Source organism: Gadus morhua, chromosome 12, assembly GCF_902167405.1.
Source record: "Gadus morhua chromosome 12, gadMor3.0, whole genome shotgun sequence".
Lineage (NCBI taxonomy): Eukaryota > Metazoa > Chordata > Actinopteri > Gadiformes > Gadidae > Gadus > Gadus morhua.
In genome coordinates, this window is record NC_044059.1 from 629,307 (window position 1) to 701,395 (window position 72,089).

Sequence of the window (72,089 nt, forward strand, 5' to 3'; positions counted from 1 at the left end):
AGTACCCATTGGCAAGCGCGTTAATCCAAAAACACTTAGCGATTTCAGACCCGTAGCCCTTACTTCCCTGGTTATGAAGCAATTTGAGAAACTTGTCAAATCAGAGCTTGTGGAAAAAACAAAGAGCCTTCTTGACCCTTTTCAATTTGCTTATAGGGAGGGAAGAGGCGTCCAGGATGCTACTGCTACTCTTTTAAATCTGCTGTTTAAACACCTTGAGGGCAGTAAGAAGCACGCCAGGCTACTTTTTGTCGATTTCTCCTCGGCTTTTAACACGATCCAGCCCCATGTCCTTATTGACAAGCTAGTTAACACCTTTAGCCTAGACCCATGTTTAGTAGGTTGGATACTGGATTTTTTAACTAACAGATCCCAATGTGTTAAGGTGAATACAACTGTGTCTAGCCTTCTGTCCACCTCCACTGGTTCGCCACAGGGCTGTGTTCTCTCTGCTCTTTTGTTTATTTTATACACCGACGACTGTCGCAGTAACCACGACAACCGTTTCATCCTAAAATACGCCGATGATTCGGTCATAGTCAGCCTTCTCAATGATGATGAGACTGTGCATGGCCAGGTTGTAGAGGACTTCCTGACCTGCTGCAACGATGCATTCCTTGAGCTGAACATCTCAAAAACTAAGGAGCTCTGCATTGATTTCAGACGTGGCCCCCATCCCATTGAGAACACTTTCATCTGTGACCAGCCAGTGGAATTTGTGTCTAGTTATAAATACCTGGGCACGATCATCGACAAGAACCTAAAATTTGATGTTAACACGGACATGCTGTGCAAGAGGGGCCAGCAACGTCTTTACTGCCTTAGGAAACTAGTCAGATTCAACGTTTCAAAAAGTCTGTTGAAACTGTTTTACTGTGCATATATACACTCTGTCATCTCCTTCTCTCTCATCTGCTGGTGTGGTAACCTCACTGTCAAGGACAAAAACTCTCTTGGCATTATTGTTAAAACTGCCTCCAAAATCACTGGCATCCAGCTAGAGGGCCTCAATTGCTTTTATAACAGACAGCTGTTCAAGAAAACCTCTCATATCCGTCTTGACAGTGCCCACCCGCTGAGCTCTGAGTTCAGGCTGTTGCCTTCTGGCAAACGTTTGTGTTTACCAAGGACCAGCAGGAATAGATTTGGGCATTCTTTTGTCCCTGCAGCCATCCGGGCATTCAATGCGGCCAGCAGCAGATAATTTATTTTACTTTTTTTTTTTAAATCTATTTTAATGTTTTAATGTTTTAATTAGTATTTTACATTTTTTATATCCTGGCACTTTATCTTTCGAGCACTTTGTCTCCACAGTGTTTTGTGTTCATTGTTGTTTTGTCTTGTCTTGTGGGTTAAACCACTTCTCCTGGCTGCGAACAAATTTGCCCTCGTGGGACATTTAATAAAATCTTCGCCAAGCGCCAGTTCGTGGTGGAGGTGGATGCATCCACTGAGGGGATCGGGGCAGTGCTGTTGCAACACTCGGCTGTCCAAGGCAGAGCGCAACTACGAAGTCGGCAACCGGGAATTGCTGGCTGTTAAACTCGCCCTGGAGGAATGGAGGCACTGGCTAGAGGGGGCCGACCTTCCGTTCGTTGTCTGGACAGACCACAAGAACCTCGAGTATATTAGAAAAGCTAATCGCCTCAACTCTCGTCAGGCCAGGTGGGCGCTGTTTTTTAATCGCTTTTCCTTTTCTCTTTCATACAGGCCGGGGTCCCGGAACGTCAAACCGGATGTCTTGTCTCGACTATTCGACGCCGAGCCTGAGGCCAAAGAACCAGAAACCATCCTCCCACTAACCCTTGTGGTTGGAGCGGTTACTTGGCCCATAGAAACTGAGGTAAAGCGAGCGAATGGTGGTGCTCCGGCACCTAGTGGGTGCCCCGCTAACCGTCAGTTTGTCCCCATCGAGCTGCGCCCACAGGTGATCCACTGGGCTCACACCTCGTGGCTTTCATGTCACCCAGGAGTCAAGAGAACGGTGTTCGCCATCTCCCGGCGGTTCTGGTGGCATCCATGGAAGTGGGGCTCAGGGAGTACATAGAGGCATGTGCGGTCTGCGCCAGACACAAGACTTCTTCCGGGGCTCGCATGGGGCTCTTACAACCGCTTCCCATCCCCTCCAGACAGTGGTCCAACATCTCACTCGACTTCGTCACGGGTCTCCCGGCTTCTCAAGGCAACACCACCGTTCTCACGGTGGTGGATAGGTTCTCCAAGATGGTCAGATTTATTGCCCTGCCCAAACTGCCGTCTGCCAAAGAGACGGCAGAAGTCATGATGGACCAGGTCCTCAAGATCCATGGCTCCCCCAAAGACATAGTCTCTGACCGGGGGCCCCAATTCGTGTCATTGTTCCGGAGGGAGTTTTGCCGGCTCATTGGTGCCACGGCCAGCCTGACCTCAGGCTACCACCCGGAAGCCAACGGCCAGACCGAGCGCCTTAACCAACAATTGGAAACCGGTCTTCGCTGTGTGGTTTTCCAGAACCCCTCAACATGGAGCAAGCACCTGGTCTGGGTAGAGTATGCGCACAACTCGTTACCCACTTCTGCCACAGGTTTTTTGCCATTTCACGGTGTTTACGGTTATCAACCGCCAGTATTTCCAGACAACGAGCTGGAAGTGTCGTTTCCCTCTGCCCATGCCATGATCCATCGCTGTCGACGCATCTGGATAGCCGCCCGCCAGGTCCTGATTCGACAGGGGGACCGGGTTAAGAGAGCGTCTGACCGCAGGAGAAGGCCGGCTCCAGACTATCAGCCAGGACAGAGAGTGTGGTTGTCAGCCAAGGACTTACATCTCAAGGTTCCATCCAAGAAGCTTGCGCCACGCTTCGTGGGCCCATTCCCCGTCACCAGGAAGGTCGGGCCCGCTGCTGTACGCCTTCACCTGCCTCGGTCCCTTCGTGTCCACCCGACGTTTTCTTGCAAGTCAGGTGAAACCGGTCAGGGAGAGTCCGATGGTTCCGGGAATGCAAACAATAGGTCCCACTCCCGCTCCTAACAAGAAGCCGAAGAAGAAGTTGAAGCGCCCGCGGCTGACTGCTGAAATGCCCAAATCTTCAAGGAAGCTTTGTAATTCGGTTCTAAACCCCAAATTCAGAGCCGAACAATATCCAAAGCACTTCTATCAATCAGGTGATCAGCTGTTTTGTAGAGTATGTCAACATGCTATATATTGGAAACGCAAAGATACGTGCGATGACCACTTGATGTCCAAAATCCATATAAAAAACAATGAACGCCGTAGCCAGGGCACGCCCCTTCAAACCACAATTTGAGTTTATAAAAAAAGAGTATATAAGCACTCAATTAATTAGGTCATGTTTTTATTTGAAGCACTAAAAACAGTGCAATGTTGTGATGTTTTAATAAATGTAGTCTTCTATCTGATTAAATTGTAAGAATTTTATTCATTCGCACTTATTTGACACTCGTTCTGATGATTTAAATAGCTTAAAGTGTAAAAACTGAATTCATGAAAATTAAAACGGAAAAAACGGAATTTGGAAAAAAATAAAACGAATTTGGAAAAAAATAAAACGGATTTCATAGGGCCCTATTATTGTCCCGCCCACTTAAAATCTAACCGTTTTTGGTCAATTTTACCATCACTCTCCAAACCAAAACACCGTCCTAACCAAGTAATGAGCCAGCTAACCGGGCTACGATAGAGACGGACTATTCTGATTGGATAACATGTTTCAGGACAGTAATCCATTCATTGCTGATGTGAACTTGACAGTAAACTTTAGAACATAGATGAGAGAAAATGTATCTAATGTATTGTATTAAATTAAATGAGTACGATTTTTTTTTAAATATATACATATATTATTTAATATTTTTTGGTTCTGAATTTTTTAAGGCCTTCCCTGAAGGCGTAGAAGGCCCTGAGGGTTCCCCTCTGGTAGTAACGCGTTGCAACTAACGCAAATGAGCAAAAAAAAAAAAATCCGGGTAACGAGTACTTTTCACGTTGTTTTTTAAGTCTGTCATTTTACTGTTACTCAAGTAAATATTTGATTTAGAATTCTACTCTTTACTCAATTACATTTTCCATTGTGCCTTCGTTAAAATTAGTATTTTGATAAACACATTATCTTCATTGGCTGTAATACAAGCTTACACGACGCACCCTCCTAGGTTGCAACATTGTTGCGATTCCATAGCTGAGACGAGTCGATGCTGCTTTCATATCAAAAGACACATTTGTGGGCCGTTCGCGTTGTCGCCCAATTTTTGTCATGGGACAAATCATAATCTGTTGCTGTGCAAGTTTTATCAGGCGAATTTGTCGCGCCACATCTTTTGCCCGCCAACTGTGCTTCATGCCAATTCATTCTCAACCATGGCCGAGATGACCGCCATTGCATGTCTTTACCTGTTTTGGAAGAGGGAGAGACGTCGGAGAACCAGACGCAGTCTATTCATAATATTGTAATGACCACGGAAGAGGCAGTGAATGAAGTATTGATTAGACAGCGATTTATTAGATACCTAATAAACCGTTGGAACACACAAGACCAGTAACCATAGCAACGCCGGTAAACAAACCCTGCAAAGCCCAATCCCTACGAGAGCTCCCCGCGCTACGGCCATCCGGAGGCACACAGAGCTTTTGGCCGTGATATTATATATACAATTATATTATATTATTTACTATTATGTATAGAACAGAGCGTCGGAAAATGCAACATTCGGCCTGTGCTCAAGTCAGTTCCGAAAAGATCCAGTTTGACTTGGAATGCGCGCATCTGTTCCACCAGTTCAATGACAGTTTTGTCTCTGCCTTGTAGTCCCACATTTAAGTCATTCAGGTGTTTGAATATGTCACTGAGAAAGCAGACATCGCCAATGAAGTTGTCATCCAGCATTCGGTTCAAGTGTGTTTCGGATTTTTTATGCTTGCTGCTGCCGAGGAAGGCTGTGATTTCCCCTCTTAGATCACAGAAACGCTCGAGCGCTTTGCCTTTGGACAGCCACCTGACGTCGTTGTGCAAAAGCTGTTCATTGTGCTCAGCAGACATTTCTGACAGCAGCATATTGAATAAGCGGTGTTGGAGGCTTGATGTGGAGGCGTTGTCGCCCAATTTTTGTCATGGGACAAATCATAATCTGTTGCTGTGTAAGTTTTATCAGGCGAATTTGTCGCACCACATCTTTTGCCCGCCAACTGTGCTTCATGCCAATTCATTCTCAACCATGGCCGAGATGACCGCCATTGCATGTCTTTACCTGTTTTGGAAGAGGGAGAGACGTCGGAGAACCAGACGCAGTCTATTCATAATATTGTAATGACCACGGAAGAGGCAGTGAATGAAGTATTGATTAGACAGCGATTTATTAGATACCTAATAAACCGTTGGAACACACAAAACCAGTAACCATAGCAACGCCGGTAAACAAACCCTGCAAAGCCCAATCCCTACGAGAGCTCCCCGCGCTACGGCCATCCGGAGGCACACAGAGCTTTTGGCCGTGATATTATATATACAATTATATTATATTGTTTACTATTATGTATAGAACAGAGGGTCGGAAAATGCAACATTCGGCCTGTGCTCAAGTCAGTTCCGAAAAGATCCAGTTTGACTTGGAATGCGCGCATCTGTTCCACCAGTTCAATGACAGTTTTGTCTCTGCCTTGTAGTCCCACATTTAAGTCATTCAGGTGTTTGAATATGTCACTGAGAAAGCAGACATCGCCAATGAAGTTGTCATCCAGCATTCGGTTCAAGTGTGTTTCGGATTTTTTATGCTTGCTGCTGCCGAGGAAGGCTGTGATTTCCCCTCTTAGATCACAGAAACGCTCGAGCGCTTTGCCTTTGGACAGCCACCTGACCTCGTTGTGCAAAAGCAGGTCATTGTGCTCAGCAGACATTTCTGACAGCAGCATACGGAATAAGCGGTGTTGGAGGCTTGATGTGGAGGCGTTGTCGCCCAATTTTTGTCATGGGACAAATCATAATCTGTTGCTGTGCAAGTTTTATCAGGCGAATTTGTCGCACCACATCTTTTGCCCGCCAACTGTGCTTCATGCCAATTCATTCTCAACCATGGCCGAGATGACCGCCATTGCATGTCTTTACCTGTTTTGGAAGAGGGAGAGACGTCGGAGAACCAGACGCAGTCTATTCATAATATTGTAATGACCACGGAAGAGGCAGTGAATGAAGTATTGATTAGACAGCGATTTATTAGATACCTAATAAACCGTTGGAACACACAAGACCAGTAACCATAGCAACGCCGGTAAACAAACCCTGCAAAGCCCAATCCCTACGAGAGCTCCCCGCGCTACGGCCATCCGGAGGCACACAGAGCTTTTGGCCGTGATATTATATATACAATTATATTATATTATTTACTATTATGTATAGAACTCAGGGAGTCGTAAACGGCAACAATCACTTTCTCCTCCATGCTGCAGTTCACCCCGGACTGCACTGAAGGGAACGGTTGGCCGGTTGAAGGCTGATTGGCTGTTACGTTACGCACGTCACTCAGTAGCCACGCTGTTGAGCGCTGATTGGCTGTCATCGCGCGAATGTCGCGGTAAAGTTGAAATATTTCAACTTGAGCGAAAGTGTCGCGCTGCAAATCCACGTGCTCGCCCGTGCCGGGCAAAAGTGTCGCGCTGCAAATCAAATCTTGTCGCGGGTTCTCTCTAGCGAAAAATTTGCCCGATTCACGTCTCTACGTTGACTTTGTATGGAATCGTGTCACCCCTTCGCGTTTGGTGTGAACGCACGACTAGAAACGCCGGGGGCGGAGTACAGTCCACATAAAATTTATAGAATTCTAAAGATACAATGTTACATAGGCTCTGTATTCTGCAAACCACTCTAGAACTTGTTGTTGTAGTTGTTGTGTCTGGCTGTGAGTGTGCGTGCATGCTATGCGTAGGCTGAATCGCAATCGCGCCAAGACAAATCTGATTGGCCAATCAGCTAACCAAGCCATCCTGGATAGTGTTCCTACAAAGCTCTTGCCTTTTGTCATATGTACAGAGCTGAAATCAATTTAAATTTTTAGTGTGTCAATTTGTTTGAAATGGCATGAAATTAATTTGGTTTTATGTATTGTTGTATGTATGTTTAATGAACAATACACACAATGAAGAAATGTTTTAAGAGTACATCTTTCTCTCTCTCATTCACTCACTCACACGTTATGTCTTTTTCACTGATCCAAGCACTGCAATACACAAATGTGAAGTAACTTCTAATTTGAGTAACTTTTAAACAGCATACTTTTTTACTCAAGTAGGTTTTCGAATTGGAATATTTACTTTTACTCAAGTAGATTTTGAAGGAAGTAATTGTACTTTAACTTGAGTATAGATTTTCAGTACTCTACCAGCCACTGACTGTCGGGCACTTTGTTTACGGTTTAGTCACTTTATTTACTGTCAATGCTCATTCTCTTGCATTCTGGAATATTCGTCTACTGCATCAACAATCTTCATATGTACAGGACATTGTATCAAGCCGGGATGTACGAAACAGCTTTAAAGAAACACTTTTTCAGGGGCGGCGACCCTAAACCGGCACTAGTTTCGACAACATTGTAGTTCATGTCGGCACCAACGATGCTAGGTCGAGACAAACCGAGGTCACAAAAAGCAACATAGCTAGGCTTTGTGACTTCGCCAGAAAGATGTGTCGGCATCGATTAATTCTCTCTGGCCCTCTTCCCGATAAGGGTAATGATGAGCGTTTTAGCATATTATTGTCTCTAAATTGCTGGCTGGCACGATATAGTTCAGAGCAGGGCTTTGGTTTCATAGATAACTGTTCCTCCTTGTGGGGTTGCCCTGGTGTGCTCATGAGAGACGGCCTACACCCTACTGCAGGCCTATTCATATGGCTGTCCGCGGGCCACATCCGGCCCAGAAGCCCCTTCCGAGTGGCCCAGCCCGTGGTCCCGCAAAAAGCGCATAGAAAAGTTTTTTTTTTTTTACTTTTCTACAGTAGTACAGACCGTGAACGCAACACTCAGCGCAAACTAGCAACAGGAACCTAGCATCATCCAATCCTCAATTCCGCGCGTTGTGTTTATTATGTCCATGGTCTGTCAAGAAAGTGTTTGAAGGGGAGTCGTCTAATGTGATATAACATGGCTTTGTCAACTCAAAAACCAAGTGGACACTGAAAACCGTCGCTTCAACCCTGCCTGGACTGACAAGTATTTATTCATTTTGCCGCCGAATTCAAACGCCAAACCGATGTGTTTAATTTGTAATGAGTGTGTTGCGGTACTTAAAGATTACAATGTGCGGAGACACCACATTGATAAACACTCAACTTTCCGCTCAAGCTTTCCTGAGGGATCTCAGGATAGGGCTTGATAGAGTTTGCTGGCATCTTACAACCGGAACTGTGCTACTATGGTGCGGACATGCACGGCCCAAGAGAGAGCTACAGCTGCTTCCCTTCGTGAGTCATGGATCTTGGCAAAAAAGAAAAGGCCATTTACAGACTCTGAAACCGTGAAAGAGTGCATGCTGGCCGTCGTGAATGAGGTTATAAATGACGACAAAGTAAAAACAAGCGTGACCTCTGCCATTAAAAAGGTACCCCTGTCAGACACCACAAATATTCGCAGGGTTCAACTTCTTGCTACTGATGTGTTCGAAATGCTTTTAGAAGACCTGAAGAAAGCTGATGTCATGTCTATAGCAGTAGATGAGTCCACAGATAAGACGGATACCGCCAAATGTGCATATATGTCAGTTTTTTTGACGGCAAATGCTTCAGAGAAGAACTGCTCAGCTTACTGCCGTTAAAAGGACATGCAACAAGCGAGATTATCTTTGAGAAGATTACTACTTTTTTTGAAGACAATGGCCTTGATATGAGACGTGTGTGCATGCTTGTAACGGATGGGGCTCCATCCATGACGGGAAAAGTTAATGGTTTGGCTGCACGTTGGTCTGCTGTTGCACTTCAAATGATATCTCTACACTGCATTGTACATCAGACGGTATTGTGCGCAAAACAAAGCGGAGAGCTCAAGTCAACAATGGACAGCGTGATGGCAACAATTAATTGTATCCGCTCCACATCAAGCCTCCAACACCGCTTATTCCGTATGCTGCTGTCAGAAATGTCTGCTGAGCACAATGACCTGCTTTTGCACAACGACGTCAGGTGGCTGTCCAAAGGCAAAGCGCTCGAGCGTTTCTGTGATCTAAGAGGGGAAATCACAGCCTTCCTCGGCAGCAGCAAGCATAAAAAATCCGAAACACACTTGAACCGAATGCTGGATGACAACTTCATTGGCGATGTCTGCTTTCTCAGTGACATATTCAAACACCTGAATGACTTAAATGTGGGACTACAAGGCAGAGACAAAACTGTCATTGAACTGGTGGAACAGATGCGCGCATTCCAAGTCAAACTGGATCTTTTCGGGACTGACTTGAGCACAGGCCGAATGTTGCATTTTCCGACGCTCTGCAAATGCATCTCATCCCCGGCACGCATTACCGCTGTAATGACGGATTTCGTTGCGAGGTTAAAAGAAAACTTTGCTGATCGATTGGATGGACTTGCTTTGCCAACAGAGGTGATGTGTTTTGCCAGAGACCCGTTCACTGTCGCAATAGAAGGAGGTGGCCGTTCCCATTGACGAGGGGAAATTCATTCTCGAACTTGTGGACATGCGGTCATCCTTAACCATGGCACAGGAGCTGCGCACCAACGGGCCTGCCAGGTTTTGGGCTGATGTCAACCCACATCAGTTCCCTAACGTCAAGAGAGCAGCAGTCCACGTGCTAAGTATGTTTGGCTCAACATACACATGTGAATCAAGCTTCTCACACATGAACTCAATTAAAAGCAGCTCTCGTTGCTCACTGTCTGACGGTACACTTCACGAATGCCTTCGAATTGCATTGACATCTTATGAGCCCAGAATCACTGCTCTCATTCAGAACAAAATATGTCACTTCTCCCACTGAGAACTCAGCAGTGAAACTGTTGCATACATAGCAACAAAAGGATGTGTAACTAAGTGAGTAACAAAGTATTCATGTGTGTTAAGCTACTTAGTTATTTATTTTTTCTTTTCTTTTTTACCAAGCTTTAATATGGTTCTGGTTCTGTTTTTTTCATGCACTTTGTCATATTGATCCAACGGGGGGATATGCTTGTTTTAATATGTGACCCAAATGTTTATTAAATGTTTATTATTAATTATTTAAATAAGGAAAAATCTGATAAATGTGCAATATTTTGTTTTCAATGCACCTTGTTTTTTGCTTATTGGTCAGATATGACAAATATTTATTTTATTTTGTTTCAAAAAGGAAACTGGCTATTGATAGGCCTAATATTGTGCACTATTTTGTTTGCAGAGTTTTGCCTAGGTCAGATTCACCAAAGATGTATTAATGTAATTTTTCAGATATGACATGAAACCGTTTGTGTATTTCAATACATTCATTTGTGTTGGTCCGAAATTGGTCATTACTTGCTGCTGAAAATGTCTGGCCCAACTGAATTTCTTGTTTTGAAAATCTGGCCCAACTGAATTTGTAATTGAATAGCCCTGCCTTACTGGGTTAGGCGCCTCAATTATGTCAAAAAACATAGATGTCTTAACCAGGCGTGACTCATCCACTCACAGCACGCTGGAAAACCTGCTAGCAACATGAAAGTTTACGTTGCAAAGTCTTGAACAGGAGGCGGGTTAGCTGAACCAGTTTACCAGGATGATGTGTCTATTGCACCAACCCTTTCAGAGCTCGGTGTTAACTGGACTATCTCTGAAATTAACGATGTACCTATATGTACGGTGGTGCAAAATTGCATGTCAAATCGCATGACAAATCGCATGTCAAATCGCATGTCAAATCGCATGTCAAATCGCATGACAAACCGAATGTTAAACTGCATGTCAAATTGCATGTTAAAAACTCTTTCAGACTCCCTCTGAAAAAAAACCTGTACCTATGTGTACGGTGGTGCGGCCTCGCGCTGTGTCGATGTGTAAAACGCGCAGGCGAAGGCCGCGACCAGTTTATCGAAATCTCGCTATCCCACCTCAGAGCTTGGTGTTAACCGGACTCCCCCTGAAAATAATAAAATGGAAGTAGGGATGGGCGATATGGCCTAAAATCCATATTGCGATATACATTGCAGCCCCTTGCGATAACGATATATATCACGATATAAAATCATAAAATAACCATTTCAGAAAAGGTTACATAGACCCTAAGGAAAGCCAAACTGCTAAATGTATTTTAAAAAAAGAGAAAGATAGTATGTCGTTTTGAGAACATTTATTGTGCAACACTGTAATCATTCAACATAATGTTGCAGATAAATAAAATTCAAGCACAATAGCTGCAGAGACTTTATCAAAGAAAAAGCGTCAAGTATTGGGTTTCTTTCCTTTAGTGCAAACCATTCTAAAAGGCACGACACTTAGTTTAAGTCCTTGGTTCTTAAATGCCACCCAAGATGCAGAGATCAGGAAAAACTGGTCTCCTTTTAGATAAGGAACAGACACTGTACTGACAATTAGGGATGGCTATGATTAATTGATGATCAATCATTGATTGTTAAGAATTTTGTCGATCGCGTGATATTTTTTATCGATCAAACGGAGGTTGTATTCCATAGTGTGAAAGCGGAACAGCCAAGCCGTTGCTTGTCTATTTGATACAGATTTTGTCTTTTTGAATTGATTCCTGTGTTTAGTGCGCACTAAACGAGTTCGGTCCCTTGGTGCGGACATTCTGGGCTGTTGCGAATACAAACCATCAAACCTCGGGAACGGACCAAACAGCCGGTCCGAGACCCAGCCGGAGAGGTGGTCTCGGTTCGCTTCAAAACGAACCCTGGTGCGGTTCGCTTGAGATGTGAAAGCGAACGCACCTTGGTCCGATCAAGTTCTAAAAATCATACGCCTTTTTGAACGTAACAGGCACCCGCTCAGCCGCGCGCATTATAAGAATTATTGATTGACTGGCGGTAACTCCAAGATTAGCAGAACGTTGTTGGACCGTCGGGTGAAAATTTGTCGTGGCTCAACATGGAGCAAAGAGGAGACGGAACGTCTATTGGATATTTGAGTCCGATATCCTAAAGAAATTCCGTCTCCTCATTGCTCCATGTTGAGCCACGACTCAATTTCACCCGACGGTCCGACAAAAGCAAGTAAAAAGTATGCTGGAAAATATACATACAAATGGAGATGCATTTAACACATTCCGAGTCAGGATGAGGGAAAAGTCGTTGGACCGGTCCGCAGATCAATGTATATCACGCTGGATATCCATGATTGTTAACTTTCACCGGCACTTTCTCCTCCTTTTTTTTTTCCTTTAGCGCTTTACCCCGCCCCAGACCTTTTTGTCCAATGATTGAACGTTCTTTCCACACATGCAGGTTTGTTGACAAATTCTGGCACTGTTGCGAAAATTGCAATGTGAAATGGAACCGTACCAAACCAAAAATTTAAATATTTATTTTGTGTCATCAACATGCATTATCGTGATAGAGCGATAGAATTAAAATCACTATCGTAGGCCATTTTTTTATCGTTCATATCGTATATCGTTTATATTGTGCATTACTAAATGGAAGCACTCAGAATAGCGCACTCGGTCCAGGATCTAATTGTTGATAATAAGATCGACATACTGGGCCTTTGTGAAACCGGGTTAAAACCAGATGAGTTTCTAGCCCTAAACGAAGCTACTCCCCCCAATTACATTGGCGCCCAAGTATATAGAGAAGTAAAGAAAGGTGGTGGAGTAGCCCTTATATCTAATTCTAAGCTTAATTTAAAGCCAAAGAATATATATACTGTATATTCAGATCCTTTGAGGTGCTCGCGTTCTGCTCCTCAGCTCCCGACAAGCGAAATGAGTTCCAGACTCTTTCGTTTTTCGTCTTTCGCTGTAGTATACCGTCCCCCAGGACCGTATTGACTATTTGTTGATGAGTATTCTGATTTTGCAGCTGATGTGATGTTTTGCTTATTGGGGATTTCAACATTCATGTGAATAACCCATCTGATGCCCTCGTAAGGGCTTTTCTGTGCAGTACAGATACGCTTGGCTTCAAACAGCTCGTCCAGCACCCAATCCACATCGATGGAAACACGCTGGACCTCGTTTTGACCCGCGGTGTAGACATTTCACAGCTATTGGTCTCTCCCTACACCTCAGCTTTATCAGACCATTTTTTTGCTCACTTTCCAGGTGGTGGTATCCTGCAGCAGGCTACTTTCAGCTGTCGCCGCATCAGCTATGGCTGATGCAACCAGCTATGGCAGATAAGTTACCCCGTTCACTTGCTCATCTTTGTAACTATAGGGGTCTGTGGAGTGCCTTACTGATGACCTCATCATTGCCTTGTCTGCTGCCATTGACTCAGTTGCTCCGCTCATAATTAATAAACGATCATTGAAAAAAACGGATTTCATGGATTTCTTTGAGATTCAATCGATTTGAGAATAAATTGAAGCTTGCCGTGCAACTTGTCCTACAAATCCTTCGGGGCAGGATGGGGAACTCTGATGCAACTCTCCGGGAGTTCAACGCAATTCCTCTGGTTGAACGTGAAAGGGTGATAAAGGCATCGAAACCAACAACTTGTATGTTGGATCCTCTACCTTCCAAGGTTCTCAAAGAACTTCTTCCCACAGTGGGGCCTGCAATCCTCTTGCTTATGAATCTCTCGCTTTCCACAGGAATTGTTCCCTCCAATTTCAAGGCTGCGGTGATAAAACCGCTACTCAAAAAGCCTGGACTAGATCCTGAATTAGTCAGGAACTATCGGCCTATATCGAACTTGCCCTTCCTGTCAATGGTACAGGAAAGGATTGTAGCAAAGCAAATCGTCGATTTTCTGATGAGGAACAAACTCTTCGAACCTTTCAAGTCGGGGTTCAGGAATTTCCAGTCAACTGAAACTGCTGTTACAAGAGTTGTAAATGATATCCTTCTTGCTTTGGATAAAAATACAACTCAATGCTTGTGCTGCTGGACTGCAGCTGCTGCATTTGACACGATCGACCACAGCACTCTTCTTCACCGTCTTGAGCACTATGTTGGTTTCGGGACTACGGCTCTTGGCTGGCTTGAATCGTACCCCACAGATAGAACACAATTTGTGCTCCATGAGGGTTCAGAATCAAAGCACTGCAAACACCACAAGGGTCGGTCCTTGGTCCATTACTTTTTGCAATCTACATGCTTCCATTGGGTGACGTTATCCGCAGCTTCGGAATTAGTTTCCACTGCTACGCGGATGACACCCAGCCCTTCATTCCTGTATATTCAGGGGACTCGGCCCAGATCCAGAGGGTGGAGTCCTGTCTGGCTGCGGTGAAGAGCTGGATGGCACAAAACTTCCTACAGCTTAAAGGTGCCATGACATGCTATTTTATGGATGCTTTAATATAGGTATTAGTGGGCCACTAACACAGTATTCAAAGACGTAAAATTCAGCCCTGGTTCAGTTACAGCCACTCCGAGGATCTATATCATATAATATATATTATCACGGTCAAAAGCTGTGTGAGCCGATATTATGAATCTCAAACAACCGCGTTGGGTTCTCCGACGTTCCTGGTTCTTCCACATCAATCTGAAGTAGACTGAACCGCGACATGGAGGAGAAAGGGATTGTTGCCGGGCAGCGCTTAGGCACCTCCGCCTCCTGCAGCGCCGAGGCGGTGGTCCCTCGGCAGCGGGAAGTGGGGCTCAAGCGTGAGACATTCGCGGCCAACAATCCCTTTCTCCTCCATGTCGTGGTTCATGTTCTTGAGTAGGGATGGGAATTGATAACAATTTCACGATTCCGATTCCGATTCTGCTTATCGATCCGATTCCTTATCGATTCTCTTATCGATTCTAATTGGGTGAGAAAATAAGTACAAATGTGTTTGTATTAAATCTCTTTAATATATGATCAGAAGTGCGTCTCGTATTAGGAAATTGTACATTTTCAAATCAATTGGTCTAGACAAAAAATATGTTTGGCTTTTTAAGCCCAAATGCCATCATTATGTGCCATAAAACTAAAAACACAGACTGAAAACAGTCAAGTAAGAGCTTCTGCCTTTTGGAATACTAACAGGGCTCATTTGCATTCAACTTGTAACAAAATTCAACTGACATAAACAAAATGAAGTATTTATTAGACAAAGATTTATTAGATGGGCCTACCTAATAAACCGTTTGAACACACAAGACCGGAAACCATAGCAACGCCGGTAAACAAACCCCGAGAAGCCCAATCCCTATGAGCTCCCCACGCTACGGCCATCCGGAGGCGCACAGAGCTGTTGGCCGTGATATTATATATACAATTATATTATATTATATACTATTATATATAGAGCTCCGGGAGTCGCAAACGGCAACAATCACTTTCTCCTCCATGTTGCAGTTCACCCCAGACTGCACTGCACTGAGTTTGACGGTTGAACGCTGACTGGCGGTTACCTTACACATCACGCGAAATTCGCGTCAAAGTTGAAATATTTCAACTCGAGCGAATTTGTCGCGGCACAAATCCTCGTGAACACGCTCGCTTGTGCACGGCGAAAGGTTGGCGCGACTAATCAAAACTTGTCGCCGGTTTTCTCTCGCGAAATATTCGCCCGATACGCGTCTCTACGTTCACTTTGTATGGGATCTTGTCGCCCCGTCGCGTTTGGCACAATGCGCTTCTGCCTCGGCGGCGCCATGTTTGCTGCGTTCTGAACCAAAACAAAGCAGCGCGTGTGTTACGTCATGACGCATTTGCCGCGACCGGAACCGATAAGCGGAATCGTTAAGTAGGCTTGCTAATGATTCCAAGGAATCGGTTGACTCTGCACCGATTCTGAACAAGAACCGGTTCTCGATTCCCATCCCTATACTTGAGGGAGTCAAAGTCAAAGTTCCTTTCCCCCAATTCATTCTCAACCATGGCTGAGATAACCCCCACTACGATTCTCGTTGTAGAAATACCAGAGATGAGAGTCCGACGTGATATGCGCCATAACTCCAAAAGCAGAACGGTTATCCAAATAACCAGGAAGTGTTCAACACTTGCGTTACAGTCCTGGAGCTCTATATCTAAATAATATATAATTATCACGGCAAAAAGCTGTGTGCGCCTCCAGACGATATTATGAATCACAAACGACTTTGTCGGGTTCTCCGATGTCTCTGGTTCTTCCACTTTCACATCAATCTGAAGTAGACTGAACCGCGGGCAGCCGGGCAGTGGTGCTTTGCGGCGGTGGTGCCTCACGGCAACCGGCGGCATGTCGCAGTTCATGTACTTCAGGGAGTCAAAGCCAAAGTTCCTTTCTCCAGATTCCTTCTCAACTATGGCTGAGATAACCCCCACTACAGTCTCGTCGTGGAAATACAAGAGACGTCAAAGAACCGACAAGCAACACTAGCGTTTCAGTGGGTGTTTTCACACACACACACACACACACGTGGCGCTCGCAAGGTCGTGTCTCATTTGCGGGCCAAATTCTCTGGGCGGGCCAAGATGCTATGTGACGACATATGAAACCAAACCACATTCCAAATCAGCGCGCTTGAGCCTCCGTTTTTTCAAAGGCGAGCAGAACACCTAGTGCTCGTTTTACACCGAACGCAAGTTTTAGCCACTGGGGGACCATAGGCAGGCTAGGGGAACTCATATTTATGTTAGAAAACCTCATAAAGTGAGATTTTCATGCCATGGCACCTTTAACACTGGGAAGACAGAGCTGATAATTATCGGCTGAAAGCGGGACCAGAGAATTTGAGGTTGTCTCACTGTGGTTGGATGGCCTCGCCATCCCAATGAGTGCATCTGTCAAAAATCTTGGTGTCCTGTTCGACCCTCAACTGTGCTTTGACCAACATGTTACAAGTAAAACTAGAATTGCCTTTTTCCATCTGAGAAACATTGCAATAATCAGGCCAATGTTATCTGCAGCGGATGCAGACACTGATTCATGCATTTGTTTCATCAAGACTGGATTATTGTAATGCACTGTTCTCCGGACTACCAAACTCTACAACGAAAAGTCTACAGCTTGTACAGAATGCTGCAGCTAGACTGCTGACTAGAACGAGAAGGTTTGATCACATCACACCTATTCTCGCCTTTTTGCACTGGCTACCACTAACTTTCAGATCAGAATTGAAGGTGCTACTGCTACCCTATAAAGCCTTGCATGGATCATATCCATCCTACCTGAAGGACTTGATCATTCCTTACAGTCCTTCTCGGTCCCTCTGGTCTTCGGGAGCTGGCCTTCTTTCACTGCCGAAGGTTAAAAAAAAAATCGGCTGGACAGAGAGCGTTTGCCTATGGCGCCCCCTTCCTATGGAATAGGCTGCCACCTGTGATCAGGGAAGCTGACTGTGGAGCTATTCAAAGGAAAGCTCAAAACGCACTTCTACAATCTTGCATTTGTAACATAGGAGTGTGAAATCGACACAGATGCGATGTGAAGACCACTGTGTTTTTGTTAATACAGCATACATTCCCACTATGTACTTTTCCGTTCTAATTCACTTTGTCTGTTCTAGCGTGTTGTGGTGACTGGACTGGATGCCTGGACTCTCCTCATTGTTAACCAGCCAGCAACACATCAACAATTTAATATGATGTGCATGTATTTACCTGTATATCAATTATGGCACCCATTGCGCTCACTCTGACCATCTCCGGAAGAAGGGATCCCCTACTATGCGTTTCTTCAAGATTTCTTCCTTGCTGTTTTTTCTTGCCCTTGTGAGGGCCTGGGTAAAGGGTGGTGTCATAACAATTTGGCCTGTTAAGCCCTTTGAGAATGTAATGATGATTAAGGGCTATAAAAATAAAATTGAATATGCAATAGGCCAGGGCCGCCGCCGGTTAGGGGTACTCCAAAATAAAAGAAATAATGGGGGCGGTTGTTAAGACGCGAGCCGTACGCCTCCGGTGTGTGTTGTGCTTCAGGCAGTACTAGAGAATAAGCGCCGTGTTTCTTCCTAACTCTGCAAATACTACTCACATTACCCACAAAAAAGCCACCTGCTGCTATGTCCAAAGAGATGCAACCACCCAAACTGGTGCAAACATTGAATTAAAAAAAAAAAAAAAAAAAGTGAAGTAGTCCTACAAGGGCTTGTACAGACACATTTTCTCGAACATTCTATTTCATGAATCATAGCACACAACTATTATTCTGTTCCCTGAAATGAAAGTCAAAAGAAAACTGTTTTAATTTGTTTGTTTTTTTAATTGCACAAAAAAAATACAGAAATAGTTTTTGGGGGTTTGAGGTGGAGGGGTTTTTGTAACCCAAAATATTTCCTTAAGTATCGTGTTTTGTACAACTGTCACTAAAATTAATTTGACGCATTTCACAGCTTGAAGCAACCTGTCAAATATTGACAAAAGAAGAATTGCTGCCAATGGTGACATCATTCATTCCGTCATCACCTCTTCCTGAACTACAGTACATACATTTAAAAAGGAAAAAATAAAAAAGTAGTTTACCATTTAAAGAACATAAATACAAAAACTGTTTTTAATAAATGGTGCCCAGCTCTACCTTTGAAGCTGCCTTAATTGTAGTTCTCAAAAGTATGTAATTTCATTGGTTGATTTGTATGTGAATAACATTACTGAAACCTTTACAGCCAGATTATATATGTTGAATTCATCATTCATCTCAGACATGACCAAACAGGCATTGCTTAACTGTAGCATGGATAAAGTGATGATTGTATCCTAAAAAAAAGGTATGGTATTTTAGCAGAGGTTCACCTTCGACAAAACATGAAAGGACAAAAGAAAGAAAGAGAAAAAGTGGACACTTCACATGGCGCAGGTAAAATGGATATGCCAACATTAAATAGAAGGCGAAGGAGACCATGACCGTGAGACAGAGGTATGTAAAACTAGAGAGGAAACTACTAGAAAGTCTCTCACAAAACAAAAAATGCAGTTCCATTAGTCACACCTTCATGTACACATATACATAGGCAAAGATACACCTTTGATTTACCAACTGGAACTTTACAATTATGTACAAATGAGCGGGGTAATCCTGCTTTGAATCAAACAGCATCTGGTTTGATGAAAAGGGCGGAGAAAGCAAAGGCCAGGAAAACTATTCCTCCAATGATGGTTACTACATGAAAAGAAAACATAGAAAATACAACATAAGGCTCAACACTTGTATTTATTATTTTTGATAATGTGGGAAAATAAAACCTTTTCACACTTTGACATGCTTTAGTCCAAAGAGAGTAGACGACAAAGCCGACATAGTATCGCAAAGCTGAGTGAAGGCTATGGAATCAGCCCACTAGGGACAGAATGCTTACCTGTTCTGACAGAAATCTTCTGGGCAATCATTCTTCCTCCGATGACAGCTAATCCTGTGCAGAGGCAGTGTCCAATTGTCCCACCTACTGCTACTCCAAATGGATCCTTTATTTCAAAACAAATAAAAAGGTATAACTTCAGGGTTTAAGATCTAAAGCTTTTGTTTGGCCACTGTTAACAAGACAGCACATGTTACTGCTTTAGAACAAAGTCCTTGAATCTAATAACCACTTCTAAAGAGACAGACAACAAATAAACAAAGACAACACAGACACGCATGACAACAAACAAACAAAGAACTTGGCGGGGTGCAGACAGACCTCCCGGGCAGCCAGGATGATGGTGGTCAGCTGGGACCTGTCACCCCACTCGGCCACGAAGGTAAGGGTGAGTGCCTGCAGGAAGATGGGCGAAATGAAGCTTTGCCACTTCCTCTGGGGCTGGGCATTTCCGGAGCCGGCCTCGACGTCCGCTACACCGTTGGCTAGCTTGGCCCGCTGGAGCTGCACGGAGCAAACAAAGCAGGTATTTTTGTGCCTTTCCCCTAAAGACTACCTCTTGGGGAAATCCTTAGTTTAGATAATTGAAAACCATAGCCCCGGCCCCACCCATTGCTGCTCTTAATTCTCTGAGTAAATTGAATGGGGACCTTCACATAATGGCACTAGTGGTGCATTTCCATCAGCGGGTACACCTCTGGCCCAGCACGCCTCAGCCCAGCTCAGTTATGGTTTGCATTTCCACCGCCAACAGTACCCTTATGGTAGGGTTTAGGGTTTAAGCCGGATGGCGATATCCACGGCAGCTACGTAAACATCGTGACCTTATAACAGCCAGACAGTGTAACCTCCAAGGAAAAAGAAGAACGAGACACAATAAATAAAGAGGAACAATGTAGGACGTCCAAGAAAGATGTCAAACTTCTGCGCAACATTTCTTGAATAAACAAAGCTTCTGCCGATGTCCAGAAATACCTTGCGGGTACTGCGTTTGTTTGTTGTTATTATCCCCCAGTTGCATGGAAGTGGCGATTCTGACAACCAATCAACGGATGGCGTGTGTAGCTTGAACTTGTTGGCACACTTTCAAATGTCTAAGTACCCCAACGGAGGGGTACTGCGAGCTGAGAACGGCTCAATGGAGCTCAGTCCGATTCAGTACCACTTTTAGCGGTGGAAACACAAACCCTGCCGTACCTTTGCACACCGAACCGACCCGACGGTGGATATGCGCCACAGGTTAGCATCATGCCAAAACAGATACATTTCAACTGCTTTTATTTATTGCATTAATGGGGTGTATACTTTGGTCGTGTAACTTTTATGAGGTAATTAGTGTGTCCTATTTTCTTATTGAGCTGAGAGTCACAAAGTTACTTAGAGATGGTGGTTATTCAACTTGCTCAAGGATGCTTGCAGGTAGACTGCAGACATGAAGGGTTGAGCCCAGTACCCTATCAGGCCCTCATCCTACACGTTGGGTGGATTAAATAAGGTTCAGATTCTGTACCTCTTCATCTTTCTTCTTGATCTCTGCCTGCACCTCTTCCAGCTCCTCCTGGCCTTCATCCGGACTCATCTTCAGCCCCTCTCGGAGCATCCGTATGCCAAATATGGCAAACAGAGCTGTGGACACGTAGTATGTGTAGATCCTTGGGATGACGGTGGTAGCGTAGCCAAACAGCACTTTGAAAAACAACAATACATCAACTGTTAATGAAAATGGTCAGAAAACAGACATTTTATAATGCTTTTCACCTAGCACTCTTACCTGAGAGGCAGGTCATGACGCCCAATGCCAGCATGGCCCCCACTAGCACAGTCAGCCGGTTATAACGCATGGCCATGATAGCTGCGATGAAAAATGTCTTGTCGCCCAGTTCAGACACGATGATGACAGAGAAGGATGCCACAAAGGCATGAATGAATCCCAGGTTGCCCTTGGTAGGATCATCTCCCCTTACTGGAACTATAGGATGGGGACTTAGTGCCTTCTGCAAAATAAAGGAAGAAAAAAAAACATTAAAAAAGGAACACACACAGCAGTTTGTATTTGTGGAGGTTAAAATTGTTTAACCTCTTAAACCCGAGCGCCCCCGGGGGCGGGGGCAGCTGCGCCAACGTGTGCTGTAAACAGCACCACCATGCTCCAACATGTCCATGGTGCATACCCACGTAACGGGAAGAAGCTCGGCTAAAAGCCCATGATAACCATTTTTACCTAAACAAAACACAATTCTAACACCAAGCAACTGAATGAGCCCATAGCAAAACACGCAAAACGTTTGTTTTCATACTGTCCGCCGCCGATTTCGCTACTTCATGCCACCCACACAAACTATGTCACATGAAAGCTGAGGCTTCACAGATTCCAATGATATCTCTGCCATCACTCTACGACAAAAACTCACTGAACTAGCAGCCAAAGAAGAGCAAAATAAACAAACAAATAAAAAACGTTATACAATGTGATTCTTTTGATTGTCGAATTGTGTTTTTTTACATGGATTTGGGTCCCTCGATTTGACTGTCCCTCGACTCTATTGGCTCTGGTGGTTCGATAGAGGGGTCAATCATCCAAATTGACCAATGGATACCCAAGATATCTTCCCGCATTTGACTGGATGGTCAATAATTTAGCATAATTCGCGCTAGAAGCGCCGAGAACTTTCTGACACTCCGGCTGGATAGAGACGTACGCTCCTACTACACGCTAATTACAGAGTTTCGATCTATTGTTAGCTAGTATTTAGCCAGTTATTTTTTATTTTCTTAACTTTTTCTTCCATCTGCTATTATTTTAAAATAAATAATGGCAGGTAGGAGAAAGACTTACACTTTTGCGGAGGCATTCAGTATCATCACTAGCGACAGTGGGGCTGCTCTAGTCCCTCTCGAGTCGTCGTCTGACGACAGTGACTTGCTGTTGCCAGAACTGGACACGGACAACAGTGATTCAGAATATCGAATTCCATCCCCGGAAAGGTATGTAATCTCTGTTTTCGATTACTTATTGATTTGGTGTCAAATTAACGATCTATCTACCTTATTAGATATTATCTATATCGATCACCCTACTCACTCTACTCATTCCAAACACTCACTACCGGTACTCCTTGCCTTATATTTATATTTATGATATTATTTGCATCAATTATCATTATCAATATATTGTACATAGTATATTTGACACTATCTCTATCCTTTCTTCTATTTATTCCTTTTTTTTTTATAGTAGTTTGTTGGTGTGTGTGTGTGTGTGTGTGTGTGTGTGTGTGTGTGTGTGTTATTGTTGAGAGGACCTAGCAAACCAAACATTGCTGTGCAAGTGATAAATAAACTTGGATTTGATTTATTATCCTGCAATGAATTTAGTAAATGCACACACTCAAACTGGTGCAAACTGGATTGTTAGTTGACTTCCCCAGTACAGGTCTTGTTTACCCCAACATATTGTTACTTGTCTGTTTGAAGTTACGTTCTTTTCTTTCTTCTTCTTGGGTTCCACAGCGATGATGATGAGCTGATTATGAGCCACCTTCATCCACTGCTCCTGCTCCAGCGTCAGCCCCCCCACCTCCCCCACGGCCATCAACAACTACCCCCACCTCTGAGCCAAAGAAAGCAAAATCCACTAGACGTGCTTCTGCTCCCCTTCCTCAGCCATGCTCTTCCTCATCGGATTCTGACTCACCTGAAGAAACACGACACAAAAAAAAAGGGAAAGCATCATACAAATCGGCAAATCCTCAGAAGCGTAGTCGAGGTGGGTCTGCCACTTCAAGAGTGAGAGATGATGAAGGAAGCTGGCACAACAGAGAGGAGAAAGACAAAAGACCAGTCCCACTCAGGTTCATGCCAGCCAGGGTCCCTGGCCCCACATTTGACACCACCGCATCATGGTCTCCCCTTTCTCTTTTCCAGCTGTTTTTTAGCGCTTCTATAGTCCGTACTCTCATTGACAACACCAATGCCAACGCTGCCAGGAGATTACAGGCTGGAATGAAGTTTGTTTGGAAAGTGCTGACGGTTAGCGATTTTTATATTTTCATGGCCATTATAATTTTCTCAGGTCTTGTAAAAGTGCATCATAGAGCGGACTACTGGAGAAGGCAATGGCCATATAACTTCCACTTCCCCAGTGAAAATATGACACGGGACCGCTTTGAAGCCATCTTGTGGTCGCTGCACCTGAGCAACCCAACAGAAGATGAGGACAACGAGCGCAAGAAGAACACTGCCGAATATGACAGACTTTTCAAAATCAAGCCCTTGTACACCGAGATAGTGACTGCCTGCCAAGCACATTTCCAGCCCTATCAGAACATTTCCATCGATGAGAGAATGGTGGCAACCAAGGCCCGCAACAGTATGAAGCAGTACATGAAGGACAAGCCCACAAAGTGGGGGTACAAACTGTTTGTGCTCGCGGACGCCTTAACAGCCTATACTTGGAACTTCTTTGTGTACAAGGGTAAGAGTGAGTTCAACCCAGGCCAGGGTCTAAGCTACTCCTCAGTAATGGACCTTTTGCCATTCCCTCTACTCGGTGGGGGCTACACATTTTTCACAGACAATTTTTACACCAGCCCTGCCCTCTTTCAGGATTTATCCAAAAAAAACTTTGGTTGTTGTGGGACCATAAGGAAGAATCGGATTGGCTTTCCACACACTCATCAGAATGACTTTCCCAAAAAGCCAGAGAGGGGAGATGTGCGGTGGATAAGGAAAGACAAACTCCTGTTTGTAAAGTGGATGGACACCCGTGAAGTGACCATGTGCTCTACAGTGCACGAAGCCTTCAGTGGACAGACTGTCAGACGAAACGTGAAAGAGGATGGTGTGTGGCGCAAAAAGTCTATTCCCGTTCCCGGCGCTGTAGCTGACTACAATCAAAGCATGGGCGGTGTGGATTTATCTGATGCTTTGATTGGTTACTACAGTGTCCACCATAAAACCATGAAATGGTATAAGACTTTTTTTTACCATTTTATGGACATTGCAGTGGTCAACAGTTTCCTTCTCCAGAAGGAGCTGTACAAGATCAGGAATGACCCCACCATGAGAAAGCCACACAGCCAAAAGACTTTCAGGGAGCAGCTAGCTGCAGAAATGCTGGTGTTTGCTGAAGGCTCAGTACCACCACCACCACCACCACCCACCTGCATGCCTATGTACTATGGGGCTGATGGTACACAGTCAAGGAGGTACTGCAGGATGTGCCAGGATGCTGGCATCCTAAGGGTGAAGACGCCTGTGTACTGCAGGAAGTGCCAGGTCCCTTTGTGCTTCACTTCCAAAAAGAACTGCTTCCAGCAGTGGCATGACAACCCTTAGTGTATATAGTTAGTTTTAGTTAGTTATATTTGTTCAAAGTTGCTGCCAGCCCGTTCGTTCGTATATATATATATATATATATATATATATATATATATATATATATATATATATATATATATATATATATATATATATATCCCTATTGATTGTAGTTTTTAGCTGTGTTTTTTTCATATGATTGTTTTTATTATATGTTGTTCTCCAATATATCTGCTCCAGTTGGATTCAAACTTAATTTCTTAGTGTATATAGTTAGTTAGTTATATTTGTTCAAAGTTGCTGCCAGCGAGTTTATATATATATCTTTATCCCTTGTGATTGTAGTTTTTACCATTGTTTTTACCGTTTTATTATATGTTGTTCTCAAATACATCTGCTCCAGTTGGAGTCAAACTTCATTTCGATTGTATGGTTTTCTTTGACTGGGAAAATGTACAGAGGTCTGGGTGAATTTTCAAAACAAGTCAAAACTATTGAATTTGGATGGAATGAATACCTATAGTGATATGTCAGTGAAATAAAATTAGTTTTACAGTCTGGTACCTTAGAAAGGTCAAATGGCACTGATGGTGCCCAAATGGCACCTTTTAGTCCGTCTGGACCTACCTGTACTAAAACCTCTCTAAAATCCCTTTATTCACTTTATTGGTATTTATCCTGGAACAGGGTACTCATCAGATGTTGTTACATGTTTCCCTAAAGGTTCTGGGCTACTATCCCACAGTTTCATGTTGGTATTCACTCTAAATAATGTGTTTTCTCTAGACGAAAATTGAAAATTGACATTTCTTACTATGTTCTAGCTGAATTTACTCTGACACAGAAACATCTATATTGATTCTGACACTTCTGCAGCCACCTCACAGGTGGTGTTACCTTCTTTTTGAAACCAACTTTATTCATGTAGCCCTTGTAGTTGTGGAGGCATACTCTATTCATCATGGGCATGTCATTTCGGGCAGGAGGCCTGTGAAATAGGCCTAGGGCTTAACAGGTTAAGATAGACCTAGAAAAACAAGAACGTTTTAGAATATAGTATAGCCTCTTACGAAATGACCCAGAACATAGCCCTGCATATGGAATCTTTGTACCGTCACCATGTCTACTTTATTGATATTTTGTCTGTACGATTCCCACGATTGGTTCCTGCATATAAATAAAACCATACACCGTATTCAAAATGTACCCGGAAATCTGTTTGGCATAGCCGTTTACCTAGCACTTCGTTAGCAGTCTAGCGCTAAGGAAACTGGACCTTCCGCTTTTAGACCATTCAAATAACTTAACAATGAAGTGCTTGAAGTACAGTGTGTACCTCTTGCTGAGAGTGTTGGACTGGTTGCGGTTCCTCTGCGATGCCGTGGACCCCGAGCGACAGCAACAACACGACAGCAGCGAGCCGCTGCACGAGGATCACATCAGCCGAGCCGTCTCTTCCGCCGACCGTCCGAGGCATTTCAACCAAGCAACAAATCTATTCGTGGGTGTCCCACAGAAATGCAGCTAGTAGGTCAATTAAGATTTGTTTCTCATGAATAACACGCTGTACTTAGGAGGAAATTGGTTAACTTCATATTAGCTACCTAAACATGTATAGCGAATAACTCCGTTTACCATCAGGGAGCACTTGAAAGTGGAAAAAAACTTGCTGCTTCAAACGCAAGCATTCCGCAACCCAGATTGGACGATAGAATGAAGGACGCGCCCTGTCTGGTTCACGTAGCTTAAAGCTATTGGTTCCTCCGACTTTCAATACAACTCGTCATCGAGAAATAAATATGGCGAAGTCACTAACTATTTTGCCTTGCTCTCCAGCAAAAAACGGAAGGATTAAGAATTAAAATATGCTTGCAGATGTTATTATTTATTAATAGCTATTTAGACTAAGTTGATGGTTATTTACAAGATGTTTAACTTGTTTCCTCTCCGAGCAAACTAATTTTCGCCTTCGTAAAGATACACTTCGTCTGGAACCATATCATTGATCTTTGGAAGCTATCAATATTGCACTCATTTGATGGATTCACATTATGAAAATAAAGTGCACTCATCCATTTATTTTAGGAATTTGTACAAATGTGGGTTAACCATTCTACACATTTACATCAAAGTTTTAATGCATTACATATATTAGTTCCTGTAAAGTTAATGTTGAGTGAGATAATTGTGGACCTATTGATATATTATATTGTTTGTTATGGGGGGAGATTTTTGACATAATTATTAATAGCAGTCAGCTGAACGTGGGTCTTGCAAATGAACAATTTAATCAATGTGCAATGTTTATTAGAAATATTTATAAATGTCTGATACTGATACATTGAGCATGTAACTTCTGTCTTTATTGTATTAATAAAAAATAATTTAAATAAAAGTAAAAAAACGAAGAACAAAAGCACCAACAATTTGATGTGTCATAAGACAAACGGTATGAATGCATAGCGATGCCTTGGGTAGCCTTCAAATTTCGTCATGTAAAACTCCTGGCAGAGCTGAGCAGCCAGAGCCTGGTTGAACAGGACATAGGAGACAACAGTCCACCAGGTTAGAGACAGGCCTCCGAACACCAAGCCAAGTGAAATGTAGATAAGCAGCTCTGCAAAGTAATGCGGACAGGACACCAGCTCGAACCAGCCTCCATGGGGAACGCCATGGACAAAGGTCTTCACTGTTCCTGAAATATAAAAATAAACATGAATTAGACTGAAATGTTAGTTCTCTCTAGCATTACTCTAGCATTTTGGCCTTCACATTATTTAAAGTTAGATATTAATCATCACATCAATTCCCATCCAACCCTTCTACGTTCAATTAATCTGCTGTTCTACTGCAGTGTTGTTAGGACATCGTCTTTCATCAGATACACATTTCCCTTCTGATCAAATAATTGAGTGAATTATGAAAGTCAGTCGAGTTTAATTACGGACTCAGCCACTAACCTGAATTCCCAGTACGGAGCATGGCCAACGTGACCAACGAGCTGTGTTGGAGCAGTGATGCACTAATGAAGAGAGCTGTTCCTGACAAATGGCCCAAATCCAGCTGGTGGAAGAGAGAGCCAAAACCTGGAAGGAGTAGGGGTTATATTTAGATCCCAATACAGGTAAGAATACTAAGCACTATAATGCACCAGTATACATTCGTTGTTGTATATTTACTGTTTAGGATAATGTATCCTAATAATAATCTAAAATTATTTACAAAAATATATTGCCTTGTTTACAATGTTACTGTTTAATTTTAAGTGAAAACTGTAGCCACTAAGTCTGATACTGAGAAAATGCCAATCTTCTGACTTATATTTTGTGTACATGGCTTTATTTGCATTGCATGCTGCATGCTGGGGTTAATGCTTCCAGTGTGTCTTCCCATGATCATGTTCTAATATACAAAATAATAAGCTGTCAATATTTGTCCTCAAATCAATAATTCGTCATAATTTACAAAGAGATAACATAAAAACATATAGAATCCATACCTTTTGCATCAAGGAAATTATTGGAACAAATGACTGTCAATCCAAGTATGATGTAATATCCAATGCCAAACATATATTGTGCCATATGTATGACCCCCTCCGAGTAAACACTAACAAATAGGCACTCTAGCAGTCTTCTGAGTGAATGGCTCCAGAGAAACAGTTGCACCAGCAAAGTAGATAATTGTGGAACTAGAAGACAAAACATTGGCATGAATATCAGACTGACAAGTGTCATATCTGTTGACTAAGTGTCATATAAAGCTAATGAATGTTGACTATTATAAGAAAACGCGTTGAGATGTACCTTGACTCTCATTCCATTGCATTCCACACAAAAAGCTCAAAAAATACGTCAACCACTGCGGGTATGATTGGTTCTGAAGCTTCAGATGAAGGGACAGGACTAGAAGGAGGCCGTTCCAAACAACGGATACCGCATAGAAGTGCCAGAACCATCTGAAAATGGGAAAGTATTGGATTATCACTAACTTAAAATGTTCAATCCATCCACAAAACACTTACATGTTAGTTGTCCTAATGACCTATATTGGATATATTTATTAGTTCAAATAACTAGCCGGCCGTCACCTTTTTGGAACATCAAGTTTATGTAGCCAATAGTCCCGATTACATTGCTTTGTTTTGCCGTAACGGATGAGATCCTGGAAAATCAGAAACAGCGGATTTTGCTCATGTTTCGTCTGGAAACGAGGCGAGAACTTGTGAATCAACAAAGCTAAAAGAAACCCTAATGCTAGGCATAACCATAACAACACAATCACACACATCTCTCATATCTGGCACAACCTGCCGAGCCGTGTGCGCGTCACATTGTTGTGTGCAGCATGCAAAGGAGTCCGTTGAGAAATTAATGCTGCGTTCAGGTAAAGTTTTTAGCAAACCAGCTCGAAAACAAACAACACAACATTACATTGTATTGCACGCACAGCAAGACCGTGCAATGCATTTATTGGGGACAGGAACAAAGTAGCAATGTAATCAAGTGTATTAAAGCATTTGAAAACTACATTAAAATAACCAATGGGGTAAAAATGCAAAGAAAATAAATCTCTTCAAAGGGGCAGCCATTTTTGTTGAGAGCGTCATCATCACCAGTGTTGCCAACTCTCGCGAGACAAAATATTAACTCTCACATCAGAAAGAAGCCCAAAAGAAGCCCAATGCCTACGTCCACACCAGGAGCTCACAAAGTTTCGCTGCGAATATTTCTGTTCGCTTTGGTCGCTCAAGTCGCTCATGACGTACAATTCAATTATGCAGACGCATTTAAAGGAGCCGTATGCTTTTAGTACAGACAGCCATATCAAAGAGTGAACTTATACACTTTGGCAGGGGCGTAGGAACGTGTTTAACATTGGAGGGGACACATCGGAAACCTGAAAGATCCATTGATGGTTCGAAGAGAAATATGTCATAAATGGACTACACTGCAAAACATTCACAAATGTATTTTATTCTTCTAAAAATATACATTTGTAAAGGAAAACACATTTTGAATGGCAGTATTGAACTGATACATCAAATCAATTATTTAATTGCAGGCCTTATCATACAGTTTTGTAGACTGATAAATAACATGTGAAAAATATTGATCTAAATTTGAATTCGTATTTTCTGAATACCTTTTCTTTTCTTAGTTGTATCTTATGCCTCAATGAACACACAGGCAAAGGTTAAGGTTAAAGGGAAAAACAGCATCAAGAATTTTAACATATACACTAACGGTTCTATGAACATCCTTTCTGTACCGACAGCGATATATTGATGCACTTCTTATGACAAATGTACTTATTGTAAGTCGCTTTGGATAAAAGCGGCTGCTAAATGCCCTAAATGTAAACGTAAATGTAACTTGTTTTTAATCTCGAGTATGTGATATTATTCGAACATTTCCACTAACTGATTGGTGTGTGAAGGCAAACGAAAACGACATAGGAATGGATGTAATGAACTGATAAATATAAATTAGTGTGTAGAACTGATACAAATAAAAGCTAGATAGCACTGTAGTGTTATCCAACAGTGTCAAACGTGCCGTGACACACAAAAGGTTGAAAACAATGGCCTAGGCAAAAGAGCCAAAATGTTTTCTTCTCCTGTCATTTGCAGCCACGAAATGCTTGCAAATGGACTTCTTGTCAGTAAGTCAAGTCTATCCTGATGGACATGACAGACAGCAACATGGTTGAGTCTGTTTTGAGACATTGTGGACCGGAGCCAGGTTTTGAGCCTGCGGAGGACACTAAAACTTCTCTGCTCTTCTGCTGCTGTCTTTTAATTTTAACAGCTCTAACCTGTTGCGTTAGCTGCAGACACCCGCATCTCAAACAGTCTGAGCCGTTGAGGGGATGCGGCAGCTTATGGCTGTCTTGCGAGACAGCCGTATTCACGCGAGATCACGAGATCACGCGATTAGAGTTGCAGGCTGGCAGCGATCAGGAGCGGTGACAGCGGCGCAGCCGTTCCGCGGCGCTTACGTCCCCGATGGAAAGCAGGCAACTTAGCCTTCTAGGCAGCGATTCGAAGGCGTTTTCAGCCTGAAGTCCTTATAACTCCCAACCGCCCCCAACCCTGCGCGCTGCCATACATGGGGCAGGTGACAAGACGCTGTGTTGCGCTTTCAAAATAAAAGCAAGTTAGTAAAATATTTTTAAAAAAAAAGATATTTTGCGGTATAATTTTTGGGGGGGACAAATGCGCCTGGCTCGAAAATTGGAGGGGACACGTCCCCTCTGTCCCCCCCGGTTCCTACGCCCTTGCACTTTGGCCATATTGCCGAGACGGTTTTGCTTGTTGGATTAAGTGCTTCGACAACAAGTAGGACAGTGATTCCCCCCAATATAAAAAAAACCTCCTAAAATGTAGGCTAATTACAACCGAGAACAAAAAACCCTGCGTGCTGTAGTAGGCTAATATGTTTCACTGATCTGCATCTGCAAATCATGATCTGCACTCATTCGTCGCACTCAAAACAAATAGACATTGGCGCACATGACTAATTTGCATACGTGCACAGGACTGGTTGGCTCTGCAAGGCAAATAATGGAACATATATCTATCTATCTAGGCCTATCTGTCTATCTATCTATCTATCAGCGCGTGTCTAGTTTTAATGTGATGTATTGTGTGTTTGTCCAGTCAGACTTGTTCTGTGTGGTCTTGTAGGCTACTGTCCTGTGTGGGCCGAACCACCTAAATGGATTCCCGACGATTTGTGTCGTTTGGTATTAATAAAGACTTGACTAGGCTATCTATCTATCTAGACTATTTAATTAACAATTATTCACCTCAGGCTCCGTGAATAGTGGGGAATAGAGGGATAAAAGACAAGAGATATATCCCTTGTCATTTATCCCTCGTCTTGTCGATTTTGTTTATGTGACGATTTCAAAAACTTTTTTGGTTTTGTTGAAAGCATGCTACACGCGATTGTTTGGTTAGATTGGTGGCATGGAGAGCAAATGAAAATGATTCCCGCTTAAATACGAACGTTCTAGATGTATGAATACTCCCGCTTATCATCACTTGGTATCGAAACCACTATGGCGTTTCGATCTCTGAACTGAAAAAGGGTTGGGTCGTACAACACCGGGTGCCCAGTTACAGCCGCGATTAATACTTCAGCCGACATTTTGTTCAGCGAGTGAATAAAGGTAGGTATATAGGAACCAAAGTGCCTGCCGGTGTTCCCTGGGATCCACGCAAGCGAAGAGCGTCTACATTCCGATTGGCTGTCAGTGTTTGGCCCTTGAAGCGCGTCATAGTCATTTGCATAATGTTAAAAAGTTTTCAACCTTGTTTTGACGCTCTGGTCGCTCAACTTTGGCCGCTGGTAGCGTTGGTCGCTTTGGTCGCTCTTGCCCATAGAAAGTGAATGACTTCCGGCGATTTGGTCGCTCAATTCGCTTCTGGTGTGATCATGCCCATGCAAGTGAATGGAGCATAAACAAAAATAATTGACAGCTGAACGTTGGAAGGCCCATGCAAGTGAATGGAGCAGTCTACAGCATTGAGAAGAGCCGTGTAATAATGTTAATTTGCTAGAAATGTATTTACAATTTTTAAATATTTATTTTGCGTGTACTCTAAAGTCACACATGTGTAAAAGTATATCTGAAGTCGTAAATATTATTAAATATATTTTTCTACCATTGTAAACACTAAATAGGGTCTACGAGTTCAAAAGTCTGTGTTACAGGTGCACAAATCCTATCCTGTGCATCACAACTTCAAAGAGTCATGCAATTTATACTTTTGCTACAATCATTGCAGCGCAGTTGGTGCAAAACACATTCACACACCCGTGTTTCATAATCTGAGAGAACATGCCCAAAATGTGTGCATTCGAAACCCAAATGTGAACTGCCTCACAAATAAAATGATATAGGACTCTATGTTGATTCAGCATTTTAATGAGCAAGTCCAACAAGTCCATCGCTACAACTGCTCGAATCTGCTCCTGCAAGTCTCAGCTTTGGGTGCTTTTGCAGGTAGTTTTGCAACACGTCTAGGTGGTACATGTGTAGCAAAAGTGATTTGTATCCGTATGAGGGCGGGGGCGAGACAAACTTGCAGCAGTAACCAATGAAAGTCGCCGGCAGGTGGTGCACTTTTCAAACTACACTTGGACCATCCAAGCAGACCATTAGAATACATTGAAGGACACTTGCGGCATGTTAATGCAATAATTTGGGGGGAATTCAGTTGAACTAAGTCAGTTGAATTTTTTATTTTTTTTATCATGTGTAATCATGCATTAAGATGAACATAAACACAACCATTACATACGGATAGACAGATAGATAATGACGGACGGATAAATAGATTCATTCATTCAAAATAAAATAAAGTCCAGCAGCTTTGTTTCATCTGTTTTGTACTGTACTTATCCAACCACATCTACCACCTTTTGTAGTGTCTTGCAGTGTAATGATATGAGTACACAATTAATATTAAGATAAAGACTACCACCAACCACTAGGTGGCGGCACCTGTAACCAATTGTATACTTACTAGATATATGCGTTATTAGAATAAGACGATGATAAGCCATGCTTGAGTTACTAGCACACGAGTTACAACAATAAAGCCATGTTCCTAAAGTCAAGTTCTGATTAATGAAGAAACATTACATTGCAGCACTGGCATCTACTGTCGAAAACAGCAAACATGCCTGCTGTCAGCAAAATTAGCCTACCCACTGCATCTACAGCCAACACAGTCTCACTCCGAGAACGTCAAATACCGACTGTTGGCAAAGGCACTTTAGCGTCGGTGACTGACAGGAAAGGTACCCTTTGCCGTCGGTCGGTGACGGGAAAGGTACCCTTCGGCGTCTTCTGCCGACGGCATGGGGGGTGCCTCACTATGTCTCTAATATACGCTGTGAGCATCTTTCCTATTGGATAGTTTTTAGGATATCTTTCTGTGAAAATGGCGGACATACTTTTTATTCTGGGTGGAAAATATGATATTTTAGCATAGTTACACCATTAAAAGTGTTTATGTAAACATTTTTAGCGAGAAATGTGCATTTTACTTTCATAATCGTTGTTCGGCGAATGTGAGGGATGTTTGGTTTGATAGTTATGACGAACAATATTTCATTCGTCTCCACATAATTATAATAACATGGTTGATATGATGTTACTGAAACCAGCAGCTCGCATGCCGTTTAAATCATGGGTATAAAACCATTGTCATTGCTGGTTATGTAAGGGATAATGTATAGAACGCCGGCCATTATCGGGCGATAATGGCCAGCGTACAGGCATCCCGGGCTCACGAAAATAGGTGACACTGTCACGTTATTTAATCTATTGAAACGTGGAATCAGGTACACGTATTTTCTAAATGTTTGAAGCACAATTTTCAAACTCATGCATATCAATTGGAAGTATTTGTCGTGATTTGTCACTAAGCACGACTTCCATCTAAGGTTCTGTCCGGGAGCGTTCTCCCTATTGTCCCTTAAGGAGCTCCGTACAGAACATTTATTGTTAAAAATTGTTTGTGATAACTAAGAATATGACAGCTTTTGGCCACCCAGTCTCACCAATATGCGTACAGATCGCACGGTTTGACACTTTCAAAATGTGTGCAGTACATACGCCAAATGACCATTTCGCGTGCATATGATACGCAAAACCCAGCATTAACTACTGTGGAGGGCGGATACGTCCATTTCGCGTGCATATGATACGCAAAACCCAGCATTAACTGAATGGGAAATGCAATATTTTAGGACAGATTCACCATTAAACGTGTTTCTAATGACATTTCCAGCGAGAAATGTACTTTTTCCTTGAATAATCTTCAGCCAGTGAATGTGTATGATCTTTATTAATCTTTATTATCTGAATGGGAAATGCAATATTTTAGGACCGATTCACCGTTAAACGTGTTTCTAATAACATTTCTAGCGAGAAATATACTTTTTACTTGCATAATCTTCAGTCAGTGATTGTGTCTGATCTTTAGTTTTATAGTTATTAGGAAGATTTTATCGGCTCGCTCGCATGTTTCAACAACGTCAGGTTGTTAGGGACGCTGCTTTCGCTAAACTAGAAACTCACGTGTTTCCTGCGTTTGTGTTATTAAACCGTTACTTTTTGTAACTTTTAATGATATCATCTTGTTAGAAACACGTATATCTGAGAGCCAACCCAGTCGCCAAAAGCATACGTTGACAGTGTACGTTTTCGTGAACACTGGATTATGTCGCATTTCAACATAAAATAGCGTGTTATACACACACACACACACACACACACACTGCAAATAAATAAATAAATACTAAGGCAGAATAAAGAATAAATTCATTCATTATCATTCAACTTCAACATGTGTTATTACACTCTAAAAAATGATTCATGAGGTTAGTGGGTAAAACTTAAAGTGAAGAACATTTTTGCCATAATAAAATTAAGTTTGTTGCATGAACATGTATTATTGAGTTGTCAACTTATTTTGATATGTTTTTCAAACTGAAAAAATAGAAATCTGTCTCAGCTTAATAATGTATGTATTTTCAACAAACAGTCTTGATTTAACCTGACAATGAATAAGTATTAAGTTGGTGAAACTTGAAAATCTGGTGACCAAGCAAGCTGAGGGACTGAGATGGCGGCGGTGACACTTGATCCTAAATCAAGCAGCATAGTACATGTCTATTCCAGACCACCACGGAGAGAAGCACATTGAGCAAAGGTACGTACAAAGTAGCCTATTTTTAATTTTAAAGCAACAGCTATCAAACCACAGCACATACTGCATAAAGTTCGTTGTCACATGACACTACATCTGTGAAATTAACAGAGCTAGTGAAATTAACGTTACAGCTTGCCCTAGCTAATTTGAACATTTGAAAAGATGGATTATAGCTATCTATAGTCTTACAAGTTAGCTTGCCCGTTAGTTTGGCCATTTGAAATGTTTGAATTCATTTTGGCTAGATGGCATCTTCCAAATTATGACTCTTTGCTAATTTGGAGTTATTAAAGGTGACTTGTAGCTATCGTGTGTCTTCAAACGTTTTGTGTCACCGTCTGTAGACTGGCTCGTAGGCTAGAACACATAGCGATATATCATTTGTTAGCATTAGCAGGCTAGCTAGTGTTTGCATATGTTTGATTTTTGGTCGTCCTAATTAAGCATTGGAAATTTAATGGAGGTTTATGGGCCATTATACATTCTTAGCTAAACCTGAACATAGACCAACATTACTTTTGTTTTAACTGGAGAAGTTTGGGGAATATTCGGTATCCATGTAAAACCACACAGAGCTCAGTCTCTTCTCCACTCACACAGCGCCTACGCGGCCAGACTAGCTAGCAACCCACAGTCCCAGCCAGACCCAAGTAGCCGCGTTTACATGGACACATCTATGCCGCATAGATTTCTATGCGGCATAGAAAATGGTCATGTATACGCCTCATTCGGAATACAATTATCTGTTCGGCATAGATTCTATGCCGAATAGAATAGGTGGTGTAGTCCGTTTTAAATCGCCATTTATACACTTAGTCCGCATAGATTGGGGTTTAACTTAGAGCAGCCGCAGTAGTCCACTGAGCTCCGTCGGTACTTTTAAGCACACCGAACTTCACCGCTGTCAAGGAAAGTGGATTTATTGCCTGATTCACGTCTTTGTTATCACTCCGTAAAAGTAGTCCGGTAAGCGTGTCCGGTTGCTAAGCGACGGGACATGGGTGTTTATTAATGAGGCGTCCGTAAAACTGTAAATGAGTAGGCTACTACTAGTACTTTTGCAGGCTCAACGTTAAAATACTTCTTAACTTAGAGAGATGGCAGCTGCAGTAGTGCGCAATTGGACCTTCGAGGATTCCTGGTCACTAAATTCCCGTAAGACCACTCTCTCCCACCAGTCTTGGCTGCGGACTCGCATCCAACTTCCTCTTGTTTGCGGCGGAGCATAGGGTAAATATAAAGATCTGACGAGAAATTGACGGAGCAGGCAGAGAAAAGCTCTCTCCTGCTGTGCTTTCATTAAAATCAAATTTAAAATCCCCGATAGTGATAAGACATCCATTATGTCGCCGCCGGTCCAGAGACGTGTCAGGTGTGCGCGAGAGACATAACGGACACTTTTGTTACTGCCATGTATACAGTACATTCGGAAAACACATTTTAGGAACAGATCTATGCCGCATAGAAATCTATGCGGCATAGATCTGCCATGTGATGGGAAAAATAACCTGCTGAGTACATCACATGTACATTACAAATATAGCTAACTCCTACCCTAGCCTGATGAGCACATCACATGGCAGTCACATTACAATATAGTCAACTTTTAACACATAACACAAACATGATAATATAGTCAGGTCAAGGCCAGAGCCAAGGCCCCATTTCCCAAGCAGGCAAATGGTAGACACTCAGACAATGCACCAGTCATCCTCAAGAACGTGAGAGCCACATTAAATTATCACACAGGAGACACTTCGGGGGGGGCGCTCCCCCGTTTTAATTTATCACACAGGAGACATTTCGAAGCTCTCCCCCGTTAGGAGGAACACAAGGGATACACATGCATATACTAGGGCCTGGAAGCCAAGGTCAAGCAAAAACACACAGAACCACACACACCTCAAACGCACACACCTCATCGAGAGGAGGATACAGCATAAGACTGTATCACACAGGGACTCAGGACCTTCTTCTGAAGCAGACCTTCCACGGAGGCGAAGCTCTGGACGAACCATCAGCGCTGATTAGGGACTTAGACATATTCGATTTCTCACGCTTTATGACTCTGTATAACCGTTGCCACTTTACTTAATAAATCCAAGGTCCTCGTGCCGACAGACTTTATTACCTCTCCGTCTCATTTTATCTGGTCCAGTAACTAGACAGACCGTTTTTCCCCTCAATTTGGTGACCCCGACGTGATCTTTCGTCGAATTGAATCGCAATTGGGAAACGAGAGACGGAGAGCGGCACGACCTCGGGACCCCGGAGCACCGGACCGATTCCTGCAGTCTCACCTCGCGTACGCCCAACAAAAGGTAGGCAGAACCTGTTGATAAAATCCAAACTCTGCATAGTTATATAGGAACCACATTAGGAGGTGAGACTGTGAGAGCGGTTCGCTACGGGATATCTCGTGGGGACGAATAGGACTGCATCCCAGCATTTCCCCATAAACCCGATAGACCCTGAACGCGTGACACATCGAATATCGGCTCGTTGCATGGTGAAGGAATACCCACGAGACCATAGGGCCTATAAGAATCGGGCATAGTGATACAAGACTACCGATGGCCAAGTAATGGATGTGTAATAAATAAACCGGCGTTTTAAAGAGGGTTAGGGTCCCCACCGGCGTTTTAAAGAGGGTTAGGGTCCCCACCGGCGTTGTAAAGAGGGTTAGGGTCCCCACCGGCGTTTTAAATAGGGTTAGGGTCCCCACCGGCGTTTTAAAGAGGGTTAGGGTCCCCACCGGCGTTTTAAAGAGGGTTAGGGTCCCCACCGGCGTCTTAAAGAGGGTTAGGGTCCCCACCGGCGTCTTAAGAGGGTTAGGGTCCCCACCGGTGTCTTAAGAGGGTTAGAGTCCCCTTCTTTGTTTGTGTATTAAATAATTATTTGTGGTAAGAAGGTTAGAGTCCTTTATCAGGGTTAGAGTCCCTTTGCAGAGGAAACGGTATGCCTGGAGCATGAGTGGCACCCAGAGGAAAAAGGTAAATGAGAATAAGATAAACTAGGCTCGTTGCGTGGTGAAAGAACACCCTCGAGGCCTAAGGCTCGCCGCCCTTGATAAGTGAAACGGAGGTGCCCGAAGAAGCACAACGATTTCTTGGCCATATATTCATTGCATATGCGGGGACAGACACCTGAACTGACGCAGACTAGGGATAGCAGAGACCTCTCACCCCCACCTTCACGACCAGAGAGACAGTGTGTGTATGCGCGTGAGAGAGAGAGACAGAATGAGAGGAGCCGTGTGTGAAGTCAGTGTGAATGTGCGTTTGTGAGAGAGATAGCAAGGAGAGATAGCAAGGAGAGCTAAAGTCGGAGGACGATCGAGAGGGACCATTTTCCCTCTAGTCAGTTGGAGGTAGCGATAGAGTGCGTGTTTTTCTAACAATGAACGGTTGTTTCAGGACCACGAGAAGGGACTCTGTATAGTTTTCAGGCCCAGAGTGTAATCCCCTTTCCCATATGTGTAGTCCTCCCATTTGAGGTCCCCGTCCATCATATTTGAAGTCCTCTACTCCACCTCATGTTGTAGTTCCCTTCCCTAGAATTGTATGGAAGTTAGAACCTGTGAGGGTGTTTTGGTTCGGCCTGACGAGGCCTGTACCAATTTCGGTGGTCAGCTTCGTAGTTTTGTGTATATAGAAATTTGGAAAGGGGAGCAGTATTAAGTTATTTATAATAAAGTGAAAAGTTATTTGTGAATGAAGGGACAGAAGGATCTTTTTGTGTGTGAGAGATAGTTATTAGGCCTTGTTCCATGATGGGGAGTTCAGGATGTTGCATTCCAGGCTTATCTTTTAACAGTCCTAGGTGCTCCTTGACCCTAAGGGGAGAGAGGAAGAATAAGAGAGAGAACACATTTCACCCCCATTTGTCGACCTACACCATTAAGGCAGTACAGAGAGACACACTAACACACAGTACAGAGAAAGGAAATAGAGAGTGTGTTCAACTGAAAGCGTGTGGTGGCCATACGCCATAAAATTCCACATATCCAAGGAATACAGGTAGAGCTCTGTTGAGTTTTCAGGCTTTGATAAATTTGTAGTTCCCCGTCTGCCATGTTTGAAGTTCTCTGTAGTCTCTGTCCATAGGTTTCACCTGAACAACCCCTCTGCTGGCCGAGAAAAGGAACTACCACTGGTTTCTCCCACACCCAGCCCCCGGAGCACGCGCGCTCTCAAGGCGTTATGGCCGCACCCAACGTGGGAGGGAGACACGCAGAGAGAGAGAGAAGCCACATTCCACCCTTATCTGTTGTCTTGCACCAAACAGCACCCCGTACTGAGGAGGGAGAGAGAGCGTGTTCTCCTGAAGGAGGGAGAGAGTCACAGGGAGACACACAGTGGATATTCACATTATGGCTAATTTGTTTAGTTTTAGTTTTGTTTTTTGTCTTCCTAGGACAACAGTTATCATTCATGATGATGAACATCGAAGTTCATGAGGAGGTTATAAGGACAATAACGTTGATACTGTTGTGTTCACAGCAGTTTGCTGTGTTTTTTCCACCTCCTGGGTCTGCCACTCCTCCTGTCTGTCTCACTTCACACCTGGACCTATTCTGCAATCATGCTCACCTGGTCTTCATCTCCAATCAACTCCCCTTCATAAACCCTTGGATTCCCTGCTGTCGGTGCCAGATCGTACTACGCACTACTGTGGTAATGATACACGCCTGGCTCTAGTATTTGTGTTACCTCGCTCTCACTCTCTCGTTTTTTGTAGTTTTTTGTCCACGACTCAACTCTGTTTTCCTCTGCCTGCAGTTATCCGGATCCCTCACTCCAGCTCGCCTGCTTCGCTCCTTCCCCGGCAACCTCATCCAATACCCGCCTCCTCGCCTCGTTCAATAAACCCTTTTTCCTTCAACTCAACTTCGTCTCCGTCTGCTCTTGGGTTCAGCATCGTTTAACCATAACAGAACGATCTGGCCAAGATGGACCCAGCGGACATTGACAGCATCCGTGGAGCTCTCGCCGCCCAGGGCGCTCTGGTTGCTGAGCACAGCAACGCCCTCCGGGAAGCTATGGAAGCCTTTAAGAGTCTCGCTACCCGTGTCACACAGATGGGCGCACAATTGGACTTGCTGGTTCCCCCCGCCACTTTGCCTCCACTGCCTGTGGCGCCTCCGCCTGACCCCACTCTCTCGGCACACCTGCCACGGGCTCGTGAGCCTCTCATTCCTGCCCCTGAGCGCTACGCTGGGGACATGGGTACGTGCAGAGCTTTTTTGATCCAGTGCTCCTTAGTTTTCAGTCAGCAGCCCCTCAGCTACCCCACTGAAAGAGCTAAGATCGCTTTTGTTATCGGGTCACTTAAGGGCAATGCTTTAGCATGGGCTTCAGCTTTATGGGAAAGTGATTCCCCAGTTAATGAGAACTTTGGCCTTTTTGTAGCTGAAATGAGGAAGCTTTTGATCACCCCAGTGGAGGGAGGGGACGTTGCCAAGCGGCTAATTTCCTTGCGTCAGGGCTCCCGTAGCGTAGCCGAGTTTTCCGTCGAGTTCAGGAAATATGCAGCCAGGTCGGGCTGGAACGACAAGTCTTTACGTGGGCTTTTTGTTTCTGGTCTCTGTGAGTCTATTAAGGATGAGCTGGCTACCAGGGAGGAGGCCGACACTCTCGACGAACTGATCTCCCTTTCCATTCGGCTGGATAATCGCCTACGTGAGCGGTGTAGGGAGAGGACAGGCAGTTCCGTGCCCACGGTACTCGCTACTTCACGTCTTCCACACTTCCCGAGAGCTGCTCTCCCTGCCCCCGTGACACGTGCTGTCACTGAAGAGGAGCCCATGCAGCTGGGGCGCACTCGTCTCACCCAAGCGGAGCGGCTTCATCGGATTAGGACCGGAGTGTGTCTGTACTGTGCCCTGCCCGGGCATCTCATCTCCACCTGTCCGTCACTGCCAAAAGACCGGGCTCAGCAGTGAGACTCGGGGCCCTGCTGAGCCACGCCCCGTCCGTCCCCGTTCCTCTCTCTTCACGCCCGCTGCTGGATGCTACTCTTCTGTTCCTCGGTCGTTCCCTTCCAGTATCGGTCCTTGTGGATTCGGGAGCGGATGAGAATTTCATCGACGCCGGTTTCGCATCTCAGGTTGGCATCATTTTTTGAACAGTTACCCTCTCCCCTAAATGCTAACGCCTTAGATGGCCGCCACCTGGCCCTTATTACTCATCGTACTAAGCCCCTTGAATTAATTGTTTCTGGTAATCACCATGAAACACTTCAGTTTCATGTCATCCGGTCTCCCCTTACTTCCCTGGTCCTGGGTCATCCCTGGCTCAAGCGGCACAACCCCCATTGCGACTGGTCTTCGGGCAAGGTGGTGAATTGGAGCACTTTCTGTCATTCCACCTGCCTTCAGTCTGCCCTGTCTCCAGCAGGGGGAGGTGTTTCCTCGCCCCATGTACCCCCCGACCTCTCCTTGGTTCCCCCAACCTATCATGACCTAGGAGAGGTGTTTAGCAAGTGTCGTGCGCTCACCCTGCCTCCTCATCGCCCCTATGACTGCCCCATTGATCTCCTCCCCGGCGCCCCTTTGGCCAGTAGTCGCCTGTATAATTTGTCCCGTCCTGAGAGGGAGGCCATGGAGAAGTACATCAAGGAGTCCCTTTCGGCCGGCATCATAAGACCCTCCTCTTCTCCTGTTGGTGCAGGGTTCTTTTTTGTCTCCAAGAAGGACAAGTCTCTTCGTCCATGCATCGACTTCAGGGGACTCAACAACATCACAATCAAGAACAAGTATGCCCTACCCCTCATCAGTTCCGCATTCGAGCCACTGCAGGGCGCTACAGTCTTCTCGAAATTGGACCTACGCAATGCCTACCACCTGGTGCGTATCCGTGAAGGGGATGAGTGGAAGACTGCTTTTAACACCCCCCTCGGCCACTTTGAATACCTTGTCATGCCCTTCGGTCTCACTAATGCCCCTGCCGTGTTCCAGAACCTTGTAAACGACGTCCTCCGGGATTTTCTCAACCGCTCAGTTTTTGTCTATATAGACGACACACTTATTTTTTCTCGCAACCAGGAGGAGCACTGCCAGCACGTCCGACAAGTTCTTCAGCGGCTGTTGGAGAACAAACTATTTGTGAAGGCCGAGAAGTGCGAGTTCAGTGTCACCTCTGTATCCTTCCTTGGGTTCATCATAGAGAGCGGACAAGTGAGGACCTGTCCTGAGAAGGTCAGTGCTGTGACAGACTGGCCCATTCCCAATTCTCGCAAGAAACTGCAGCAGTTTCTTGGGTTTGCAAATTTCTACCGGAGGTTCATCCGTAATTACAGCAGGGTTGCAGCCCCTCTCACTCGTCTCACCTCTCCTGCCCTCCCGTTTGCCTGGACACCTGGGGCGGAGACTGCCTTCTCTGACCTCAAAAGACTTTTCTCGTCTGCCCCCATTCTCATCCAACCTGACCCCTCCAGGCAATTCATCGTGGAGGTCGATGCGTCTGACACGGGGGTGGGGGCGGTCCTGTCCCAGCGCTCTGCCTCTGACGAGAAGATTCATCCCTGCGCGTTCTTCTCTCGCCGGCTTGTACCTGCTGAGCGCAACTATGATGTGGGTAACAGAGAGCTGCTGGCTGTGAAACTGGCGTTGGAGGAATGGCGACATTGGCTTGAGGGGGCAGAACAACCGTTCGTGGTTTGGACCGACCACAAGAACTTGTCCTACATCCAGACAGTGAAGCGCCTTAATTCCCGCCAAGCCCGTTGGTCCCTGTTTTTTGGGCGCTTTAATTTCACCCTCACCTACCGTCCCGGTTCTCGTAACGTCAAACCTGACGCCCTCTCTCGTCAGTTTAACACTGAGAACGCACCAGCCCTCCCTGACACTATCCTCTCTCCTTCCAGCTTCAAGATCGCTGCCGTCACCTGGGAGATCGAGTCCCTCATCCGGGAGGCCCAAGTCGCTGAACCAGATCCGGGTAACGGTCCTCCTAACCGTCTCTTCGTCCCCAGTGCGGTTCGCTCCCAAGTCCTGGTGTGGGGCCACACATCGCGCTTTGCCTGTCATCCTGGTGTGGTCCGCACCCTGTCCCTCCTGAAGAGGAATTTTTGGTGGCCAGCGATGGACGCTGACACCCGGGCGTTCGTGCTTGCCTGCACGGTTTGTGCTCAGGCCAAGTCTTCCCATCAAGCTCCTGCTGGTTTGTTACGTCCCCTTCCTGTTCCTGGTCGGCCCTGGTCTCACATCGGCCTTGACTTTGTGACTGGCCTTCCTCCTTCTAAGGGCCAAACTGTTATACTAACTGTTGTTGACAGATTTTCGAAGGCAGTTCACTTCATTGCCCTTCCCAAGCTCCCAACTGCCACTGAGACTGCCCAGCTGCTGGTGCAGCATGTCGTCCGCCTCCACGGGATTCCCACTGACCTCGTCTCCGACCGTGGTCCCCAATTCATCTCCCAGGTTTGGAAGGCCTTCTGCCGAGCGCTTGGAGCCTCTGTCAGCCTGTCTTCTGGATACCAACCACAGACTAATGGGCAGGCTGAGAGAGCTAACCAGGACCTAGGAACCGCACTTCGTTGTGTGGCTGCGCGCAACCCCTCTGCGTGGAGCGACCATCTCTCCTGGATCGAGTATGCCCACAATTCCATGGCCTGTGCGGCCACCGGCATGTCCCCATTCGAATGTTCCCTGGGGTACCAGCCACCCTTGTTTCCCGCCCAGGAGGATGACATCTCCGTCCCCTCGGTTCAACACCATCTCCGCCGTTGCCGCAAGATATGGAGGGACGCACGCTCCGCTCTGCTGCGCTCCGCTGAGCAGAACCGGCGCATTGCCGACCGCCACCGGGCTCCTGCTCCTGCCTATCGGGTGGGTCAACAGGTGTGGTTGTCCTCCAAGGATCTCCCCTTACAGACTGGCTCCAAGAAGTTACCCCTCGTTTTGTGGCCCTTTCCCTATTGTTTCGGTCATCAACCCTCAGCTGTCACACTCAAGCTGCCTCCAGCCATGCGCGTTCACCCCACCTTCCATGTCTCACGCCTTAAGCCAGTCTCCGTCTGCCCCCTCTCCCCCCCGGCCATTCCCCCCCCTCCTCCCCGTTTGATTGACGACCACCCTGCTTACACCGTCCGGCGGTTGCTGGACATTCGTCGTCGGGGCAGGGGGTATCAGTACCTCGTGGATTGGGAGGGTTATGGGCCTGAGGAAAGGAGCTGGGTTTCGCGGGGTCTCATCCTCGACCTCTCCCTCATCCGTGACTTCCATCTGGCTCACCCAGAGAGGCCTAGGCCGCCTAGAGTGTCCGTTGAGGGGAGGGTACTGTTGTGTTCACAGCAGTTTGCTGTGTTTTTTCCACCTCCTGGGTCTGCCACTCCTCCTGTCTGTCTCACTTCACACCTGGACCTATTCTGCAATCATGCTCACCTGGTCTTCATCTCCAATCAACTCCCCTTCATAAACCCTTGGATTCCCTGCTGTCGGTGCCAGATCGTACTACGCACTACTGTGGTAATGATACACGCCTAGTATTTGTGTTACCTCGCTCTCACTCTCTCATTTTTTGTAGTTTTTTGTCCACGACTCAACTCTGTTTTCCTCTGCCTGCAGTTATCCGGATCCCTCACTCCAGCTCGCCTGCTTCGCTCCTTCCCCGGCAACCTCATCCAATACCCGCCTCCTCGCCTCGTTCAATAAACCCTTTTTCCTTCAACTCAACTTCGTCTCCGTCTGCTCTTGGGTTCAGCATCGTTTAACCATAACAGATACTTTAATAGGACAACAGTGATGCTAAACTAATGCAATTGGACTAAAGAAGGTGTTGCTATTAACTAAGTGATTAATATTATTTTCACACAGGAAAGAATAATTGAATAAATATGGATATGATAAAGATGAGAATAATAATAAAAAAATAAAACGTAATATTGATAAACTGTACAAGCAGGACAACACCTATTAAAATATGGGGTATATCTCTTTGGTCAAGGATGACAGGTGGATTAGCGCTACATCTGCTGGGAAGGGATCCTACATGCTATGTTGTCAATTTGGATTCGGAAGTAGTGGGTTTACCTTTCAAATGCCACTACTGCTGCTGCAACACTTTAATAATTTTAACTCTGATAAATGACTTTTTGTTTTATAGTTTCCCTGAGGTGTATTCATTACGCACACACTTGGCTGCATAGGGCAGTTGGGGCTGAAGACTCTGTCTCCATCCCTCCACTTTGCGATCTATACCACCATATGGGTGGGGATTGATTGTATCTTCCAGGTACGGCATCCTGCAGCGAGCCAGTATGGAAGGCTGGTTAGCCAACGACGGGTAAGATCCCACCTTGACACCCGGGACGACCTAAGGCAGGCACAGTCACGATTACTTGGCAGAGTCGCTGTGGGCACTGGCTCACTTGATCATGAAGTGACGAGCTGCAACAATCATAGGAAGTGCTAGGTGGGGTGTAGGGTGTAGGAGGAACAGGAGTCAGATATGTCAGCTCTTGCAGCAGAGGTGGTCTTGGAACGGGGCATGTCGCGTTTTATTTAATTTTACCTTTGTGGTATAGAAGCCCACTAACACATGTACGTTTTTCGGATTAGTGCATGACTTTGGAACAGCGTGGTTTCAGGCGGCTGATGGTAAACCCACCCATACTGGTTCGATTTCCCTTCCCAAAAGATTGGCTTTAATTTGCTGATGGTTAAGGTTAGACGTTTCGACGTTGGTTGCACCAACGGCGTTCTTAGATTTGCTTATCATTTAATGCGCATGGTTTTGACCATTGTGCAAGGGGGGAGGTATTGAGGAGAATTAGGAAAAATTTTGAAAACAAGGTTTTTCTTCACCATACTTGCAAACAATGATTGACATCCAGCTAAATGAGTGTGAAATATTTGAAAAAACAGTGTTCAACAGATGGGTAGAAGCAGTCCCATCAGAAGACCAAAGTGCGGCTACGGTAATCAAGGTTCTGACTAGAGAAGTCATGCCAAGGTTTGGAATTCCGTCACAAATTAGCTCAGGCGATAGGGCAGTGTTTATTCAGAAAACACTCAAACGAGTGATTTAACATCTGCATGTCAAACAAAGACTAGTCTGTGTCTACAATCCTCAAACCACAAGGTATGGTGGAGAGAGGAATGGGACGCTTAAGACAAAGATTAACAAAATTAAATTAGAGTACTAAATTAAAGGACTAATGCACTACGACTGACACTAATGAGTTATCGCATGAAACTAACAGAACAACGCATCTAACCCCGCATGAAATGCTTAAGGGTCGACCCATGCCTTCACTTAACATTCGAGGGTCCCAAAAGGGACTTCCATTAGAGTAATTAGAAATAGAATTAAGGAAAATATGTTTGAACATCTAACTGTTGTACATAAGTTTGTAATTCCAGCAAGAGAAACACAAAGTTCCAGGGCCAGAGGAGGAGCCAGATGCAGACACGCCCGAAGCCGACCAACCCAAGGATGATGCAATCAGATTTCGGCAGGGATGGATGGAGAGCCCAGTGAGCGATGGGCACTACAGGTGCAGCGGGTGCCGTCCAGGCTTACCTGGGGATCGAGTATACACCGGGGAGTTTGGACGAGGGACCACCAGAGGGGCCCGACCTGATCTGGCTGGAGAACATAGAATAGACCCCCTGCACCATTGTCCAAGAGCCCCAACCCACACCCCCCTCCCCCCCCGCCTGTGACGTGCTCGTACCCCTAATAAGTAAAAGTCGTCTTGCGACGACTTGAGGGGGATATGTTGGGAAAAATAACCTGCTGAGTACATCACATGTACATTACAAATATAGCTAACTCCTACCCTAGCCTGATGAGCACATCACATGGCAGTCACATTACAATATAGTCAACTTTTAACACATAACACAAACATGATAATATAGTCAGGTCAAGGCCAGAGCCAAGGCCCCATTTCCCAAGCAGGCAAATGGTAGACACTCAGACAATGCACCAGTCATCCTCAAGAATGTGAGAGCCACATTAAATTATCACACAGGAGACACTTCGGGGGGGGCGCTCCCCCGTTTTAATTTATCACACAGGAGACATTTCGAAGCTCTCCCCCGTTAGGAGGAACACAAGGGATACACATGCATATACTCAACCCGGTCTCACGAAAAGTCGTGACACTGTCACGTTATTTAATCTATTGAAACGTGATCAGGATCACGTATTTTCAAAATGTTCGTGTTTTAAAGCACAAATTTCCGGCCGTGGTGCAAACAATATTATTCAAGAGTTATAATCAGGCCCAACACATCAATATTAGTGACAACCCATTAAATACGATATGATTTCTAGATGTCATGGCAACGTCCGCTCGCGACACTGGACTTGCGAGGCGTCGACGCGGACTTTCATTCACATAACCAAAAACAAGACAGTAGATGGCTAGATAAAATAAACATCAAGACATACAGCGCACCTGCATTTAATATATCCGTGAATTGTCACAATTTCTCAGAATCAAAGGTGAAAGTAGAAACGGGTGGCCTAAAGCTGTCATATTGTTCACAGACAAGTTTAAGTAGAAATGGGTGGCCAAAAGCTGTCATATTGTTAGTTATCATTGACTTGAAATACATGGGTTTGAAATTTGTGCTGTAAAACACGAAAATTTTGAAAATACGTGATCCTGATCACGTTTCAATAGATTAAATAACGTGACAGTGTCACGACTTTTCGTGAGACCGGGTTGATATACTAGGGCCTGGAAGCCAAGGTCAAGCAAAAACACACAGAACCACACACACCTCAAACGCACACACCTCATCGAGAGGAGGATACAGCATAAAACTGTATCACACAGGGACTCTGGACCTTCTTCTGAAGCAGACCTTCCACGGAGGCGAAGCTCTGGACGAACCATCAGCGCTGATTAGGGACTTAGACATATTCGATTTCTCACGCTTTATGACTCTGTATAACCGTTGCCACTTTACTTAATAAATCCAAGGTCCTCGTGCCGACAGACTTTATTACCTCTCCGTCTCATTGTATCTGGTCCAGTAACTAGACAGACCGTTTTTCCCCTCACATGTAAACGCGGCTACTGATCTCAAAAAGAAACGGCCAGACCACGCTGCTCCGTGACCACTCTGAGCAAGAACTGCCTGCAAATGAATCGCGCGTGCGCAGCTTACCTCCAATCACAGATGATGTATTTGTTTAAATATTCACGTATATTTTCGTCTCACACTCAAAAATCCTTCACACTCTGTCTCTGTTTTGTGAGTGACCTGGGCTTAGAGAGATTTAGTTGGTTTGCATTTTCGCTCCCGCATTACTACCAACTCAAATAAAGTGAGTGTTCTCTACAGATTGGTCAAAACTAAGTCAACTCCACTTACTATTTCTTATCTATTTGAATGTTAGGATTTACAGTGTAGCTGCTAAATGACTAGCCTACCACCTGCTTCACCCATAAAGGACTGCCGATTTGCAGTTATCCATGCCACACCGCATACAAGTTGTTCTGCCTTGCTTTCTTGTTAATAGCGTAGTCCCATGATGCATGCCGCAGAACGCTGCAATAGTCATTGAAAAGTCATTGAAAAGTTAACTACTGGTACTGACAGTCTCAGGGCGGGAACTTGTTCACACACGTTCCTTAACTTTCTTTGCACACAAGGCGGGAGGAAACACAATCTTTCATTCGCGTTATCAGAAGTCACAATGGTGTCCGATGGTGTTGCGGGCAGAACGTGGACATAAGTCAGAAATAAGAGGACACCACACACAAGAAAACAGGTTACTGTATATACCTTGTGGAATTGGTTGTGTTTTGAGTATAAACGTCGTGCTGTTTCGGTGTTGTATGCGGGCAGAATTGGTTCTGTTATAGAATCCGTTGGATCCGTTAGGCTATATGTGTAGCCTATAGGCTATATCCGTTAGGCCGTATGTAAACGTAGTGTGCAATTGTTTTGTGACGTGTGTTGAGTTGCATGAGTAAGCAAGCTAGCTTAGCTAGCTAAACATTTGAATAGGGGCGCAATGAACTCACAGGTGAACAAGGTGCAGTGAGTAAAAATGGGGTTAAATAATTGGGTTTGCAAAACATGCAAATTCGAAACCGCGAGGAAAACGGCTCTTTTAAAACATTATAGATTAAGGCATGGTCATGAAGGACACTTTCCTTGCCTCCATTGGGAGTGCTATTGCACGTTTAAAACATGGGGCAGCCTGCAAACCCATCTCTCAAGAAGCCATTCAAGCCGTTCATCAGTGCGTCAGGCAGATATCTTGTCTTTTAAATGCCCATGTTGCCCTTTAAGCACCATCTCCACAGAAAGACAGTACTTTGAGCATATTGGCCGTCATTTAAAAAAACAAGAGACTGTCGATTGTGTTTTTGAGAATTGCCATTTCAAAAGTAACATCTATGGAACGTTTGCTTCTCACAGGAGCCGGAAACACACTCCTCATTCTCTGGACGATTTCAAGCCTGAACTTGTACAGAGGTATGTGAACCCTTTAAATGTAGGAGATGATCCTGTTGAGGAAGATCATGAAGGGGGGTGTGATTGTCCTGAAGAAATAGATCTGCCTAACTTAATTGAGAAATATTTATCTGAGTTGCTGCTGAAGTTGGAAAGCATATACATGGTTCCACAAAGGTGTATCGATGAATTAGTGGAAGAGATGCACTTCATATCTTCATCAGCAGCAGGCCCTGTTCTAAAATACATTTTAAAGTCTTGTCTTGAGAAACACAATTGTGAACTTAGTGATGTATTTATATCAGAGATTGTGGCAGGCCTTTGTGAGCGCAACTCAGTGTCAGTAGCCACAAGGAGTGGTGGCCCACTTTCAACAACCTACAAGAGACACAAAAATTTCAAGAGGCATTTTTCTATGGTGGAACCAGTAGAATATTATCACAATGCCAGAGACGGAAGTAGCTTCCAGTATGTGCCTATTCTGAAGACATTAAGTAAGCTATTTGAGAAAAAAGAAATCCAGGATCTGTTCACACAGGCAGGAGCAGAGGACACATACATCAGACATGAAGTTCAATATAAATCATATCGTGATGGTACAAATTTCCAAAACAATACATTGTTGTCAGAAGATGATCCTGCAATATCCCTAATTCTTTTCGTAGACGACTACGAGATCTGCAACCCAATTGGAAGTTTGAGGAAAAAACATAAAATAACGGCAGTATATTGGGTTTTGGCTAATATCCCTCCTTTGCTCAGATCCTCACTTACATCAATTCACCTGGCCATTCTTTGCAAGGCTGAGGACATAAAGCGTTACGGCTACAGAGCAGTATTACAGCCACTTCTGAGAGATCTTGTTAGCCTAGAGGAAGAGGGACTTTACATTCCCTCTTTAGGGAAACAGATCAAAGGTACAGTTTTTTCTGTTGCCGCCGATAATTTGGGTGCCCACTCTATCGGAGGCTTGGTGGAGAGCTTTTCAGCTAGTCATGTCTGCAGATTTTGTCTTGGGGACAGATCAGAGTTTCAAGTAAATGAAGTACGAACCGGAGCATTTTGCCCTAGAACTATACTGGAGCACAGGCAACACTTAAAAACAGTACAGGAGGATGCAAGTCAGTCTCACTGTTTTGGGGTAAAGAGGGCATGTCCTTTAACTGAAAAGTTGAAACATTTTGATGTTTTGTGTGGATATCCACCAGATCTCATGCATGACCTTTTCGAAGGTATTGTGCCTTTAGAGATAGCTCTGTGTCTAAATGCATTAATTAAAGACAAATATTTCACACTTGATGAATTGAATGCATCAATTAAAGAATATCCATACAAATGGACAGACAAAACAAATGCACCGCAACCAATTCCACAAACATTCGCTGCAAGAAAAAACATTGGGGGAAATGCACATGAGAATTGGGCTGTACTTCGCCTCCTTCCCCTAGTAATTGGAGAGAGAATCCCAGAGAATGAACCAAAATGGCAAATTATTTTGAACCTGAAGGAGATAGTTGAGCTTGTCTTTTCTCCTGTCCGTACGGATCTGACTCTTTGTTTTCTTGACAGCAAGATTTCAGAACACACACAGATTTTTGACAGTTTTTCCCCAGCAAAGGCTTATTCCAAAGCATCATTTCCTAGAACACTACCCTCAGCAAATAAAGGCTTTTGGTCCACTTGTGTTCTTGTGGACCATGCGCTTTGAAGCGAAGCACAGCTTTTTTAAGCGTGTGGTTAGGCACACTCACAACTTTCGCAACATTTTGTCATCTCTTGCTGTAAAGCATCAATTAATGGCTGCATTTCATGGCAATAAAATTGTTCAACCTTCTTTTCAGGTGTCAAAACTGTCCACCATAGATGTGAGTGTGCTGAAAGAAGACATCATGGAAGCGGTGCAATCCAAATTTCCTGGTGAGTTCGTTTTTGAAATAACAAATACAGTGTGCTACAGCGGCACTTCTTACTCCAGTGGTATGATCTTGACTCATTGTTCCACGGGTGGTCTGCCAGATTTTGTAGAATTAACTCCGATTGCTGTCGTAAGTGGGAGGATTTGCTTCATTGTGAAATGCCTGCATGCATGGTATGTTGAACATCTTGGAAGTTTCGTGCTTGAAAACTCAAGAAGTCTTAAAGTCATCGAACCAAATGAGTTGTCTGACATCATCCCACTGGCAGCATACATGGTTGCAGGAAAGCCCATGGTGACCCTGAAGCACTATGTTCATACACAATAGTTATGCATTACACGGTAACGTACTCCTCATTGTGCTTTACCGACAAGACACCATTCTGTACATAGGACAATGATTTCACAAAGACAAGATGGATTTCTTTATTAATGTGACCATACTTAAATTACCAAACCATACTCAAACACCTGGTGTAAAGAACGCATCACATGCATGTAGAATTGTTAACATCAGTGATCGCTGTTTAACAAATGTTAACAGTAGGTGTTCATGTAGATGTACATAGTTATGAGTTAGGGGACAATCAGCAGCTGGCACCCATTTGAATGGTTTCCCTATTCAGCGTCTTTGTTTTCTGGGATTTCTATGGCAGCCTGTGGACTAAAAAAAATACAAAAATACAAAAAAAAAACTGTAATGTCGAATTTGCACTTTGCTGTATACAGTACATGACAAAAATTGAATATAAAACTTGCCCTCATGATATTGTACTGTTCAAATAATGTTGCTGTGTGTTACTGTAACTCACATTGAAATGGTTTGGATTTGTTTACAGATACTACAGCGTCTCTGGGAGCGAAGCTGAGAGTCATTCTTCAGGAATCTGACATTCGTAGACTCGACCTGCCACTTGGAATTCCAGCAACTGTAGGCGAGCTGGAGGCTGTTGTAAGAGAGACGTTTGGCATCACTGGGAACTTTGTTCTACATTACAAGGACGTTGACTTTGGTGAGGAATACTTCTCATTGAATTCAACTGGGGAACTGAAAGACAGGGACACAATTAAAGTTCATATTGTTGAACCGCCCACAGTTACTCTGACCTTCACAGATTTAGACAGTTCCTTTGGAAGTGCATCACAGATCTCCAACCCTTCTTCCTCAGCCCATACCGAAGTGGGAAGCAGCAGCAGTTGCTCCATTGCCTCTCAGGATACCGTCATTCTGTCTTCACCTGAGCATGGCCATCGTTCCCAGCACTGGCCAACTGAATTCGAAATCCCAAGGTTTGCTTATGACACAGAACTTGTCCTTGCTTACGGAAATGACAAGTACGTCACGGATGGAACTCCTTTCAGAGTCAACGCAATCCTAAACGACGTCCTTGAAAAGCTGGCTGAAAGTATCTATCACTACGTTGCCTACCCCTCAATTGACCAGTTCTCTGATGTTGCTCTGGCATTGATTCAGAAGCACCCGTGCCTCAAGGAGCCAGGATCCTACAATGAGTGCTATGGATGGATTCAAAGACTGAAATATAAAATGGGGAACTATAGGACATGTTACGTATTTTAAGAATCTAAGCTACCCACACATAGACCCAATGAAGCAAGACCAAACATATAAGCCGTAAATACTATACATAGCCACAAGGGGAGCAAGACCTTATTGGAGGATGCCCCAGCCACAGATAGCTGCACCTTTATATATATATATATATATACGAAGAAACCGAAGCCATTACGGCACCCCGGCCACGCCCACTAGGCCACGCCCACTTGACGGTCTCTACCACTTGACGGTCTCTACCTGAGCACACAAGGGGCTGGAGAAGGCCAGAGATCAATAGGTAGACGGCGCAGAGAGCCCCCGGGCCTAAGCCCGGGGGCTTGAAGTAGATCACGGTATTTTCCTCTCCACGTGTTAGATACAATTCCCTCCGTATAGCTTCAGTTACCATACTGAAACATGCAGACTTTATAATAAATGAAGTGAGTTAAAGCAATCCGGGATTGGACAACTTTCTTCGAGAATATGCAACAGACAAAACTAAGAGGTCTGGGATGCCCTGAGCTCGACGTGAATTCGACTGCAAACAAACGTCCAAACGAGCGAGCACCTGCTAAAAACATAAAAAAGCCAAGAAGGGCTGAGATAAACTATTTACCTCCTCTCCCAAAAGGGGAAACAAAGGGAAGTTTGGAAAGCGAAAGAGTCGAGCTTCTTACTGAAATCCAGAAGAGAAACAACAACGTGGTCATTGCCGAAAAAATGGCCAAGACTTTCTCCATTCGAAGAGATGAAATTGTTAATCAGACACCACAAATCAGCAAAGTTAAAGACAGATGGCCGGCTCTTTTCGAAGCCACACAGGTAAATATAGTTCCTTATATACAGTATAGCCTCTGAAGTATTGAATGATCATGTTTTCAGCCATGACAAACATTCTTATTTGTGTAATATGTTGATAGATTAATGAAGAATTTCAAAGACTCACAATGGTCACCCTGGAGCCGACTTTCATGGCAAAGCTGGACCAGCACACCCCAAAGATTCTTTCTTTGATGGCTTCAAGAGGGGGAGCTGCAAAACCGAAGATCCATCTCATACAGAACATGCTTCTACAAGTAAGTATTTGGCAGGTATTTTTTTCTCTTACGTTTTTAGACATTTTGTTCTATAAGGTGAGACGGGGTTAGTGAGTTGTCATTTATACATTGTCCTGCTGTGTGTGGGTGTGTGTGTGTGTGTGTGTGTGTGTGTGTGTGTGTGTGTGTGTGTGTGTGTGTGTGTGTGTGTGTGTGTGTGTGTGTGTGTGTGTGCACGCTATGATTGTCACTCTCAGGAGGAGGCGTCTTCAATTGAGAAAAAGAGAGAGGCTGCAATCCGGGGCTTAATCCTGTACCTTGGAGAAAAGGATGATGATCTCATTAAAGATGAATTGGTGAGTAAAGCTCTCCAACTTGCACCCACTCTTAGAGGCATTTCCATACTTCAAATACTTGCACATTCTAACTTACACTCAAGTACTTCCTACATGGACACGCATACATTACAGCAGGGGTTCCCAAACATTTACCATGTCTAGGCCCCCATATCCTTGTATATTATAGGAGATACTTGGTGAATGGGGTAAACATTTACAGTAGTTTATTCAAGCTAAGACAAATATTTTTTGTAGTGCAAGTTATTTGAAATATGATGATTAAATATGCAAATGAGATCAAATCTACTTAAATAAGTGGTCAAATCTGAAACAATGGGCTAAACATAAAAACAAATTGCAAAAGTAATGATTCACACTTTTTATTGATGCTTAATCCACCCTACATCACATATGAAAAATCTACCTTCGTCACTTCAGTGGAACATACTTTTTTAAAGGTCAGAAGTAGCAGATTTCCAATGCATTTTGCCATTCAGTGGGTAAAACTTGCTACTTTTGACCTCAGAAAAAGTATGTTCCACTGAAATGATGAGGGTAGATTTTTAATATGTGATGCAGAGGGGTTGAGGGATCAATATAATGTATGAACCATTACTAATGCAATTTGTTTTATGTTTGGTCTGCTACCACTGATTTTATCACATATTTCAGTACACATTACCTCATTTGCATATTCAATCATCATATTTCATAAATCTTGCAATGCAAAAAATATTTGCCCTAATGTGCGTTTAGCAACTGTGAAAGTTTCAAATCAATATGCAGGGTTCGTACGGTCATGAAAAACCTGGAAAAGTCATGGAATTTTAAAATGGTTATTTCCAGGCCTGGAAAAGTGCTTGAAAAAAAAGTCCCAAAAGTTTTGGAAAAGTCATGGAGATTTTTTTTATTCATATTTTCTTGTCGTTCATTTACGCTGAGTTTTAAATCATGAATATGCCTTTAAATGAAATACGCTCAAAGTATAAACAGGCACGCGCTGAAACTAAAACATACGCAACTGAAACGTTTCTTGGCCATAGCAACAGTATCTGAGGGAAGCCAAAATTATTCAAAATGCCAGGGAAGTGTAGGTTCAGCAATGCTTGGTTGCGAAATGAGAAATATGTGTCATGGGTTTCATCCGACAAAGACCCGGGCCGAGCTAAATGTAGGTTATGTGGTGACAAAACGTTTGACATATCTAACATGGGAGAGGCGGCATTAACGAGCCATTCGAAAGGCACTAAACACCAGAGCGCTGCTGCTAGCGGAGCTAAGTCAAACCCCATCACCGGCTTTCTCACCACCACAGCCAGGGCAACTGCTACGGCAAACAGCACGTCTCTCTCTTTGGCCAAGCAGTCGTCAATAACCGATGCTGTCACAAAAAAGGAAGTCTTAACTGCGGAGGTAATGTGGGCACTGAAGGTGGCAAATTCGCATTATTCGTTTAAGTCATCTGAAGATGCTAGCCTGCTCTTTCAAAGAATGTTCCCCGATAGCCAGATAGCAACACAGTTTGCTTGTGGCAAAAGCAAATGCTCGTACCTCTGCTCTTTTGGTCTCGCTCCCCACTTCAGGAGTCTGACGTTGTCCAACGTAATGAAGCAAAGGGCATACGTCATTCTCTTCGACGAAAGCCTGAATAGTTATTTACAGTCCAAACAGATGGATTTACATGTGAGGCTATGGGATGGCGCCGATGTTAAGACAAAATACATCGGCTCTCAGTTCATGGGACATTCATCTGCCCTCGATGTCGTTGCGAAAATGACCGACATGCTGTCGGAGATCGGAGTCAATAACCTCATCCAAATCTCCATGGACGGTCCCAATGTCAACTGGAAGGTATTCGAAATACTCCAGAAGAGGGTGCAACAGGATGCTGGAAAGTCGCTTTTCAACATTGGTTCGTGTGGGTTGCACATACTGCACAACGCATTCAGAGATGGATGCAAATCGACAGGTTGGGAAGTTGGGCACGCACTCTCCAGCATTTACTGGCTGTTCCACAACTGCCCTGCTCGTCACGAAGATTTCGTGACGGCAACTGGTTGCACCACTAACATGCTTCGGTTTTGTAATCACCGCTGGATCGAAAATGTCAAAGTGTCGGAACGAGGAATGCTGCTCTGGCCGCACGAAAAGCCTACGTTGAGATGGTAGGAAAAGGTGAATTACCCAATCCAAAGGTGAAGTCCTTTGACGCTCTGAAGGACTGCTGTGCAGATCCTCTCTTCACCGTGAAAGTGGCAATCTTCAATAGCGTTGCAAGAGAAGTCACTCCATTCCTCACCGCCTACCAAACAGACAAACCCATGCTTCCCTTCCTCAGTGAGGACATGTTCAAACTGATGAAAGGTAAGCATAAATATATTTTGATTTAAGCATTGCAATAAAAAAGCATTCTATTTTGGCTTTTAATATGTTGGATAAATATAATAGGTTAATAGAACACAGCCACATAAATTGATGATACAATATTTGTTTGTAGAGCATTTTAACAACTTTAAAACTTTCTCTGTACTGTACCTATTAAAATGTAAAAAGTGGGTTGGGAAGGACCCGCCCTCTTCTAGTGTAATGAGGGTTAATTTTAGTTGATCTGCATCTAGAAAATGTATTTATGAATTGGCTATCATTCAGTTGTTAGGTGTGTCTGATCAGATAGTGTATCATACTCACACATGACCTATTATTTTGTGAATCTGACAATTAAGAGTGATCAAAATGAAAATGTAAAATATTTGAAAGTAATTATTTTTTTCTTATTATGTCAATATTTTGCAGGTCTCATGGGACGATTTCTGAAGGAAAACCCCCTGAGGGAGGCCACCTCCACATTGAAGCTCCTCCATGTTGCTTTTCAGGACAGCAGTCTGCACAAAGAGGCTTCCAAGATTGACATTGGATTTGCAGCAGAAACCACTCTAAACCAACTAAAGTCTTCCAAGAAGATTTCAGAGAGGCAGGTGCTGGAGATCAAGATGGAATGTAAGAAACTCTTGATCACCCAGACTGAGAAGCTGCTGAAAAAGGGTCCAGTGCATTACCAACTGGTGAGAAGCATGCAGTGCCTTGACCCAAGACGCATGGCCGTGTCCAAGGAGCTGTGCGTGCCGCAAATGAGAAGAATGTTGCACACTCTTGTTGAGGCCAAACATGTTGACGAGTCAGTGTGCGATGATATTCTCAGAGAGTTCAGTGAGTTTTGTGACTCAGCTGCTCTTCAGGCCAACTTCCGGGAGTTTGACCCCAAGACCGACCGGGTGGACACCCTCCTATACGAGACAATGGGCTCGAAACCATCCTTTTCCAGAGTGTGGGATGTGGTAAAGGTACTGCTTGTCTTGTCTCATGGACAGGCCAGTGTTGAGCGAGGATTCTCGATCAACAAAGAAATGATTGTAGAGAATCAGAAGGAGATGTCCCTGGTGGCTCAGAGGCTCATTGTTGACCATGTCAGGTCTGTTGGGGGCATTAACAAGGTGGAGATTACCAAGGAACTGTTACTTTCAGCTGCAAGTGCTAGGCAGAAGTACCATGGGTACCTAGATGAAGAGAAAAGAAAGAAGGAGAGGCAAGGCATTGACCTCAAGAGAAAGGCCCTCACAGATGAGCTGGATGACCTAAAAAAGAAGAGGGCGAGAATGGAGAATGATATAAGAGCGCTTCATAAATCAGCTGATGAATATTCTGAGAAAGCAGAATCTACAAGCCAGCTTACATTCATCACCCAATCAAACAGCTTCCGCCGAACTGCAAAGGAAAAGAAGGTATCTCTGCTGGAGATCGAAAAGCAGATAGATGCGAAGCTTGCAGAAATGAAACGCTAAGCTGGCAAGTGACTGTTCTCGTCAGGTTGCCACCAGCTTTTCTATCTCACTAGCCTCTCAAGGGGACAGAAGTTTGTGTGTGTGTGTGTGTGTGTGTGTGTGTGTGTGTGTGTGTGTGTGTGTGTGTGTGTGTGTGTGTGTGTGTGTGTGTGTGTGTGTGTGTGTATGTGTCAAACACAAAACGGAAGCACTTTTTATGCAAATGTAGTTTTATAAAGCTGTTTAATGTGAAATTGTTTTTGTTGATTAATGGTCAGAGTTAGTTACCAACTCAACATTCTGTTACACACATACACAACTAGAGCTGTGTGTGTGTGTGTGTGTGTGTGTTAGTGTGTAAGTGAGTGTGAGAGAGAGAGCTTGGGTGTGTGTGTGTGTGTGTGTGTGTGTGTGTGTGTGTGTGTGTGTGTGTGTGTGTGTGTGTGTGTGTGTGTGTGTGTGTGAGAAACACAAAACTAAAGCACTTGTTATGCGAATGTTGTTTTATAAAGCTGTTTAATGTGCAATTGTTTTTGTTGATTAATGGTCAAAAAGTTAGTTGCCAACTCAACGTTCTGTTACACACATACACAACTAGAGCTGTATGTGTGTGTGTGTTAGTGTGTATTTGAGTGTGAGAGAGAGTGAGTGTGTGTGTTAGTGTGTATGTGAGTGTGAGAGAGTGAGTGAGTGTGTGTGTGTGTGTGTGTGTGTGTGTTTATATATGTGTGTGTGTGTGTGTGTGTGTGTGTGTGTGTGTGTGTGTGTGTGTGTGTGTGTGTGTGTGTGTGTGTGTGTGTGTATGCGTGTGACCCCCCTTATCTGTGATGTTGTTTTATAAAGCTGTTTAAATGTGAAATTGTTTTGGTTGATTAATGGTCAAAGAGTTAGTTGCCAACTGTTCTGTTACATTTTGCACTAGAAAAGGGAAATCAATGTTTGCACTAGCTGGATGCTCCTGCATACTAAAGCTCTTATTGATGTCAGTGCTGTGAATGCAACCAGAGTATATTTATAAATGTTCATTCTTTAAATCAAACTATTGTCTCTCAATCATTTGTGTCATTTAATGTATACAGTATGCCTCCGAATTCCCATTGTTAGTTTTAATACTACATTTTATCACTTTTGCACGTTAACACCGAGATTTCACAAAATGTTTGGTCATGGAAATTTGGTTTAAAGTCATGGAAAAGTCATGGAAATCCATTGGTCTAAAAGTGTATGAACCCTGATTGGTAACAAAATAACAGTCCTTCGTTTGGGTAGCTCGCCACTACCACTGAGGTTCCCCACTACCTCTACAGAGATGGGAGAAATCCCAGCGGGAGAAGAATCTTCATGCAGATCTCACCAGGAATCCATGCAAGCAAAAAGACCCGGCCTATAAAGGCCAGAAAAAGGGTCACTATAACATTCATATAAATTAATACTTAAGTAAGTATAGTACATACTACATTTAATACTAAATGTAAATAGATGCATATTAACACATATTTATACATATACATTGTTTTCTAATAATCATGTTAACTACTTTTTAACACATTCTCAACATTAACATGAGACAAATGGCTGAACATTTCTTTCCGTTCATCTCCTTTACTTTTAACTAAAACACCGTAATGTAAAACAATTTTAAAACATACATGAAATGAATGCCCCGTTAATCCACATTAACATTAACAGATGCACACTTCAACTCTGTTCATCAGACGAACATCAATAAAGATTACTCACCAGAGGCTCAAACATCACATATACACACACACTCCGGTACAAGGCAGAATACACTGCTCTCACCAGTCCAGGTTCCGCTTTTGAAAAGACAGGGACACGGGAGTTCAGTAATAAGCAACGAAGTATAACGAATATGCAACGAAGTATTACAGTGGCTAATGGCATGAGCTAGCGCTATAGTTGTTAATAACCAACTCACGTTCTCCTTCGTTTCCGTCACAAACAAGGTCCACTAATCAACCAAAACAACAACAAAAAAACTTTGCTCTCTGCGCCTCCGATAATTATTCAAACGTTGGGATATATCTGGCTCTCGCAACAATAATTTCCTTCAAGAGAAAGTTTGCATGCCGCCACCTCGACAACGGTCCGGCATAGAGAGAGAGAGAAACGGCACGTACACCTTGACGGTGTCTGATTGGCTACGCTACGTTGTCTTACGTGAACTCCTCATGTCACCCGAATCTTGTACATTTTGAGAAGGGCACATTCGCCACATTTGAAATGAACAAAATATTATTTTTAAACCGATATAAATAACCTTGTGTACATTAATCTTTTTAATCTATTTATTGACATATTTAGGATTTCAATCATAAATCCTTGACGGTGTCTGATTGGTTACGCTAAGTTGCCTTACGTGAACTATAAATAACCTTATGTATATTAATCTTTTTATTGACATATTTAGTATTTCAATCATAAATCCTATTCATATTATGGAAGATTATTTTAAAACAAACCCTATTTATTTATCTATTTATCTTATCTATCTTATTAATTTATTGATCTAATCAATTAACTGAAACTGGTCTTCTGATAAGCCCTAGTAACCTGGGTTACACTTACCTAACACTGACTTATGTACCCGACCATGGATAGGCTTAAACGTATATACTTATACACTAAGGAACAGGAACAGTTTCTGGGGTGTCAATGAAAGCTACGTTAAGGTTTATGTCAGCAAACTAGACTTATTTTCTATACTGCATCCACATCACCAGCTCGAGACACATTAACAACCCAAAACTTGAACCATTAGGTTTTACATGTTTTGTTTCTCCCTACTCTGAGGTCGTGTGGCTTTTCACTCTTCCTGTAGGACCTATGACAGATTGCCCTCACACTGACTCTCCCTGCTGGATCTCTGTTTGAAACTGTCGGAATTCGACATAATTCATGTTATTAGACATAATTGATGTTACTAAACAGTAATCGTACACATTTCAAACACTGTATAGACGAACAAGGACCCTGCTAAATGGTAAATAACTACAGCTAGCTAGTCGATGTAGCATGGCTACCGTAGTGTTGTTGTTTAAACTTACCTTCATAATTGTCTATGTAACTTGACAGATACATCTTAAATCCCTTCTCCCTATTGCTTCTGGGGGCGGAGCTCCCCGTCTGGACCAGTCGATGAACGTCACTTATCGAGATTGAAGGCAAATCCTGCAAACATCTTGAATAAAATAAAGCCATAGTGTAGCTGCTTTCTCAATCACTAGCGCAGCGAGACCGGAAGCGTACCAACCCACGCCGGAATACTGTTAGATTTCAGCTTATTTCTAAACTGTTCGGACAGACTCTGCGTTGTGTATTTTCAGTCGTAGTAGTAATTCTTGAAGTCGAAATCAAAGCAGCTTGACAGGTTGGATTAGAGGGGTTGAATAGATGGTTTATTTTCCAGGAATACAGCGAGATACAGACTTAGGTTGAATAATCTATAGTGGACCCGGTGGTCGATGACTTGTTGGTTGGCTGTCGAACCCTCTTCTCGTCGAACCAAAGGGTTGGGGCGAGTATTATACAAAAAGGAGATATATGAATAACAAGAGAACAGACGCACTCTCAGCATTGATAAGGTATCTGGCCCTGGCTATGTCCCGGAGGACCAGGTCGGTTCAACCTTGTTGGACATAACAATGGCAGAACACCTTGTATCAGTATGAGAGGCCCTGGCCTGTCCCTAGACTAGAAATGTGAACAACAGAGAGACACTAAAATACACCAACATTCTACAATACGGAAGTAAAAACCGTTGGAGACTCCTGCACCTAGCCTATTGACGCAACGAGGTAAACCGATGGCTCTATTACCACTAGTTGAAATGGGCACAGCGCCACCTATCGTACCGGGGTATGAAATGCTTCGGCCAATGAATCGATTCTCTCACCACCATGTATACTCTGACAATTGCAGTTGTCCGATTGAGGAGCATAGTCGAACTATGGCTTTAATCGGATTAAGCTGTGCATGTAAACATACAGTAGATTAAAGCTTAATCCAATTAAAGCCATAGTTCTTGGCATCTACTTTGCTCAGTTTTGAAACTGGTTGTTCAAAATGGTTGCCATCAGTGGGGTACATGTCTCCAGTCATGGTCACCTCAACACACTACAACAGCTTGTGTGTTGACAGAATATACACAACATATATATTTATAATGTGTTACATGCATACATGATTATCTTTGGTACTCTATTTGTAGTAACCTGACCAAAGACACGGACAACGGAGAACGATGTATCCACAGGTCTTTTTACTCGTGCATTCACAGAACAGGGGAAATGCATAATGCCAGTGTCACTTTATAGTAGAGCCCCGCCTGGTGGTACAACAGAGAACTACTATCTTAAACATTACAACACTCCTCCCCCACTAAATTCCAACATTCTCCGAATACAAATCAACTTGTTAATTTAAGCTAAGTTAGTGTCATTGTCTTTTACCCCTTAACTTTAACAACAATTATTTTAGGCATATACACTTACAACTAGCAAACTAAACAATTCAGCACATACAGTCATTAACTATAAATCAGTCTGTCTGGTGGTTTTCGAGCACGCTGTGACCTGCGCACCATCTCCGGGTCTGTAGCTGGCAATGCTGGAGTAGGTGTTTGGGGAGGTTCAGGTGGCGAGGTCACAGGAGGCGCCTGTGAGTCCATAGTCAATTGACCTTCCTCTCCAAAGGGTGCAGACTCTTCCCCGAGTGCCCTTCCCCCTGGTGACACTCCCACAGTAGCTTGGCTCACCATGGGAAACTCTGAGGTGCTGATGAACTCTGGGCTGATGTCATGACGTAGGCGGACGTGATCTTGATGTCTGCGGAGCACTCGACCATCCGTTAGCTCAACCACAAATGAGAGAGGACCTCTCTGCGCCAGGATAGCCCCAGGTAGCCATTTCTCATTAGAGTTACTGAAGTTTCTCACATAGACATCGTCACCTGGTTTCAGCTGTCTCTCTTGTGCATGTTGATCATGTCCCTCCTTCTGCTTTTCCTGCTTCCTCATCACCGTGGCCTTCATGTCTGGACGCAACAGGTCCAACTTTTGACTTGTATCAGGCAGCCCATGTTCTGCGAATATTTGTCTGAGCATGTCTATGGTTTTGGGGGCTGTTATGTTGCTCATGATGTGCGCTTCTATCCACTTGGAGTGGGCATCCACCATGATGAGAAACATCTCCCCCATGAACGGGCCAGCAAAAACCAGATGTAGTCTAGACCAGGGGTGGTCTGGCCACACCCAGGGATGCAAAGGGGCTGGTGGTGACAGGTGCTGATTTAACTGACATTGTGTGCAGGACTTCACCTTGTTCTCCAGGTCTAAATCCATCTTTGGCCACCAGACATAGGACCTTGCCAGGCTCTTCATTCGTGATACCCCCGGATGGGCCTCATGTATCTCCTCCACAATCTGTGAGCGACCTGGGGGAGGGACGACTACCCTTGCACCCCAGAAAATGCACCCATCCTGTAGGCTGAGTTCAGTCCTGCGTTTGGAATAAGTTTGCAGGTCCTCACTGTCAACCACACTGGGCCAACCCTGTAGCAGGTAACTCTTTACTTTGGCCAGCACTGGGTCTCTCTCTGTCCACTGCTTGACCTGGGCTGCCTTTACAGGGGTCTGTGACAACTTTTCTAACGAAAAAACTCTCTGGAGGCACATATGTTGAGACCGGTGTCTCAGGCAATGGCAGGCGACTCAACGCATCAGCATTGGCATTGTCCTTCCCTGTTCTGTACACAATGCTGTATTGGTAGGCTGACAAGATAAGTGCCCAGCGTTGGATTCTTGCTGACGCTAGCGGCGGAATGCCGCGTGTTTCACTGAACAGGCTCATCAATGGCTTATGGTCGGTATAGATCTTGAAAACCCGGCCATACAAATACTGATGGAACCTCTTTACGGCAAAAACAATGGCTAGACCCTCTTTGTCCAACTGTGAGTAACCCTTCTCTGCAGCCGTTAATGTTCTTGATGCAAAACCAACAGGTTTCTCTGATCCATTTTTCATGACATGGGAGAGGACTGCCCCCACTCCATAGGGCGAGGCATCACACGAAAGCACAATGTCTTTTTCTGGATCATAATGCACTAGCAGCTTTGCTGAATGAAGGAGTTCTTTTACCTCTTTAAACGCTTGCTCCTGCTCTACACACCACTGCCACTTGGTGTCATTGTGCAGCAGCTTATACAGTGGGGCTAACACCTTCGATAAATCCTGCAGGAATTTCCCATAGTAATTCACCATACCCAGGAATGAGCAGAGTTCTGTGACGTTCTTAGGGCTTGGAGCTTCCTTGATAGCCCTCACTTTGTCTTCCACTGGACGGAGCCCCTCTGCGGTGATGGTATGTCCCAGGTAAGTCACCCGTTCTGCCATAAACACACATTTTTCCCTTCTCAGGCGCAGCCCAGCGTCTGAGAGTCTCTTGAGCACCTGCTCTAAGTTTTCACAGTGCTTTAGCCTCAGTAGCCCCTGTGATTAATATGTCATCTAGGTACACGGCTACATGTGGAATCCCTTGCAATAGCGTGTTCATCGTCCTTTGGAAAATGGCCGGGCTGGATGCCACTCCGAACACCAGGCGGTTGTACTTGAATAATCCTTTGTGGGTATTTATGGTGACATACTGTTTTGAATCCTCATCTAGAAGTAGCTGCTGGTAAGCATGGCTCATATCCAGCTTGGTGAACAGCTTACCTCCAGCCAGGGTTGCAAACAGGTCGTCCACCCGTGGCAACGGATACTCTATCAGCTTTGAGACTTGATTCACGGTCAGCTTGTAGTCTCCACAAATCCTTGCGGTTCCATCTGCTTTCAAAACAGGAACAATGGGCGCTGCCCACCTTGAAAACTGGACAGGCTCCACAAATTCCAATCCCCTGCAAACGTTCCAGCTCTTCCTCTACTTTGCTTTTCATTGCATAGGGGACCACTCTGGGCTTAAAGAAACACGGCGCTGCATCTGGGTCAACATGAAGCTTCACAGTCACGCCCTTAAGTGTGCCCAGTTCCTCTCTGAACACATCACTGTAGCGCTGCAGAATGTCCTCTGTGGTGTGAGCATACTTAATCTCATGCCAATCCAGCTTGATTTTGCGAAGCTAGTCACGACCCAATAAACTAGGTCCCCCACCCTTGGCTATTACAAATCTGCCTTGAGCCCTCTGACCTCCAACTGAAATGCTCACATCTAACACCCCCAAATGAGGTATAGCCTGACCTGTATATGTCCTCAGTCTGAGCGTTGATGGCTTAATAGGAGGTGGCTTGTTTCCCCATGTCCTCTTGTAGGTCTCCTCGCTTATGACCGATGCCGTAGCCCCAGAATCAATTTCAAACATTATGTCCTTTCCTTCAATAGTCACGGTTGCATAATAGGGCATAGACAGCTCCTCATTGGTATCCACAGCGAACATGTTGAAGGCACAAGCTGCCTCTCCTTCATCTCCCTCAAGATAATGTGTGGGCGCTTGATTCTGCTGGGCTTTCCATTTTTCATTCTTTCCCCTATTTTCCACACTCCTGCATTTTTTAGCTAAGTGCCCCTTTTTATTACAGGTATGACACACTGCTTCACGAAATTTACAATCATTAGCATAGTGTGCCCCTCCACACCTAAAACATTCCACTCTCCTTGCTGGTTTTACAGCCTCTCTCTTTACATGGTGTACAGCCTGTGATGGCGCTCCTATCTGACAACTTTGGATGTCTTTGACATTACTTGCCGCCATTTCCATTCCTTGTGACATTTCTAGCGCCTTTTTAAAAGTCAATGGTGGCGTTTCCGCCAGCAAACGGCGCTGGAGTCATTATTTATTCCACAAACTAATCTGTCACGGAGCATGCATCTAAGTATGCCCCAAACTCACAATTCTCTGAAAGCTGCCGCAATTCTGCCACAAAGTTAGCTACAGACTGACCCGACTTCCTGAACTGGTTGTGGAATTTGAAGCGCTGGACAATTTCCGATGGCCTTGGATTGTGGTGGTTCCCAACGAGCCTGACTAGATCCGCATATGGAACTTCCCCCGGTTTCCTCGGTGTGGTTAAGCTCCTTATCAGTCTGTAAGTCCTTGCTCCACACACACTCAGGAGAATGGAGCGCTGTTTAGGCTCCTCTGTTACTCCATTAGCAGCGAAAAAGTGTCCCAGCCTTTCCTCATACTCCGTCCAGTCTTCGTTCCCCTCGACGAATTCCCCGATCGTTCCAAATGTAGCCATCTGAACGTGAGGCTCTCCTACCGCAATCTGTTGATTCCCGTCTTCCAGCTCCTCTTCACTGGCTTCACTCATGAAGATAACGCAGGCTAGCTTGCACACTTTTTCTCTTTTCTTCCTTTTTTCAAACAAAAACGGAATGTAAAAGAAAACTCTTCCAATTCATCCTCATCGCTAAAAATGTAGTAACCTGACCAAAGACACGGACAACGGAGAACGATGTATCCACAGGTCTTTTTACTCGTGCATTCACAGAACAGGGGAAATGCATAATGCCAGTGTCACTTTATAGTAGAGCCCCGTCTGGTGGTACAACAGAGAACTACTATCTTAAACATTACAACACTATTCATCTTGGGAAGGTTGTTTTTGGCTAATTATTATTTCTTTATATAATGTTTTTTACTGTTATCTCTAATATAACCTTGCGTATTTCACTTGAGTATTGTGGCGACCCCTCCGGGACCCCTCCGGGGTCGCGTAGGGGATCCTGTGAGTTAAGTGTTTTCAGTTGATGAAAGGGTTTTTTGAAGTCCTTGTTTGTTACTAGGTTAAGTGGGGTTAATGGGTTTGGGGTGTTATTTTGTTGTGCGTTAATTGTGTGTAGTTCCATTGTTGTGTGATGGCGACCATTAGTGAGAGTGTTGTGTGTGTTGGTCAGCTGTATGGCGTGTTTCTGTTATGTTCGTTGGTCGTTAATAAAGGCAGTCCGTATTCGTGCGGAGTGGGGCACGGAACTGCATAATTGGTTGAATCTGGGCTCCCTTCCCGTCCTTAATCGGATGAAGCTGTGCATGTAAACATACTGAATCAGTACGTTTACGCTTAATCCAATTAAAGCCATAGTTCTTGGCATCTACTTTGCTCAGTTGTAAAAGTGGTTGTGCAAACTGGTTGCCGTCAGTGGGGTACATGTCTCCAGTCATGGTCACCTCAACACACTACAACAGCTAGTGTGTTGACAGAATATACACAACATATATATTTATAATGTGTTACATGCATACACGATTATCTTTGGTAGCCCAAGTGAGAATCAAACCCCTACCCTGGCAGTGGTTCTACCAGTTGAGCTGAGCAGAACCCCTTCATTGCATAAGATATATATGTTCCACAAGTTGAGCTGAGCAGGACCTCTTCAAAGTCTTTTTTCTTGCAAAACAGCAATGGTTTGAAAAGGTAATAAAGAGTGTTTTCAGGTTAAACACTGTAATGTCTTTGAGACGATGGATCCCCGGTCTCAGTCCAGTATCCTGTGTTAGGAAGTGAGTGTGTGCTGTTTCCTTTCGCCCTCCTCGCCTACGCTGATCCTCTCCCTGTTATTGTGCCAAAAGTGGAGCCCCAATTAGGCCCCTTGCCCATAGAAGGAAGGAGCAACATCACTTACAGTTCCTCGTCATATATTGGTCATTTACATTCAATAATACATTATTGAATGAAATATTATAAGTTATCTTTTATCAACTTATCTCTTGTCATTGTTTATCAAGTGCTGTGTGCGTGTATGTTTTTCTTTCTGTCTGTCTACATTTCTGGTGACACCAGAGGTGTTCTCATTTACGTAGTATCAATGGTTTGCAGTGATAGGGCAGGATAAAGTGGACCAGGAATCCTAGGCATCCATATGTGTATCAGACAGACCACTGTGACTTTGTTTTTGATGGATGTCTGAGCTCTTACACACTGGGGGGTCAACTTTCAAAATTGAAAAACCGGTGCTCATATATTATCTTATATTATCATTTATGGTTTGTATTATATATATATATATATATATATATATTTTTTTTTAAGAAATCTTTTTATTGAAAAAATCAGCAAGGTCACAAAACACCCCCCAACCCGACCGGACCAAAATAATAATAAGCAAAAAGAAAAGGCTTAGTTACAGGTGAAACACTTAAATACAATTAAAATACAAATAAATAAATTGGATTTCAATGAGGTACAACATGACTTCAGAGCTCTGTATGACCGGCCAAGGGTGCTTTAGTGTGGGCCCAAGCCGCAGGACTCTATCGACTCCGGAAATCTTCTAATTTAGTCCTTCAATGTGTTGGGAAGTTCTTGGAGATAAAAGAGATTCACAAACTGACTGAAATTTGTCTGAGGCAAGGCAAGGCAAGGCAAGGCAACTTTATTTACATAGCACTTTTCATACACAAGGCAGACTCAAAGTGCTTCACATATAAACATTGTCATACAATAAAATGAAAAAATAGATAAGTAAAAGAAAAACGTATGCAAAGAAATGGGTAAAATAGAAAAAGGCATTTTAGTATTAAAATAGAAAATAAAGGCAATGTTAAAAAAAAGCTTTTTAGAAAGTGCGATGTATTTAAGATTTTAGCAGAAAGCTATAGCAAACATAAAAGTCTTCAGTTTTGTTTTAAAGGTGCTCAGAGTTGGGGCAAGTCTTAAATCCTCTGGGAGTTTATTCCAGCTATTTGTTGCATAGTAACTAAATCCTGCTTTCCCATGTTTTGTGTTTACTCTGGGGATAATTAACAGATTGGTCTCAGAGGATCTTAGTGGTCTAGAAGGCTGATGTAGTGGAAGCATATCAGTTAAATATTTTGGGCCTAAACCATGTAGGGATTTATAGGTTAGCAACATGATTTTAAAAACAATTCTCTGACCTACAGGAAGCCAATGTAACGATTTCAGAATTGGTGTAATATGATCAAATTTTTTGGTCTTTGTTAGAACTCTAGCAGCAGCATTCTGAACAAGCTGAAGCTTCCTCAGAGTTTGTTTTGGGAGACCTGTGAGGAGACCATTGCAGTAATCAAGCTTACTAGTGATAAAGGCATGTACAAGTTTTTGTAAGTCTTCGGTGGACATGAGCCCTCTAAGCCTTGCTACATTTTTAAGGTGATAATATGCCGATTTTGTAACTGATTTGATGTGACTGTCAAAATGTAAATCTGAATCCATGATAACCCCTAGATTTCTGGCTTTGATTGAGGTTTTCAGGGACAGAGAGTGAAGGTGTTGGGTTACTTTAAGCCTTTCCGTTTTAGAACCAAATACAATTATCTCTGTTTTGTCCTCATTTAGTTGAAGGAAATTTCGGCACATCCATTCCTTCACTTGCTCAATGCACTGGCACAGCAGATCTATGGGCCGATAGTCATTTGGTGATAGCGATACATAGATTTGCGTGTCATCAGCATAGCAATGATGGTCAATATTGTTATTTTGCATGATTTGCCCTAGTGGGAGCATGTAGATGTTGAATAAAGAGGGTCCTAAGATCGAACCTTGTGGGACTCCACATGTCACGTTGGTTGATTCTGATACAAAGTCGCCAATGGAAACAAAGTAGTTCCTATTTTCTAGGTAGGACTTGAACCAATTTAAGACAGTGCCTGAAAGCCCCACCCAGTTTTCTAACCTTTCCAGAAGTAATGTATGGTCTACAGTGTCGAATGCAGCACTGAGGTCAAGTAGCATTAGTATTGAGGTTTTGCCAGAGTCTGTGTTAAGACGGATGTCGTTTACAACTTTAATAAGGGCGGTCTCAGTGCTGTGCAGGGGTCGAAATCCTGATTGGAAGGTGTCATAGCAACCAGTTGATGCCAGGAAGTGATTTAGTTGCTGGAGGACAACTTTCTCAATGATTTTACTTATGAAGGGTAGATTTGATATTGGTCTGTAGTTGTTAATAATAGAGGCATCTAGGCTCCGCTTTTTTAAAAGGGGTTTAATAACTGCAGTTTTCAACGCTTTTGGGAACTTGCCTGACTGGAGAGAGTTGTTAACTATCTGCAAAATGTCTACTGCTAGGCAGTCGAAAACATTCTTAAAGAGGTTGGTAGGTATAGTATCAAGGCAACAGGTGGATGGCTTTAGTTGTGTCACAGTTTCCACAAGATTTTGAGAGTCTATAAGATTAAAGCATGCCATCCTTGCCACGTAATTTTTGCCTGAACAGGGTGGTAGTCCAACATTTTTGTTTGACGTGGAGATATTGATGGCGCGTCTGATACCTTCAATTTTATCAATATAAAAAGCTGCAAACTCATTGCATTTCTGCGTGGAATGGAGATCAGGTGGGATTTGTGTTGGGGGGTTGGTCAGTCTGTCAACAGTTGCAAATAGGGTTTTTGCATTATTAGTGTTGGTTTTAATGATATTGGAGAAAAATGTTTCTCTAGCATTTTTTAAGTCTAAATTGTAGGCACGGAGGCTCTCTTTATAGATATCATGGTGAATATGAAGTTTTGTTTTACGCCAGATGCGTTCAACCTTCCTGCATTCCTTCTTCTGTGCCGTTACAGAAGCAGCTTTTCTCCAGGGTGCCTTTTGCTTTCCAGAAATCGTTTTAACCTTATAAGGTGCAATGACATCTATGACTTTCAAAATTTTCAAATTAAAGTTTTCTACAAGATCATCAGCAGAACATGGGTTTAGAGGTGGTAGCAAGGAGATGGCCTTTTTAAAAAGTATATTAGAATCTTCATTGATATACCGTTTTTTTGACAGTGTTTGATTTTGTCTGTATGTCGGGAATAAAAGATATGTTAAAGAAAACACAAAAGTGGTCAGACAAGGAAGGATCAGTCACAGAGAGATCAGAAACATTGAAACATTGAGGCCCTTTGTGATAACCAGGTCTAGAGTGTGCCCCTTACAATGAGTAGCCTCTTTCACATGTTGAGACAGTTCAAATGTGTCCAAAATGTTAAAACGTTTTTTTTGCACACTTGTCATTCAAATCATCAGTATGAAAATTGAAGTCGCCAGTTATAACTAGACAGTCAAATTCTGTGGAGATGCTGTGGAAAATTTGCAGAATATGTGGGTGGCCTGTAAATAATTAATAGGAGAACTCTGGGGGAGCATTTCAATACAGCACTAAGGTATTCGAACGATGGGAAATCACCAAATAACATCTGTTTCCCCTGAAATACATTTTTAAATATAGCAGCAACCCCTCCACCTCTTTTTCCAGATCTACATGCATCAAAAAAGTTATAGTCAGGAGGAGCTGTCTCTATCAGAACGGTTGCACTGTTATTTTGTTCCAGCCATGTTTCAGTTAAAAACATAAAATCCAGTTTGGAAGTGTTAATAAAATCATTAACTAAAAATGATTTGTTATTAAGAGACCTCACATTAAGTAGAGCCATCCTGATGGTGTTGTTGATAGGCATTAAGGTTGTTTTTGGTTTGGAGGCAATAGATATGAGATATGTGAGGTTAGCAGTGTGTCTAAGTTTCCCTTTGTTTACTCTCTTAGTGGTTACAGCATGAATGCGAAAGTTGCCCTGCTTTGACGTAGGCAACCTTGGGTTCAGCAGATTATGAGAAACTTCCTTTATACTGTGTCTACGGCTGCACCCTTTTTT

At 43.8% G+C, this 72,089-nt stretch overlaps 2 protein-coding genes and 2 long non-coding RNA genes across 6 annotated transcripts; 2 read left to right on the forward strand and 2 right to left on the reverse strand.

The window, feature by feature from the left end:
• Nucleotides 1-18,224: 18,224 nt before the first annotated feature.
• Nucleotides 18,225-26,406, reverse strand: tmem165 (transmembrane protein 165). Of its 3 annotated transcripts, none has more exons than XM_030372619.1 (7): nucleotides 25,997-26,357; nucleotides 22,820-23,035; nucleotides 21,113-21,335; nucleotides 20,852-21,027; nucleotides 19,663-19,845; nucleotides 19,342-19,447; nucleotides 18,225-19,145 (listed from the first exon to the last, which is right to left on the reverse strand). In XM_030372619.1, the coding sequence occupies exons 2-7, from the start codon at nucleotides 22,931-22,933 to the stop codon at nucleotides 19,072-19,074; spliced, it is 876 nt and encodes a 291-aa protein (XP_030228479.1). In that variant the 5' UTR covers nucleotides 22,934-23,035; nucleotides 25,997-26,357; the 3' UTR covers nucleotides 18,225-19,071. The 3 variants fall into 3 exon arrangements, with proteins under 3 accessions (XP_030228479.1, XP_030228478.1, XP_030228477.1); XM_030372618.1 differs by having other exon boundaries at nucleotides 22,802-23,035; XM_030372617.1 differs by lacking the exon at nucleotides 22,820-23,035 and having other exon boundaries at nucleotides 25,997-26,406.
• Nucleotides 26,407-26,718: 312 nt separating this feature from the next.
• On the reverse strand, nucleotides 26,719-29,035 carry srd5a3 (steroid 5 alpha-reductase 3). The gene is made up of 5 exons (XM_030372616.1): nucleotides 28,751-29,035; nucleotides 28,467-28,618; nucleotides 28,160-28,351; nucleotides 27,621-27,746; nucleotides 26,719-27,355 (listed from the first exon to the last, which is right to left on the reverse strand). Exons 1-5 carry the CDS (start codon nucleotides 28,948-28,950, stop codon nucleotides 27,096-27,098), a joined length of 930 nt encoding a protein of 309 aa, XP_030228476.1. The 5' UTR covers nucleotides 28,951-29,035; the 3' UTR covers nucleotides 26,719-27,095.
• Nucleotides 29,036-39,625: 10,590 nt separating this feature from the next.
• LOC115556102 (uncharacterized) lies at nucleotides 39,626-40,281 on the forward strand. Its single transcript, XR_003978939.1, has 2 exons — nucleotides 39,626-40,068; nucleotides 40,174-40,281. It is a non-coding gene; the product is annotated as an uncharacterized LOC115556102 (long non-coding RNA).
• A 4,131-nt stretch (nucleotides 40,282-44,412) lies between these two features.
• Nucleotides 44,413-45,068, forward strand: LOC115556120 (uncharacterized). Its single transcript, XR_003978940.1, has 2 exons — nucleotides 44,413-44,861; nucleotides 44,961-45,068. It is a non-coding gene; the product is annotated as an uncharacterized LOC115556120 (long non-coding RNA).
• Nucleotides 45,069-72,089: the final 27,021 nt, after the last annotated feature.

Coding starts and splice junctions, on each gene's coding strand:
- tmem165 (XM_030372617.1), bottom strand. CDS start 26,137: ATGCCTCGGACGGTCGGCGGAAGAGACGGCTCGGCTGATGTGATCCTC. Junction 19,448..19,662: donor TCATCCTGGCTGCCCGGGAG/GTCTGTCTGCAC, acceptor TTTGAAATAAAG/GATCCATTTGGAGTAGCAGT. Junction 19,146..19,341: donor GAAGATTTCTGTCAGAACAG/GTAAGCATTCTG, acceptor CTTTTCATGTAG/TAACCATCATTGGAGGAATA.
- srd5a3 (XM_030372616.1), bottom strand. CDS start 28,950: ATGTGTGTGATTGTGTTGTTATGGTTATGCCTAGCATTAGGGTTTCTT. Junction 27,747..28,159: donor TAATTTCCTTGATGCAAAAG/GTATGGATTCTA, acceptor TACTCCTTCCAG/GTTTTGGCTCTCTCTTCCAC. Junction 27,356..27,620: donor GCTCCGTACTGGGAATTCAG/GTTAGTGGCTGA, acceptor TTTATATTTCAG/GAACAGTGAAGACCTTTGTC.